This window comes from Benincasa hispida, chromosome 11, assembly GCF_009727055.1.
Source record: "Benincasa hispida cultivar B227 chromosome 11, ASM972705v1, whole genome shotgun sequence".
NCBI lineage: Eukaryota > Viridiplantae > Streptophyta > Magnoliopsida > Cucurbitales > Cucurbitaceae > Benincasa > Benincasa hispida.
In genome coordinates this window covers 70053008-70104148 of record NC_052359.1, presented here as the reverse complement: position 1 = coordinate 70104148, position 51141 = coordinate 70053008, and the positions used below count along the sequence as shown (strand labels likewise).

Here is a 51141-nt window from a genome sequence, read left to right as displayed (position 1 = left end):
TTTGGCAAAACACTAAATTTCTTTTCTTTGAGTAATTTAATCAAATTATCTTTTTCAATTATCATGCTTAAGAAATTTAACTTTGTCAAGCAAGGCATTTTTCTCATCACAATCAAAAGCATGCTTGTCACAAGAGATATTCTTTCATCAATATGCACAACATTTATGCTCATTCTCTTTAAGCAAGCAATTTTTTCAAGTAAAGACTTATTTTTACTAGATAAAACATTGTATTTCTTTTTAAGCACAACATACTTAGAACTAAACTTTTCTAAATCATTTTGCATATTTTCAAAAGCTTCGAACAATTCATTATAAGAAAGAGGTTCTAGAATTACCTCATCATTTTGTTCATCTCTTTGTCACTATGAGCCATGAAGCAAAAATTGGCCACTTCTTCATTATCACTCCCACTTTCGCTTTCATCGCTATCATCCAAGTAGCTTCATTGCTTTCTTCTTGGATTTCTTGGATGATTTGAGAAAAGGACAATCAGTTCTAATATGACTCGACTTTTGCATTCATAGCATATTACCTCATCCTTTTTGCTCTTTTCACCTTTTGACTCTTTTTGGTTGGAGAGATGCTTCTTTCTCTTGATGAAGTTCTATTACTTACGTGAAAGATAGGTAACATCATCTTCATCAAGGTCATCTTCATCTTGGGAGTCAACTTCTAAAGAGATGGTCTTTAAAGCTATTCTTTTTTCTTTCTTTTTCTCTTCATCCTTCATGTTTTTCTTGATCTTTATCTCATGCGTCAACAACGAACCCATGAGTTCATCAATGGAGAAAGATTTGAGATCCTTTGCCTCTTGAATGACGGTGACTTTAGGCTCCCATTGTTTAGGCAAAGACCACAATAGCTTCTTTATCTTCTCAAGATTTGAGTACTTTTTCCCAAGTCCTTCTAAAGCATTGACAATGTTAGTAAATCTAATAAACATATCGGAAATAACTTCATTTTCATCAATTTTAAACATTTCATATTGATGAACTAACATGTTAATCTTTGTTTCTTTTACTTGACTAGTTCTTTCATGAGTAATTTTTAATTTATCCTATATCTCTTTAGTGGTTTTGCAAATAGATACTCTATTATACTCAACTTCATTCAAAGCACAAAATAAGCAATTAATAGCTTTGGTATTTAAAGAGTATGCTTTCTTTTCATTTATTGACCATTCTTCCTTAGGTTTTATAGTGCTAACACCATTAACATCTTTTGTTTGGAATTTTAAAACCTTCCTCAACAATATCACATAAATCATAATCAATAGAAAACAAGAAAAATCTCATTCTATTTTTCCAATAACTATAATTAGTACCATTAAAGATAGAAGGCTTTGTAATAGATTGACTATCGGTAAAAGGGATAAAATCAAAAGTTGTCATAGCTAAAAAACAATTAAGTTTATCAAGAAAAAATATTTCAAGAAGAGCAATCTACTCTGATACCAATTATTGGATTGATATGGCAACCCTAGAGGAGGGGAATACCTATCATGTGTCTTGAGCACCCACTATCGAAGTGTCAGTCCTCTTTTGATGAGGCACGAAGAGAGGTGAAAGCAACATGGCATCTCAGTATCAATATGACCTTTTTTCACCCTTCACTCCATTTTTTATTTCTGACCATATCTTTCTCGGGTAGGGAACCTGGGATAATTCCACGATAGCATGTCACTCATTCTTCTTGTTAATTGATAACAGTAAGGTCGATTATGAACTTTCTTCCCATATTGATGACAAATCCACTTTATTGTTACTGACTGATTCCAGAGGATTGATGTTCCTTCACTAGTTTTAGACAATGACTCGGACATCTCAGTATCTTGGCATGAGCGAATCTTTTAAAAAAAGAGGATTCTCCTTTGGAGAATTAATTCTTAGACTTGTTGAATCCAATGCCTTGTTTATCAAAGACCTTCTTTCCTGAGGATAGAATTTTGTTAAGATCATCTGTGCCAAAGTTGAGCATCCAAACAAATTTTGACATAGTCTCAAGGCCAACCTTGATAACTTGTGACTCTTTCATTAGGTCAGATATGGTGCTTAGCAGACGATAAATATCTTTAATCAGATTCTCGATTCTCTCCTTCTGAACAGCTAAAGCTCTTGAGTCTTCAAGCCACATCTAATAGACTTTCTCATATGACAATTTTTCACGAGAAGCAGTAGCTTTGTTAGAATAGATTTTTGAAGTAGAATCATCATGACAAGATGTCTTACAGTCTTCATGAAAGACAAGGGATAGACTTCCCACTAGAGCATGCACTTCATCATCTGACTCACTACTTGAAAGAGTATATCAACATGCAGCGGAAGCAACAAGGATCAATAAGCATTCTAATTCATTAATTTTGGCTGTAAATAAAGCATGCTCATACAATAATAAAAGGGTTTCAAATAAGATCTTTGTAGAACCTCTTGAAACTCGAATTCAGCTGCATATCTTCTTCAAATCTCGTTGTGAACCACCTCAAGATCTTCCCTACTATTCTCTTGGAGCTTTAGATTGAGTTGTGGGACTCAAAATAAGCATGAATGAAGGGAATTTGGAGAAGAAACACATTGCTACACCCACTTGAAGAACACCTTCTTCAACTCAAATTTTTCAGCAAAAACTCAACTGATGCATGCTCGATTTCTACTTCAATCTTCTCTATTTATTGCAGGACTATCATGCAATGGAGAAGCCTGCATGAGGTGCAACTCATGCTTGGAGAATTGAAGCAAGAATCAAGGGAGATTAGTGTGAGCTCCTTTAGTTGAAGATAATGGAGTTTTCCAATCTTCCATTTTTGTCAATTTGTGTTTTATAAATTGATTTCCAAAACCAATTTTAGTTTTCAAAATTAAGACTTTATGAATTTTACAAAATTAATTTCACAAAATTAATTTTTTAAGAAAGTTAATAATAAATAATTAATTAAACAATTTTAATAATTTTAATTAATTTAATATCAAATATTAAATTATTTTTATACAAATCCACCTTCATGAATCTTTATTCATGAATTTAATATTTAAATCATATTTAAATATTAATTAATTCTCCAATTTCGTTTAATTCTAAAATTAAACACGTAATTATAACACATATAATTACTATTCCCTTAATTCTAATTTGAACGTTTCAAATTAATTTATCACGCTACTCTAAAGCTAATCCATTTACGAGCTAGTAGGGGGACCTACAGATCATGGGCTCCAACGATCCGAGATTAATTAACTAAACTTTTTACACCGAATTAACCCCTATTCGTTAACTAATGTGTCATACCACTAAAACCCATAGTTGCACTCCTCTTACTGTAGATATATTATGTCCACTCGATATAACCATGATTAATAAGTTAACCCTTCACAGGTTGTTCGTAATAACGGCTGGGTCAAATGTCTATTTTACCCCCGAGATTACCTCTTGTTCGCTAAGTCCCACTGATCCTCTAATGAATAATTGGTTTGTGATCCAATCAACAAACCGAGTCCCTCTCGAGCCAATGAGAGGATGAGACCCCTTGTTCAAGACCCAGAGTCAGCACTTAAGGGAATAACCTCTCTACTATCCCTAAAAGCAGGTAGGAGTGAATTCCATCTTGCACCCTATGTCCCTAGCTATCTATCCGGTCTTACCCCTTAAATGGAGGTTTATTGAGCCGGCATTGTTGAACCAACCCTCACCTATGAAAATCTAAGGATAATCCCGAATAAACAGGAGTTCATAGTTAGCTCAGGATTAAGGTCAAGTTACTTAGGTCATCACTTTGAAATAGTCGATCTTTAAATAGTAAACAACGTTATAAAGTAAGAGTGACTGATTTCGTGGTTCGATCTTGTACAAACCCATTGCATAGGACGCCCCCACTCCTCATGTCATAACATGTACGAAATAGGATTACATCGTCTGCAGTACTTTACAACTCTTTGTAACAAGTACAGAGTGAGCCACATCCAATAGTGTTATCAGAATAAGGCACCCAACCTCATTCATATACTATAGATCATTTTGACTATTTACTGATCCACTTTTATGTCTCCACATAAAATTCAAGTACTCATCTAATAGTCATGGATCTTTTAGTTTATTGGATTTATTTCTAAAACGAAGTAAGCAATGCATATTTTCAATAACAACTTATTGAATTTTCAGAATAAGTTTTATTGTTTACAGACTACGAGTTTTAGGACATAAAACCCAACACTACTGGAGTCTATTTCCTCATTTGAGAAGGTAACCGAAAAACCCTTTTTCTGCCTTCTAAGAAAGTTAGGACATTCAACCTAGAAATGACCAACACCCTCATATTCATGACACCTGAAGTTCCTTTCACAAGCACCTTGACCACCACTGCCTTCTTTGTCGCTTTCGGTCTTTCTGACAAATTGATTTCCATATCTTGAAACATTATTGTTGTTGTTGTTATTCATGTCTTTGCCATGTGGGGGAACATAAGGACCTCAAGAGGCAAAACGCTTGTCCTATAGTTTGAGAGCTTTGCCAAATTGTTTTGCCAAAAGAGATATAGATTCTGCTAGATTCTCATCAGACTCTTTGACTTTATTTGACGAGCCATCATCATTCACCAAAGATTGCAAAACAATTCCTTGGACCTTTTTTACGTTTTGTCATCAAAGGACATTTCAAACGCTCAAAGAGAACTAAATAATTCATTAATTTAATGGTACTAATATCTTGCATCTCTTTTATAACAGTAACCTTTACATCGAATCTTTTAACTGAAGATCGTAACACTTTACGAACAAGTTTCTCTTCTTAAATTTTTTCTCCAAAAGCAAAAGATTCATTAGTGATATCAAGAAGGTGCATATCCTGCAACATTCTCATCATCATGCATTTTAAGAGATTCAAATTGAGTTGTCAAGAGTTACAACCTTGACATCTTTACTTTTGATGTTCTGGGCCATAACAAGAATCTCACATGCTTCTTTAGTAGTAACACACGTGTTGATTAACCTAAAAATGTTTTGATCGACACCATTGAAGATAGCATTTAAGGCTCGCGAGTTTTCAAGTGAGGCTTGATCTTCCTTTTCAGACCAGTCCTTTTTAGGCTTTTGATTTACAACCCCATCTTTGTCAATAACTATAGGATGTGACCAACCATTAAGAACCACATCCCAAGACTTGTTGTCAATAGATTAAAAGAATGCAGTCATTTGAGCTTCCAATAAGAGTAAGTTGTCCCATCCAAAACTGTGGGCATGTTGTAGATCCACCTTCCTTAATTGACTCCAATGAAGACTCAATGAACAAGAAGTCAACCCGCTCTGATGCCAATTGAAAAACAAGTGAATCACAATAATACCACAAGCTAGTAAAAATGCTAATGACAAAAGTAAAGGCAAATAGACAGAAGTACAGAGTAAGGAAGATGCACATAGAGATTTATTAACTCAGTTCATTATAATCACACCTACATCTGGGAGCTTTCCACCTAAGTGAAAAAAGATTCACTAAAATGTAATTTAGTTTTTACAACATACATTTCAACTAAGATTACATAAAATTAGTCTACTCATAACTGAGTACTAACGAGCAAGCTAGGCTCTCCCTAACACTGATACTACTTATGATGAGTATGCAAATTTAAGCTCCCCTAAATCTGATGCTACAACAACGACTTTTAAGGAACATAAACTTAAGGAAAGTTGAATATATATAGAGAATTCAATCCATAGTATCCACCTAGTTTTGATTTAATATCCACTACAAGAACTTTGGGCTTTAATGTTGGTTGAAAAAAGTGAAATTGGATGTATAATGTCGGTTTTTTTTTTTATAAAAAAAAGTGGATCTTTAATATCGATTTTAAACCAACATTGTAGGGGTACCTTTAATGTCGGTTTTAAACCGACATTAAAGACCTGCTTAATTTATCCTCTCACTTTCTATTTTCCCCCCATTTTTTTTTATTTCCCTCTTCACTCTCCCCCTATTTTCTTTTTCCTCTCATTCCCACACTTCCCTCTTCAGACCCTATTCTTTTTCACTCCTCTTTTCCAAAACCTTGCCATTCGTCCATCAATCGTGGGTGAAGAGTTTGTCGTGGTGTAGATCTGGCCTCCGTGCAGGTCTGTTCGTCATGCAACCTGCGCCGCCGCACCCAATCGCTCGGATTTTCTGGTCATTTCGCCAGATCTCCTGCTCGTTTCGTCGTCGTTCACGTGTCTCCGCCGGATTTGTTGCTCGTTCCGTCTTCGTTCGCATGTCTCCGTCAGATCTGCTGCTCGTTCGTGTCTCTCCGTGAAGATCTGCTGCTCGTTTGGTATATTTGTGACAATAGAATTTACTACTTTTGTTTTCCAGATACCTCATCGATTTTCTCTTCCGATGATGCCCAATATCTGAGAAAACACCTTTCAGCCTCCAACTCTGCTTCTATTGCCCTTCGTCGTGATCGACTCAACAAGGAATCCTCTGAGGTTACCTATGTTAGCACTGATAGCATTCAAGTCTCGGGCGGTGTGAAGTTTGAGGTGTATGAGAATGAGGATTTGATTCTCTATGGCTCTTTGGAACGAATCGAGGCCAATTGGATTAATGGGAGCGTTGGATTGGAGAAAAATTCAAAGAAGACAAGTTGGATTATGGAATGTTTTATGGCTGCGTGCATGTGTTCGGGTTCCTCGGCCTTTTTCCAGCCTAAACTTGGGGTTTCCTCCCTGGCAATTAAGGTTTATATTGTCGGTTGTTGTTTCGGTATGCCAATGATCTTGACGCAGACAATTCAAGTTAGTCCGCGGCAGAGGAACTTGAGACAAGGTGTCCTAGATGCAATTCCCGAGGATGAAGAAGTTGGAAAGGAGGAGAATGGAAGTAATGGGTTGATTCGGCACCAGAAAGTGCAGGTAAAATGTTGTTCTCCTCTTATAATTTTGTTCTCAATTCTCTAGGCGTTTTGTGAGCTCGGGAATTTTGGGGTTAATCAAGGTGCTCGAGTTTGTAGGTTGCACTATGGTAGTTTGTGGGTTATTCATGCACTATGGTAGTTTTTGTGACAACTTTTGAGATTTGAAGTACATTGTGAGCTAAATTTGCTTATTGATATATGTGTTCTTGAATATTCATTTTTTGGGAATTCTGATAGTTATGTTGAGAACAAGTGGTTGTGAAATATTTTTTGGAGCGTGTTTCTTTGAATAGATTGAAGATAAATTTTTGATTTTGTTGTGGTAGCACCGTTATGTTGCCGAAAATTTTCCATCGTCTTCGTATCTCATATCTAGGTAACCAAGCTTCTCTTCTTCAAGATCTTGAAAAAGAAGATTCTCTCATCTATTGATATCAACTCTTGAGATCTATCTGTTTTTCTTGGAAGAATATATTTAAATTGGCTATTTCCTATTTTTTCTTTTTGTGTATGAGCTGAGAAAGAAAGATTACTAAAATAATGTATCTTTTGTTGTTTCTTCTTCAATATTTAAGACAACTTTGGAAGAGACATGGAAGGCATTGTCGTCGTTCTCGTGTCTCCACCGCACGCGTCACCAGGTTCGTTCTACCCTATACTTTTAATGGTGTTGTTTGTGTGTTTTTTAGGTGTTTGGAAGGGGTGGGGAAGGGATGGATTTATTGCAACAACAAGGGATTCACGTAAAAATTGTTCCTGGTAAGTGCATTTTTTAATGCTTGCAGTTTTAAGCACAGTTTCTAAGTGTTTTCAAGTGACTCTAATGATCTGAAAATTCCTATTTGAGAAGTTATAGTGTGCTTATTTCTCTTTGGACCATATTGGATTAGAATGTAACACTCGTTTATGATTCATGGGTACTATTTATTTGTAGTTTAGATTTGATTCAAGGTGCTTGAGTTTGTGGGTTGCACTATGGTAGTTTGTGGGTTATTCATGCACTATGGTAGTTTTTGTGACAACTTTTGAGATTTGAAGTACATTGTAAGCTAAATTTGCTTATTGATATATGTGTTCTTGAATATTCATTTTTTGAAAATTCTGATAGTTCTGTTAAGAACAAGTGGTTGTGAAATATTTTTTGGAGTGTGTTTCTTTGAACAGGTTCAAGATAAATTTTTTGTTTTGTTGTGGTAGCATCGTTATGCTGCCGAAAATTTTCCACCATCTTCGTATCTCATATCTAGGTAACCAATCTTCTCTTCTTCAAGATTTTGAAAAAGAAGATTCTCTCATTTATTCAACTATTGAGTTTTTTTGTTTTGCAGGTGCAACAAAGAAGTAAAGATTTGGTATCGTAACCTCTTTATGCTTTTTCTTGGGGAACTCTAGATCCAACACATTCACTACAAGAATTTTGCCTTGAATGTACTATTTATGCACATTCCCAATACACACGGTTAGTTGAATATGAATTATGATCACATTTTCACTTTCAATCCTTTGTCTTAAATCTTTATTGTTTGTGATCCTTTGAACAACAGTGGTCAGACAAAGATGCCTATAACCAGACACTACTGAAGTTGGGGGGTCTGTTCAAGAAGAATTATGAAGGGATCCATACTTACCAAGTAGAGAATGACAGTAAACTCATAATGTGTAATTTGTGTTTTCAAGGCCTAAATTATTGTACGACCTTTTAAATTATAATTTTATAGCAGAATTTGTGGATTAAATGTAATAGATTTACAATCCATACATGAATAATATGTCATAGCCACAATGTTCGATGATGATGTGTCATGTTATACTTTTTGGCCGAAAAAATGGATCGCAATGGAATTTAAAAAAAAAAAGGACAATGATTGATAAAACGGACAGATTCTGGGCTTCAATGTCGATTTAAAGTGCGTCATTTGATTCTTGGGCTTCAGTTGCAACCGACATTAAAGTCCACTTTAATGTCAACCAACATTAAAGAGCTTTAATGTCGGTTGCAACAGACATTAAAGACATTGTTATTAAAGCCCTTTAATGTCAGTTTAAAACCGACATTAAAGACAATCGACATTAAAGGGCTTTAATAACACTATCTTTAATGTCGGTTTAAAACCGACATTAAAGCCTGAAATTCTTCTAGTGATCTTATAAGTTTCCTTAACACTCGATAATTATAACATAATAATAAATTGAGGCTAACGGCCAGAGATGGGAAACAAGGAGTTATATGAGATTAGTGGAGGTGTAGTAAACTAGCTCGAATTAATATTATATTTACATTATTGACACATTTTTCTGTTTCATAAGTTTATATGATAAAATCAAATATTAAAACACTCTTTTTATGTCAATATCAAATCTATGGACCTATAAAAAAAAGTAACCACAATCTTTTCTAGTACAACAAGTGGATGATGGGAGATTAAACATCCGACCTTTAGTAAGGGAAAAAATCCATTTCATGTCCCCATTATATTTTAGTACAAAACAAAGGAGGAAAATAAATGTTTAAATAATACTTTTTTTCCTCTCTATATTTGTAAAATTAGGGTTCCTTTCAAAAATAAAATAAAGATAAGGGGCATTTGTGCCCCCAAACTGATTTGTTGAAAAGACGTTTAGCCGATAATAATAAGCCACTCTCTCATGCTCGTTTCCTAAGCCACCAGACGGCTCCACCACTAACAACCAGCAAAAGACGACCAATGGATTGGCTCCTTCAGTTACCAAAATACCCTCACCGAGATTCGGAACCGAGGTATTAGAACCAAGACATTTTCGTAAAATACCACCTTTACCCCTCGACTCGAGCGTTAAGACCGGTCAACGTCAAACAAACGATACAGCGCCGAGCGTGTTAATACTACTAAATCTTGACTTCATTATATAATGATAAAATAAATAATCCCAATTTCGAATCCATTCAAGCGTTAGGGTTTTCACTTAGCGAAATTTCTGGATTCCATCTTATTTTCCTCTCTCGATTCTGGTATGCTACACAGGGGCTGAGCCCCTACCTAATTACGAAGGTTTGTTTCTTCAATTCTGACCTGTAGAAGTTTTATCCAGGTTGCTAGAATTAGGGTTTCCATTTAATTTGTTTGTGATTGACATGGGAGAGTGAGATTCCGTAGTTGCCATTTTGTTCTTTTCTTTTTCCCGTATTTTCGGCGGCTTTACATCTACTTTTGGGTTTTCATTTCTGGATATGTGCGTTATGGTTTATCTTCATTTTTGTGTTAATGATAAGTCTACGTATTTACGGTTTTTAAGGACCGCTCTTGTGCGTTTCAACTTTCAATTAGTTCTTGGGTCGTCAATGAATGTTTTCTAGAAGAGAGGAAATTATTTGACTTAGTGGTGTTTAAATGTTTATAACTGAAGTACTGTTGTAGCAAGGATTTATGCTATCAAATTCTCTATACATGCGATCGGGTGACGGTGATTTTAGAATAGGGTTTTAACCTGATTGAGTTTGTAATAGACTTGGCCATGTTTATGTACCCATTTGGTGAAATTTTGACTTTGCAGGTTATAATTTTCTGGAAAACATGCTGATTTGGGGAAGTGTACTATGCATCTAGTTATCTGAAGATAGATGTGCTGGGAGGAATGATATTTTTTCTCATACAAAGTTGTAGTGGTTGCGTCCTGTGCAGGAGAAGAATCAAAGTGAGGCCCTTCTGTTTAAGGGGCTAATATGCCATCTTATATGTCAAAACTACGAGGGCCAGTTAAATTTCTAGGGTGGGAAGGTGGATTGAAAAGTTCACTGGAGCTGCTTTTGGGGAATCAGAAACTATTGTGTGGCAATTCTAATCTATTTCACTCGGTTCCTTATTCCTCACTTACAGAGTTGCATGCTCTCTTAAGACCTGACGCTATTTCTGGTGCTAGTTCAGAGCTAGTTAATCACCGGAGGAGTATCTCAGTTCTTGGGGCAATTTCTCGCACATTTTCTATTCCATCAGTGTCAAGCCCTGCATTGCAGACTTGTGGATATCATATTGATTGTGCCATTGCTGAATCCTATCAATATTCAACTCACAGCAAGTGTCAAGATAAACCAATGGCTGCTTGTGGTTCTAGAGCTACACTTGGTGAATGTTCTCTTGATAATTTAAGTTTTAGGAATGCTGCGTACTTGTCTCCTTCAGCGATCAGTGCTGGTATTTGTTTTAACAGTAGAAGTGTTGATAGCTGTCGGAAAGCCAGTATGAGTTTGAAAAATCAAGAGCAGCCTAGCAATAGTGTTATATATGGATACTTCACTTACAACGTTGCAAAAAGGTTTTGCAGTAGTTACCTACAAACTGTGTCAGGTGTAAGAGATCTTCATAGTTCATCAACTTCTCAGTTTGCTGCTGGTTCTGCTCCCAATGTGTCATTTGATAATTCTGCACGGGAGGAACAACTTGCCAATTCAACTGATTCATCTGAACAGTATGTTCTATACTAAATTTCTTCATTTAAATAAAAAATATTATAGTTTAATTTCATAATTAACTTTGGTCTTAACTTACAAGATTGATTGTATATAAATGTTATTGTCAAACGGACTTGTTCTTGCCTCAGGGATTGAAATAATCCCCCGTGGACTTGAATGGTTTGGAGAAATGTGTCATATTCATTTTGTTATTTGGTCATTCCTTTCTCATTGCTCCAACTATTGAGGAAAAATTGTGAATAATAGGTAGTTTGTTCTTGCTTAGTCAACATTTTTTTTTGTTATCTGGTTAAAATGAATCCATGGTTTTATGAATAATCTAACTGTTTTTTATTGTTTTTTTAAAATCTAATTATGGAACTCTTGTATTTGCTCAGTATGCTGAGGGCCCCTTCCCTTTTTCGGAGTGTTCTTCTTTATTTATAAATTTCCTACTGTTCTTAACAGGAAGATCTCGATGGGCAAATCATTGAAACTGGTTTCTGGATCATGCTATCTACCCCATCCCGATAAAGAAGATACTGGTGGAGAGGACGCTCACTTTATCTGTGTAGATGAACAAGCTATAGGGGTGGCTGATGGTGTCGGTGGTTGGGCAGATCTTGGTGTCGATGCTGGACAGTATTCCCGAGAACTCATGTCTAATTCGGTTAACGCAGTTCAAGAAGAGCCCAAGGGCTCAATTGATCCAGCTAGGGTCTTGGAGAAGGCTCACTCGAAAACAAAAGCCAAAGGTTCCTCCACTGCTTGTATCATAGCGCTTACAGAACAAGTATGTTGTTTCAATTGATACCATCACTCTTTATAAGTTTGATTGTAGGAAGTTGTTTGAGGGCTTGAAAGGTGGAGAGTGGAGACCGATCATATTTCAGTTGAGACCAAATTTCCTGTTTTGAATCTTTATATCCCTGATTTGGCACAATTATTTCCTTGATCAAAATAATGGAGGTTTCTATTTATTTGGAACTGTAACATTAGCTTAATACTTCTCATTTATAATGTAATAATATTTGCCAATAATTTTAGCTAGTTTCTGTACAAGTACTTGCTCGTATATTTCATCTTGCAAGGATGGTTGGCAGTTCTTTTGTTTTATTACTACTGCACAATGGGTAATAGTGTGAGACATCACTGCAGGGTCTCCATGCAATCAATTTAGGAGACAGTGGATTTATGGTGGTTCGGGATGGATGCACTATCTTCAGATCTCCAGTGCAGCAGCATGATTTTAACTTCACATTTCAATTGGAGAGTGGAAACAATGGAGATTTGCCTAGCTCTGGACAGGTTAATATGCTCATCGGCTTCTTTGCCATCTGTAGTTGTCTTTCCTGTTCTGATTTAGGAATTGGTCATATTTTTAGTGAGTTAAATAATATATGTATTGATGCTTTTATGTCAGATTAATTGTCCCCTTCCCTTATATCAATCTGCCATTCAAGATAACAATAATACGAAAGGTAGTTCCTCTCCTCACAGAAACCTATATAAATATGCGAAGAACCTCATAGATTAAACAGGTTTGTGACTTCCTCACATATGGTTAACTTTAACTTGAACAGATTTAATTTGAAGTCCATACTACCAAATAATATCACGAATTAGAAAAACTCCACCAATTATGGTATAGATCTTGGGACTGCTTTGCAAATGATCGTTATTTTGAGTAAAAATTGATATAAGTGGGCTTTTTTCCTCGAACTGCTTAAATCTCACTTAGTTTTTTGTTATTTCGTTTTAACTACTATATACCAATGAAAATGACCTGGGAACTACTATTCCGAAGGTCCTAGTATGAGTTGGGGGAATAAGCATATTGTCTTCCCCCGCTCTGCTTGTGGTACATCTTTTACATTTCCACGTTAATAAGGGAAGAGAAAAGGACAAGTGTAGTGTGCTCGTAATTATTTGTTGTTTGTTTTTTTCCCAGTTCATGCTTCACAATCTTGAAAGATTGAATGGTTTTGTTTGTAGAATGCTATATTTTTCAGAAATAGAGTGAACAGAGTTTGCAACCTTTCAAAAATGGGAGGTCATTTACTTATTTATTTTGATGGGATTTTTTAAACTTGTTCAGGTTTTCTCGGTCCCTGTTGCTCCTGGAGATGTCATAATTGCTGGCACCGATGGACTCTTTGATAACTTGTACAACAATGAGATCACTGCAGTGGTGGTTCATGCCATGAGAGCAGGCTTAGGCGCTCAGGTGACTGCCCAGAAGATAGCTGCTCTTGCACGCCAACGAGCTCAAGATAAAGACCGACAAACACCTTTCTCCACTGCCGCTCAAGATGCTGGGTTTCGCTATTATGGAGGCAAACTTGATGACATCACCGTTGTTGTGTCGTATGTCACGAGCTCTAACGATAAGTGAGTGCCATGAATTGTCTTCTCATATACCTGCATCTGGAGGCTTGTGTATATAATCTTTGCAGCATAACCATTAACAATGCTTATTGTATTTGAGCATTTCATTGAACCGTCTCAACTCTTTGCATGTTGAAGAGTGGATGACCTCTTTTGTTAGTGAAAAATATCAGAGGCGTGAGCCATCCCCAAGTTTGAGCACTTGTTTCTCTGTTTTCTACTTCCATCTCAAACCTTTTGTTGCTCGTCTGATGCATAATTGAACGAGATCAAAGTTCAAGGGTTTTATTTGATTGTTCTTTACTCCCTGTTTTCCACGGTACATAGCTAGAATTCAGTTTTTTTCCCCCTCTAAATATTTTATTATTGGAAAACTATTTCAATCAAATGGTTGAATTCTGACTGGCGGCTCCAATGTGGGGGTGGTTACCATGACGGTGATCAGTGTGACTTTTCTTTTTAGTCTGGTCTAGTTTCGAGTATTATACATTTTGATTTCTATATTTGAAGGTTTAAACTTTTAACATCAAATTTTCACTAAATTCATTTTTTATATTTAGTGTTAATATATGTTTTAAAAACTATAATTAATCAAGTTTGACTATAATTCATCCCTTTTCAAATTAAATTTAAAATTTTACTTTATAATTATTTTTAATTAATTAACAGATATTGACATTTATGATTGAAAGTGAGTATTTAATGGAAATTAAGATTAAAAATGTACAATCTTGAAGTTTAGGGATTAAATTAGAGCAAAATTTAAATGTGATGGATAAAATAATAGCATTTTGAAATTTAGTAACCAAATTGAAATTAAATTCAACATAAGAATCAAATGTGTAACATTTTGAAATTTAAGGATCAAATAAAAATAAGACAAAAAAGATGTTGGGGGCTGCATTGATGAGAGGCTTAACTCTCATTTATTATTCTTCTTATTTGTTACTAATATTGGGCCATATAAATTGATAATTTACGATTGCTTTCAGCATCGGGTACCTGATCGTTGCTCAATATTTCTATAAACGTTCTACATATTGTGGAAGTTCGTTGTAAAACAGTGATCGAGTTATTTATTATATAATAACAATTGCTCAAAATTCTTTGGATACTAGCAAATAAATGAAATAGAATTGTATTGATACTTAAGAGACCTAAGACATTTCATTTCAGTTATGCTTAATTTTTTTTCTTTTTTTATACCTTTTGAATAGTGTGTTTCATTTTCCTTTCCAAATATTACATCAGGTTTGAAAGGTGAAAATTCAGACATACTAAAAAAAAAAAACCAAAGAGGTACATGTCATTTTATTTTATATATAAAAATTAATATACGCTATTTTTTAGAGTATGGAAGTTATAATCCATTCAAGTATAGGTTGGTAAGTAAAATGGATTTAACTACCTTAATTTAGCCCCCACTTATATACATATATTATTCTCTCCTCCATGTATATTCTCTCATTTATGCGTCATTTCTTCCTCCTTCCTCTCTTTTTTCCTTGGCATGGGTGATCCTGCGATGGAGTAAACACGGAATGACAAGAACAGTGATGACAGACTTGGAGCGGATGACGACAATGACGAATTTAGAGCAAATGAACAATGACAGCGAACTCAAAATAAATGAATGCTGACGGCAGACTCGGAGTAGGCAAACAACAGACCTGATTTAACTTTTAGTTTTTTCCTATTTTTTATATATACGATGATATATATGTACTTTTTTTAGCTTCGGTATGAAATTTGATATATATTATGGTACATGTATTCGTTTATTTGATATAAACTGTAGTATATTTCATATATTGGTTAGAATATTTTTAAATACCTAACAAAATGTTCTAAGATATGTTTAAAATAACCATAAATCCGTTAAAAATGTTTTAAGGTATACTTAAAATAACCATTAACCCATCAAAAAAGCCAATAAGTTATAGGTGAAAACCAGCGTAAATAGAATTTCATTAAATGCATTTTTTTTTTTCAAATTGAGTAATGGAAAAGAAGTTTACAATACATTTATTTTCTCTCTCCAATTTATAAATGAGAAAAAATATATTAAATATATTTTATCCTCTATAATAAATGTATTAAAAAAAATAAAAAATTTATGAAAACTCCATAGATCTTGTTTGACAACTGGGGGATCCTCAACTAGGCCGAGGCCCAGAAGGGATATTGAATCTTAGTATTGAAAATGGAGGCCTTCATGAGTGAGACCAAGCCGAGTCCATTTTAATGGCTGCTCATAAATTCAGCAGAGGTCCAATGTTAGGGACAGTAATGACGGAAAGCAAAGCAACTGAAAAGAACGACAAATAACAACATTGGATCTTCTTCTTCCTCTCCTCTCTCTACCTCTACGCCCATCTCTTTCCCATTTTTCTCTCCCTTCCTCCTCTTCCAACTCACACATAATCAAAGTCAGCGCTTCCTCTCCCTCTTCCCAATTCCGATTACCAATATTTCTGCTACTCCACGATAATCCGAAACAACCCCATTTTCATTTCCATTTCCATGGATTCCTAACGAAACGCCCAATCCTCAATTCGAACAAGATTCTCTACTCTGCCCTGCCCTGCTTCTTCACTAACTCCGAACTGCCCCTCATTTCTCTATGGCTGGTCGTAAGGACAAAGCTCAATCAACTCGCGTCTCTCGAGTTCTCATCGCCATCGTAATCGGTGTTCTTCTTGGCTGTTTTTTTGCTTTCTTCTATCCTCATGGTCTTTTCGCCTCTGATCTGCCTATCCAGAACCGTCGACTCGGGAAATCCGAGTTTCAGGTTTGCTGCTTCTTGCCCTAATTTCGGTTTTCTGTACGATTCTTGATTATATAAATACCCCATTTGATTTCCCATTTATTGTTGCTGATTGCGACGTGAATCTGAATTGGCATGTATATTTTTAGGTTCCAAGTGTTGTTGGCTGTTGGTTGTACTTTATAGTCTTTCTTATACATCCTATAAATAAATAAGATTTATTATTATTATTATCTTTTACCTTGTGGAGTGTGAGTGAAGTTTATGTTTTGGGTTGAGTTGAGTTACCAAATCTAGAATTAATATATGATAAAGTTAGTAAATTGGTATTTGTGGTGCAGAGTTGTAAACTAATGTAAGGAGAGAAAGAGTAGAAAATAGAATTCTTCGATAAATGTATAAATTTTAATAGGAAATACTGTTGAAGTTTGTAAGGTTGGTTATTTAACACCGACTTATAAATTCGGTTGACACTGCTTGATTTTTGTGCTCTTTTCTAATTGAGTAGTGAAATTAACACAGTTAAATTTTTATGTTTTTGAAAGATTTCTCGATAGTATGTTCATTGTTGTAGCTGGATCAGTTCCTCTGTGGCGGTGACCTTTTAGCTATGTTTGTATTTTCACGGTTGGGTTTGTGTATTTCTGTGGGACCTAGAATGGCATGACAGTAGCCTAGAATGGTGTTGCGATCTTTTTGTTCTAAATATTTTATCTAAAAGTTAGTTTTGAAACGTTAATGAGAGGTCAATGATAATATTACAATTTTTAAAGGAATACGAATATCTATGAAACAAGAGATAAAGTTCAGGATTTTCTTTATATTAGAAATATCAATTTCAATGTAATGGAATTAAACGGTCGAGGTCAAAATTCGCTTACTGAAGTAAAGTATCCAGTAAAAACAAAATCTTCAAGTTTGGATAATTCTGAACATTTCTATATGCCAAAATATTACATGAACAGTGGATACTAAACTCAGTTCAGTCTCTTTTTTTCCCCAATTAAGAATCTAATCATCTTATCCAGTTTATATTTAGCTTTATTATGCTGTGCCTTGATCTAAATTGTGTAAGTTTGAATGTGCTTGGAGTCTTAACTCAATTTGGACTTGGCTTTGAATGTTTGTTGCAGGAATCATTTGTTTTGTTTTCTTAAAACTTACTTAGAAGTTGAAAGTTTAACTGCACTATTTGATGGAATCTTTGATCTCTTAGAGATCATGAAAGAAACTTTTTGTACATCCTTAATTTCTGTTTTTTTCCCTTTTTTCCCCTTCTTTTACAGGTTCAGTCTTCTTCCCCCTGTGAATCTTCAGACCGGTCCAAGAACCTTAAAGCCAATGTCGTTTCAATGTTAGAAAAGAACTCCCTGTTGGAGAAGCATATCAAGGATCTTACAAGGGAGCTGAAGATAGTAGAACAATTAAAAGATCATGCTCAGAAACAATATCTGGCGCTTGGTGAAAATCACAAAGCTGGTCCATTTGGTACTGTCAAAGGTCTTAGAACCAATCCGACTGTTATCCCCGATGATGCTGTGAATCCTCGATTGGCAAAGCTCCTAGAGAAAGTTGCTATTCAGAAAGAGCTGATTGTGACACTTGCAAATTCTAATGTAAAACCCGTGTTAGAGGTTTGGTTTACCAGCATTCAAAAGGTCGGTATACGCAATTATTTAGTCGTGGCTCTGGACCACCAGACCGAAGAATTCTGCATCTCCCGTGATGTTCCTGTCTACAAGAGAGATCCAGACAATAGCATCGATTCGGTTGGAAAGCAAGGAGGCAACCATCAAGTCTCTGCATTGAAGTTTCGCATTCTGAGGGAGTTCTTGCAACTTGGATACAGTGTTCTTCTCTCAGACGTCGATATAGTCTACTTGCAGAACCCTTTCAATCATCTTTACCGGGATTCGGATGTGGAGTCGATGAGTGATGGTCATAACAATATGACAGCTTATGGATACAACGATGTATTTGATGAACCTGCCATGGGTTGGGCTAGATATGCCCACACTATGAGAATATGGGTTTACAACTCTGGTTTCTTCTTCATTAGGCCTACACTTCCTTCATTGGAGCTTTTGGATCGCGTCGCTACTCGGCTTTCTCAAGAACAGGCATGGGACCAAGACGTTTTCAATGAGGAACTCTTTTACCCTTCTCGTCCTGGACGTGATGGGCTTCATGCCTCCAAGAGAACCATGGACATGTATCTCTTCATGAACAGTAAAGTACTGTTCAAGACTGTTCGAAAGGATCCAAAATTGAGACAGTTGAAACCTGTCATTGTTCATATAAATTACCATCCTGACAAGTATCCTAGAATGAAGGCTGTTGTCGAGTTCTATGTCAACGGTAAGCAAAATGCTCTGGATCCTTTCCCAGATGGTTCTGAATGATGGAAAACACCCTTCCAGCCACGTTATTACAGAGAACAATTGTACAAGGAAGATACATTTTGATAATCTCTAAAGAAAAACACATCAAAACATTCACTGTTCTTTCCTTTTCCAAGGTTTTTGTCAATTTACTTTTGTAAGAACATATGTAATGATATAGCTGAAATTGATAAACTTTATGATCTGCAAGAGGAAATTTTCCTTCACTTCTTACATCTGGGTCTACATTCTTGTTGTTTCATGTGTTTTTAAGGCTGCTTACGCATGTAATGCTGCCCATAATGTTCAACCAAACATGTTCTGCCAGTGACAATCTCGATTGTGATGACAGCTTGTCTTTCCTAACTTTTGGCTGTGTCTGTAGGGACTTTCCAATTAATGAACATCACAAAAAATTTCAGATTAATGGTCACCATGAGAATTTTAATTGGCTGATGCTGATGCTCTGCGCAGCCTAATTCCAAAATCCCAGCCTAATAATCCTTCTTTATTTGGCTTTGAGCTTTTCTCTTATCCACAAAATCAAATCTTCTCCAACGGCTTTGTGTGGCCTTTAATTCCCAGATGACTTTTTCATCAACCCCACTTCTGTCTTCGTCTGTGTTTTCGTTTTCAATAAGCTCCTCCGCTGAATCCCTGTTCTTTACTCCTTCAATTTCCTCTGCAACTGTTTCAAGAGATTCTGAGTTAACCCATGGAAAAAAAACTGGCGGGTTCGCCATTCCCGCCATTTGTTATTTGAAATTCGGAATTGGTTAGATGGGGTTTTATTAAAAGGGAAGAAAATGGAGAATTTATCGCAGAGAGAGAGCATTCTTTTGGGTTATTCGCTTCAGAGATCATTCACTAACCCTTCTTCATCGCCGAGAGCTTCTAATCGGAACTCAGACGATGTTGATTTTCACGACGTGTTCGGTGGTCCTCCGAGGAGGCGGTCATCGGTTCATGAAACGCGGTATAGCTTCTCCGAGACAGGGGATTCCTTTGCACTGAAAGGCGGCGATGATGAAGCACTGCCCGGCCAGGGTGGCCCCTGGTCCGGTTTGAATGAGAAACCGGTGTTTGGAGAAGAAGGTGTACACGGGCGGCGATTTCCGAGCAATGATTTTTACGATGATATATTTAAAGGCGATGACTCGGTGAATTCTTCTCCTCGCCGGCATGAGCGTGACATTTTCTCTTCCATTCCTGGTTCTAGGGTTCTAAGTCCGGCTAGACCTCTTCCGCCGCCGGCAGAACCCTTCGGAAGTTCTTCCCTCCCTGCACAATTAAGGTTCTTCTTCCCTCCCCTGGTCCGGTTTGAACGTATGCCTCGTTGTTTCTGGTTCTGATGTTCTTGGGGATATGGCTGCGTTGTGTTTGTTTCTTCTTTATGTGCATCGGGTATTTGTTAATATCTTGCTTCTGGTTCTTTCTGTTTGTGGCAGCCTACCATCCAGAATGGCCAAAGGGACCGATTTACCGGCATTCGGATCGAGCTCGTTAAGAAACAAGGATGTTGTTTTGAATGGAAGTCATACGAATTCTCCTAGGTTCACTCTTTCTAGATTTTCTTCTAGCACCTCGAGCAATCGTTTCGAGGATCTTAAAACTGATTACAATTTGTCGGACCGGACTTGTGTTTTGTCATCTGAATCCCAAGAACATGGCAGTGAGGGAGCATCGTCCTTCAAAAAACCTGATAATGCTTTGAGTGGGAACAGTTTAACGAAAGGAGTAGAAGATGGTTTAGAAGAATCAAATGGTGGTGGTCCATTTCAGTTCCATTTCTCAATTTACAAATGGGCAAGCAAAGGGGTGCCTCTGATGATGCCATTGAGAGGGAACGGGTCGAGATTAAGAGAAAAGACTTTGCTTAGAAAAAGCTCGAGCTCGACCGATAGGGTAGTTAAGTCGAAAAATGAAATGCATTCCCCAACATCGACTATACAGACTATTGATTTTCCTCCTGTTTTTCATGAAACGACGAAGGTCGATGATGAAAAGGGAACAGGTTTACTGCCTTACATAGATGTTGATCAAAGACTAAGCTCATCCGCACCTTCAGAAAACTTGAGCAGGCAAAGTTCTCGTAAGGATGTTGGCAGGGATAATAATATCGATCATCAAACGGAAAAAGAGAAACCTCATTCTTTGCCCGAAAAAGTTCCAAGTGAAAGTTCAGAGAAAAAGATGATTTCGACGACAATCGAAGATCAAAAGAATGAGGCTAAATCTCTAAGCTCCTTTCTTCTCTACAGTGACAGTGAACAGAGTATGTTCTGTTGCAAGACAACTTTTTTCGTGTTCGTATTATGTCATTCTAACAACTAGTTTGAATTAGTTTCATTTCATGCAGGTGAAGAGGGGATAGCCAAAGAGTATCGTAAAGGGGAAACCATGGCGAAAAGTGACATGAAATCATCAATTCTTTCTGATTTAAGTAGTAGCCCAAAGAAACAGGACAAACAAACTTCACTGAGAAATTCCAAAGTGAAAAAACCAACTCCCCCAAGTTCAGACATGGAATCTGGGCATAACATTAGCAGAAAGAAAGTTGGTGGAAAAATTTCAGAGTTTGTTAAGCTTTTCAACCAAGAACCTGCGTCGAGACCCCGAGAAGTAGTTAATTTAGAAAACGACAACTTTACAATGAAACAGGAAAGTGCTTCAAAAGCTCAAACAGAAGCAATTGTCAATAAAATAAGGAAAGATGAGAAGCCCAAGTTGAATAGTAACACAGATGCTTCCATCAAGGTGAGTAACTGTGAGAAATTAACCAGCCACTCTCTTTCACACCATTGAAGTTAAGAATTTGCAAGTCAATTATTATTTATGGACCTTAATTTTCAATCTTTGTAGGGAGATGATGTTTCCAAGCAGTCAGTGGATGATCACTCTTCTAAAAAAACTGCTAGCAACAGAAGTAGCTTTGCTTCTTCCAAAGAGAGTAGTCCAGCTCCAAACACTGGTTAGTCATGCTTCTGTGCTGTGTACTTGATATTTTTCTGTCCGAGAGGAAGTAGCCGTACTCGTGGTTTTTTCAATCATCCATTTCATAACATATTACTTCTCGATGTCAGTTCACGTTCCCGATGTCGCAAAGTCTACAGTTCCAGACGTGGAGGAGCCCTTCCAGGACAATTTCTCAGTATGTTTATCCTTGTGGAAATGAATTTTCGGTATTAAGTCGGTTCTATCTACTATTCTGCTCACAAATTTGTTAGAAACCAAAGTGTTTGTTTCTCTCTCTCTTAATCCCTAGAGAGGAGTATAAAATTATGCATCGATTATATTCGCATATGAAACGTGAAATGGTGTGTCAAATGCTTTGCATCAATCAATGGCTAACAATCTAAGGATCTGATTTAGTTAGTTTCTGAACAGGTAAAAGAGCTACCACAAGACTACAGCAACTCCGCAGAAACAAACAATGGTCGTGAAGAACTACAAGTAATGCATCTCACATTGAATACATGTATTGTGTTTATTGCAACACATGATGAGGTAAGCTGATAAGAACTTCTTACGATGCAGGCGATCGAGACTAAAATACGGCAATGGTCAAACGGGAAGGAAGGGAATATACGTTCACTGCTGTCAACTTTGCAATATGTGAGTCTGTTATCTTATTAACTCCGTTGGCTGCCAAGCAATTTGAATACTCTGGGATTGCCTTGCTTCACCAATAAGAACCTTTCCTGTCAATCGGATTGTTACATTTGTAGTTCGTTCTTGAGATCTACGCTCGACATTCTTCAATTTCTATAAACTGTTGTTGGCTGTATGCAAGGTTCTTTGGCCTAAGAGCGGATGGAAACCTGTTCCTCTCGTTGATATAATCGAAGGGAATGCAGTCAAAAGATCTTATCAGAAAGCTTTGTTATATCTACACCCTGATAAGCTACAACAGAAGGGTGCTTCATCAGATCAAAAATATATTGCAGCAAAAGTTTTTGAAATATTACAGGTATTCAACTTTACTTCCATATAAAAAATTTACAACCAAACATGAATTCTGTCTTAAAAGGGTATTTTAGTCCAATGATATGATAAAACAATTATACTTCTACAAACTTTGAAACCATTCTATCTTGTAAATGCTTCTTTATACATTGCTTTTGATTTGTTATGCGAAGCTAAAAAATTGGAATCATGTTTCTTTTTTAGTACAATAACATGTGGAGGTGAAAATTCGAACACTTGACCTTTAGGTTGATGATATATTACGTTAGCTATTAGAGTTATAGACGGAGGGGGATTTCCGATTCTAATATCTATTGGTTTCATTTGTGTTAATGAGAGTTTAACAGTTGGATGTTAATCTTTGGATTGGTGTAGGAGGCTTGGACTCATTTCAATACGCTGGGAGAATTGTGATATATCGGCAAAATGGAAGGGAAGGAAATGAGGTGAACACAAAAGAGGCGCTTTTTAAGTGCCATTTGCAATTTGTATACATACAAAATCGAAATGTCCTTTAATAAAGAAAAATAATTTAAATAATTTCTTATTTTTAGAATCAATTATAAAATATTACTTTTCATTGTTTTATTACACAATCATCAATGATCACTTTAGGAAATAAATTTATGGTTAAATTACAAATTCAATATCCAAACTCATTGATCGTAATGGTATTTGACATTCATGAGCATTTAAAATCCATCAATTAGGGTCAATCTTTATTCGTTTGATGTTAACTTGAATATGACTTAACTAATCAATACACATATTATTGACCAAATAATCAACCTTGTCAAATGTGCTTTGTAGGACGATTCACTTCCTATAACACTATAAAAGAGTACACCACAACAAGAACAGAGTGGAAGAAAACATTGTGTGATGGGAGTACTAAAATTCTTTGTACATCATATATTTCATAAATGTCTTAGATTTTGAATTATTTTGTCAGGAGTTTTCAATTTTAATTTTAGACCAATTTAATATTTTCACAATTATTTCAAAAAATTTTAAATATTTAATTATTTCCTTATTATCATTTTTTAAGTTTGATTTTGATTTTTTTATTTATTACTTATGGTTGATATTCATTTAATGCATAAAAATTCAAATTAATATTTCCTTCATTTGAAGAGATTTTACTTATTTTCTTTCATATTTCTAACTAAAAATTGATCACTTCTCTATTGATATCTCAAGTTTATGTCAAATATACTGGAAAATATAAATATATATCGCACATATCATGGTTTACTTTTTGGTACGCTTACAAATATATTGAAAAAATGTATATATTATTCGGTATATAAAATGATGTATTGTACAAATTGTCCATGTACTTATTAAATGTATTTTGTTTATTTAAAAAAAAATTGAAATATATATCGAAATATATTGTATTGTATATATCAAATATATCTTGTTATCTCTTTAAAAAAAAAAAAAAAATTGTGTTAGGTTTCAGAAAGAAGACCATTTTGGAAAGTTGATGACCAGAGCTAATTAATTTTTCTGGATTTGGGCCATAAATAGATGGGCTTGGCATCTGGAGATTTAAAATAGAAGCCCAAGAATAGGGGATCGGATGGGCTGAAGTCCACAAAACGAAGACCATTAAGAGGGATAGATAGATCCATTAAATCAAATTTAAATTTAAAGGAAAAAAACAAAAAAGTTGATGATATTTCAGTGGAGGCGATGAGGTAGCCGTTGGTTACCCACTATTGATGTTCTTTTTCGTGTGCTTTCTCTTTTTCTTTTCTTTTTTAAAACTTATTTTTGAGAAACGGCAAAGGAAATTGGCCAATTACAACGCGACACCTTCTATTTTCCACATCACCCAAACTGACTATGACGCTTTGCCTAAGCCATAATCCCAACGTCCCTTTTTTCCTCTTTTTCCATTTATACCCTTTCCTAATTCCATTTATGCCCTTCTGCATTTTTGCATTGCAAGTCATCTTTTTCATTTTTAAATTCTCGACAAAATCCTATTCAAGTTTCCTTCCTTTTTTTTCTTTGTTTTGGGTTCAATTCTTATATTTAGTCTCTCCATTTGGAGATGTTTGTGTTGAATATTAATTCTTATGCCCTACATTTGTTAGATTAAAACAAAAAATTTATGATTTTTTTCTACAATATGTGGGATAAAATTGAACTTTTGACTTTGAGATTGATAAGACTAACAATCAATTAAGTTATGCTCATTTTGATAAAATAAAAGTAATTTAAAGTGTGTTTGGGAGAAAGACTAGTGTTTTTATTCCCCAATTAGCTACATCAACACTATTTCAAAACTCTCATTTGTACAATATTTACTATTTGGTACAGTTTTTACTATTTTACATTCATCGATTTTTTATTATTTGCTACCGTGTTTACTATTTTCTTCTCAAATTAAAATAGTTTCCACCTCAAATACATACTATTGTAATCAAAACTAAAATAACCTACACCCTAAACACAAACTATTATAACTTAGAATTATAATAATCTACCTCTTATCCCAAAAGAAAAAAGAAAACTAAAAGTATAGAAAAAAAAGTAGTGGATAATAAAGTAGTAGATGAGTATTAACAATGACAATGGTGCAATTGGTAAATATGGATGGCAGGCAGTGACAAATTGGGTTTTTCACCCCCACCATACTTGGAAGAGAAACCGGTAAAATTCTATAGCCACGCGTGCATTGTCACCGGCTATTGTAGGTATCCCGTCCAAATCCAAACGAGCTTTCAGTTTAAAATGAACCTTCAGCAATCGACCCGTTTCTTCGTCGTTCTCCGCCCACGGAGTCACTGCTCTCTCTCGCCACGCCCTTCTGCTCTTCACTGCCAAACCCTAACCCTTTCTTTCCACCTCTTTTTGCCATCTCAACACCAACAATCTCTTCATTTTCATCTTCTCCGGAAATTTTGACGTTCGTTGCTCAGCTTTCTTCGTTTTGATCCACACCAAATTCGCTTCTGGAAGCAATTTAGATATCTTTCTTCAGCAATGTCTGTGGCTACCAAGCTCCAATCCCACGCTAAACCGGTTTTGGAGTCCCGAGTAATTCTTGGACCTGGCGGGAACAGAGATAGGGCGCCTGAGAAGCCGAAATGTAAACAGGACACTTTGAAGAAGACAGAGAAGCAGAACAGGGCGCTTCCGATGATTTCTGAATCGGTTATTAGGGACAATGTCTCCGTGGGGAGCTCCTGCTCTTCTGATTCTGTATCAAGTAATTATTCCGCCAAATTGTTGAAACCCAAAGTCAAACCCTCCGCTGTGAAGCCTGTGAAGGCTGTTGCTGCTGGCGGTGACCTAAACGCCACCATAATGTCGCCTAGCCTCTCCCTTCCGGGGAAACGCTGTGATTGGATAACGCTACATTCGGGTAAACTTGATTAAACTCTGCTTATTTTTTTTACTATTGCTTAGTTTAATTAGTTAAGAGGAATCTTCTGGTTGTTAAGAAAATGATGGATACGAGAGTGACAACTTTCGTACTTGCATTGCAATATTTTGTATTTTAATGCAATTCAACCTTTAATTTCTTCATATTTTATTTGGAGAACATATGACACTGTTAAAAATATAAAAATTAAAATAATAATCAAGTTATATAGAATTGAAATGTCGGTTAAGTATGCAATTGTCCGGTGCAAAAATGAAATTAGTTCTTCTATTTATTCATTTTTAATCGGATTTTAAGGTAATGTTGTGATCAAAATATTTATTGCGTCGTCTAAGTTGATATGGCTAGAATTGGACAGCAGCATTTAATAACAGATCAACCTCAGTATTTTTCATGCCATGAACACATTTATTTGGGAAAATTTTATTTTTATTTTTTGTTAAAAATACTTTATAGAGCCGTGTTCTACGTCTGCCCATTTGTATTTTTAGAACGTTGTGTGTGACTTTTTCCTTTTCATTATAATGTTATTTTTAATCCCAAAACATCTTCAAATATTGGAATTTAGATTACATAATTCATTATAATGTATTGTTTCTTTTTGTTTCATTCTTCAAATTATTAGAGATAAATGGTATAATTGACCCGCCCAAAATGGAATATACCTCGCTTTTTAAACCCAAGTTTTTGGTTTTACATTTTGCTGGTTCATCATGAACAAAAGTACCAAAACGGCCTTATTATGCACATGTACTCTCTCTCCTTTTCGCTACCATACATCCTCACTTTCGATCCTTAGCTCTCACTACTTTTGTTATTTGCTCCCTTATAACAAAAAGAGTGAGAGCAAAGAGCAAGAAAACCTTAATACTAAGAGTTAGAGTAGTGAGAGTTCGATAATTTCACGTTAATTTAGAGTAGTGAGAGTTCGATAATTTCACGTTAATATGACATAAATAGAAGGTGTATATATATATAAACTTGGTTTGGATTTTATTTGGACCTTCCAAAATGGATCATCTATATAAAAACCCAAATTATTGTTGTACGAGGAAATCTACTTATTATGTTATTTAAATATTACATTTCATTATGATTGTGATTGTTACTGTTTTTAAGAATAATAATATAAACATTTAAAAATAGAGAAATGTTTTGTTTTGAAAAATTATTTCAAATGGTAAAATTGTTGAAAATATTTACAAGATGAAGTAAAATTTTAGAACTATCAATGATAGACACTGTCACTGATAGATATGGATATTTTTATTTATTTTTTTATATTTGAAAACAGCCATTTCCTTTTTTTGTCGGTTGTTTGTTTATTCAATAAATATACCTATAAAGCAATGTACTTAAATCTTTCATAAAACAACTCCTTTCATTTTCGACTTGAATATCATCTAATCTTGTTATATGATGGTTTCTTGTAGACCCACTTTACATTGCTTTTCATGACGAAGAATGGGGAGTCCCAGTTCATGACGACAAGAAGCTATTTGAGTTGCTTGTATTATCACAAGCCTTAGCGGAACTTACTTGGCCCTTGATTCTTAGCAAGAGAGATATATTTAGGTCTAACTTTTCATTTTTCTATTTTCTTTTGCCCAACACTTAAAATAAAAATCTCTCCCTGTAAAAGAACATTATTCTAAAATGTCAACGATCTCTTCTCTCGTCTTCGCAGGAAAGTTTTGAATGATTTTGACCCATCTGCCATCGCACAGTTCACAGAGAATGAGTTTACAACACTAAAAGTAAATGCCATCCAGCTCCTGTCTGAACCAAAGCTTCGTGCAATCGTCGAGAACGCCAATCAAGTACTCAAGGTATTGAGTTTTGGCTAAGCTTTAGCACTTTTTCCTAGTTTTTAATTAAGCCAACAAAGCCCCACCCCACAAGATCAAGCGTTTGGTTGTCTCAACTTCCATCTCTTTCAAGTAGTTGAAAGTTGAATCTCTAAGTTTCAATGCCTTTTTACAGATTCAACAGGAATTTGGTTCCTTCAGCAACTATTGTTGGAGCTTTGTTAACAAGAAGCCAATACGAAACAGTTTCCGATACAATCGTCAAGTACCTGTAAAGACGCCAAAAGCGGAGTTCATGAGCAAGGATTTGATCAGGAGAGGATTTCGTTGCGTCGGGCCAACTGTGGTTTATTCCTTCATGCAGGTTGCTGGAATTGTTAACGATCACTTGGTTAATTGCTTTAGATATCAAGAGTGCGATGCAAAGATAAAAGACGATGCAAAATTGAGAGTAGAAGATAAACGCTCGGAATCACTTACCGGAGCTTTGGAGAAGCCTTGCTTGACTAGGCCCTGACATGTTCGTAGAAAAAGGTTCTCTCTAACTAATCTTACGAATATCATTGTAATAAAATCATGATGCTGAGTAGTTTGAGTTCCTTTTTTTAGAATTTATAATTGCTTATTTGTAGATGATGTATTAACATTGACGTTATAACGTAATTGTAATTTGTATTTACAAACAAAAACACCGTTGGTTTCATGTGATTATTTCGCTTCTGTAAGACCCCTAATCATAAATGCCTACAAACGTAGGGGCACAAAAGGGAATAATGAGCGAAGGAAGGATTAAGTGGTAATATTCAGTGGAGAAGATATCCAACCCTCTTGAATGTGTTGAAAAATTAGGTTACTCTAGGTTATTTGATTCCTTGTTCTTGTTCCATTTATGTTGTTTATCATTTGTAACTTTTCCCTTGACGTTCATAAATAAAATCTATATCATTGCGTTGCTCTATCTTGGGAACTTGTTGGGAATTTCTGATTGCAGGTGTGGATTCTAAATAAATTGGTATCAGAGCCTAGTTTGGAAATTTGGGAAAGACGCGAGCCAAGAAGAAACGTGAGATGGAAGAGAAGGTAGATAGCAATATGAAGGGAATCTCGGAACTCTGGGAAGAAATGGTCGAAAAGAAGAAGAGCTTGGAACAAATAGGTATTACGGTGCAATATCTGACAGAGATGCGAGAAAAAGAGGAAGCGAGCATCACGAGGGAAACTCGGAAATCCAAGACGACCGAGGAAGGAGAATGGGAGAGCTCGCAGACAACGCTTAATGGAGGATCGAACGATCGCAACAAATACAAGAGGTTAGAAATGCCCACATTTATTGGTGAACACCTTGATTTCTGGGTTTATAGGGCAAAACATTACTTCGAGATACATGAGTTGACGGATGAAGAGAAGATTAAGGTCTCTGCTATCGCATTTTCACCTAAAGCTGTAGACTGGTTCAGATGGGCTCACAATCAAAGACCAATACAGACATGGGAGGATTTGAAACGACAGATGTTTGATAGGTTTCGACCCACACAAGAAGGTACACTCCTTTCATGACTCTTACGCATTAAACAGGAAGGATCTTATGAAGACTATCGAAACAAGTTCAAGACATACGCAACACCAATTCCAACTACGTTGGAGGAGGTACTGGAGAACTTCCTCAATGGGTTAGCCCATCAATCATGGCGGAAGTAGTAAGTCGACATCCGGTGGGCCTGGAGGCATGTATGAAAGAGGCCCAAGTTGTGAGCAATCGAAACTTGGCACTACATATGACGTAATAGGAAGTGGGCCCAGGCCCAACAGCGGCCCAAAAGGTCTCTAACAAACAGTTTGCGAGAGGTGAGCCCAAAATGAAAGGGAATTGGGCCCCAAATGAAAAGCTAAGAAGTGTTGTACTTGTTAGAATCAGAAAACACGCAGTAGAAGTTAAATGGATCAATAAGCATTCTAATTCATTGATTTTGGCTTTAAATTAAGTATGCTCGTAAACTAATAAGAGGGTTTCATGACATACCTTTGTAGAACCCCTTGAATCTCGATTCCAGTTGCAAATCTTCTCCAAATCAACTTGTGAACCAGTTCAAAGCCTTCCTCCACTATTCTCTTGATGTCTTAGATTGAGTTGTGGGACTCAAAATAAGCTTTGAATAAATGGAATTTGGAGAAGAAGTCACTGCATCATCATGGAAGAAGGTCATCTTCAACTTCAAGTTTTTCAGCAAAACTCAACAAATGCATGCCTGATTTCCACTTTAATCTTCTCTATTTATTGCAAGACTATCATGCAAAGAAGATAGCTGCATGAGTTGCACCTCATGCTTGGAAATCTTGACTCAAGAAATCGGTGGAGAATGAGTGAGCTACTTGAAATGGAAAAGTGGAGAAATCCCACTTTTTCCATTTTCCATTTTTTCAATTTTTTTATTTCAAAATTGTTTTCATTTTCAAAATTGAAATCTTTATTAATTTTACAAAATTAATTCATTAATTTATTTTCTAATAAAATTAATAATAAATAATTAATTAAACAATTTAATTAGTTCTAATTAATTCAATATCAAATGTTAAACTAATTTAACACTAGTTCTATCATCATAAATCCCTATTCATGAATTTAATATTTAAATCATATTTAAATATTAATTTATTCTCCATTTTTGTTTAATTCCAAAATTAAAATGCATAATTATATCACATATAATTATTAATTTTTTTTAATTCTAATTCGAGCATTTCAAATCAACTTATCACGAGCTAGGAGGGAGACCTCGTGGACCTACAGATCATGGGCTCTAACGATCCAAGATTAATTGGCCTGCTCTTTACACTGAATTAACCTCCATTCATTAACTACTCGGTCATTCCACTAAAGCCCAAAGTTGTACTCCCCTCATTGTAGGCATATTATGTTCACTCGATATAACCATGATTAGTATGTTAACCCTTCACAGGTTGTTCGTAAAAAAAGCTGGGTCAAATGGCTGTTTTGTTGGGGTTGATATCCTAAATCTTATAGGAGCTTATAGTTTGTGAACACATGTATGAACAAACATTTGGTGATTTATAATATGAGATATTTTATTCACTTCTATCTATAAAATATGAGATATTTTAGTTACATTAATCATAAACCAATAAACTAAGATCCCTGGTTATCATTGTAACTTAAGCATATATATGGAGACATACAAGTTGATCGTGCTTTAAGTGATAACCTAAATGGTCTGTAGTATATGTATAAAAGAAGGAAACCTTATCCTGGTGACGCTACGAGTGTGGTCTGCTTTGTAGATGTTACAAGTATTGTAAAGTGCTACAAATGGTCTGATCGTGACCATTCATGTATTAGACATACGAGTGGGGATGCTCTATACAAAGGAGTTTGTATAAGACCGGACCACGAAATGTTTAGTCTCGTTATATAACACCATTCATGATAGAGACTTTCATTTCACTAGGATGATCATAGGTAACATGATCTTAATCTTGTATGAATTGGGAACTCCTGCCTATCAGGACGATCCTTTAATTTGCATGGATGCGAGTGGTCAGATTGTCGATTCAAACCTACCACTTTGGAGTTTCGTCTGATTGGGGAGCTGGAAACTCAGCTATACAAGATGAAATTCACTTCTTTCCCGAAGCAGAGGTAAGTAGATAAATTACTCTCTTAAGGGTTGATTCTGAGGCTTGAACAATGTGGTGTCACACATTCTCTTGGCCCGAGAAGAGTTTACTCATAGTAGGACTATGACGTATTGCCAATTCAAACCTACCACTTTGGAGTTTCGTCTGATTGGGAGCTGAAAACTCGGCTATATAAGATGGAATTCACTTCTTTCCCGAAGTAGAGGTAAGTAGATAAATTACTCCCTGAAGGGTTGATTCTGAGGCTTGAACAATGTGGTGTCACACATTCTCTTGGCCCGAAAAGAGTTTACTCATAGTAGGACTATGACGTATTGCTCATTAAAGGAATCAGTGGTACTTAAGGAGTTAGATATAACTACATGAGCAAAATGGTAAATTGGCCCAAGTATGCTTCTCAGTTAACGGATGGTGGAATCGTGATTAAAGAGTTTAGTCAGTTATTCACATACCATTGGATCTTCAAGCTACAGGTCTATAAGATCCCCTTGGTAGCTCAATGGATTCATGTTGAGAATCAATTTTTGGTTAGTTTGAAGTATCCAAATTAACAAGAGGGAATTTGATTATATATGATATAATTAAATTGATTCAATTATATGTGATATAATTGGTTTGATGTATTAGATACATTAATTGGAGGAATTAATATAAATATTAGTTATTATATTTATTTATAATAAATCAATTATAAGATAATTGATTTCGGTTTTCTCCAATAACCAACTTAGTGGTTGGTTATAGTCAATTTATGGCAGTCGAATGGTTAAAAGTGAAAAATGGTTTTCATTTTGAGATTGGAACACGCTACACGAATTGAGTGATCATTTTCATTGTCGAAAGAGTAAACGATAAGAGCATCGAGTTTTCCTATACGATAGCTACTCGCTACTAAACGATCGAGTACCCAAGTCTAAACGATAAACTTCTGTCTTCTCCCACTTACTCGATCGTCCAGTTCCTTCTTCCCTCTACCAAATCATTACAGAGCCCACACCTCATTCTCGTACCGAGAATACCAAGGTAGCCTCGTGGTAATGTCAAGTTTGAATTCAAGGGTCGAGTATCGAGTTTAACTTAATTGTGTTCAAGGATCTTACGGTTCGTGTTATTCACTAGTTTGCTTGTGTTGCATTCGTGCTGTTGAACGCTTTGCTGTTGGATCGAGGAAGTACTAGAAGAAAAGGTTCTTTAAGGGTATGTTTACACGATCACTTTTGTGTTTATTCTATTAAAGCATACTTATAATTTAGACTTGATGCATACCTGTTCTGTTGGATTGTAAATGTTCATGTTCGTTCACAATGGGCCTTGGAACGATCTGCTTCCGCTCATTGGTTCTCTATGTTTAGAGATCCTTCATGTTTTACCCCCGATATTACCTTTTGTTCGTTAAGTCCCATTGATCTTGTAATGAATAATTGGTTTGTGATCCGATCAACAAATCGAGTCCCTCTCGGGCCAATCAGAAGGTGGGGCCACTTGTTCAAGACCTAGAATCAGCACTTAAGGGAATAACCTATCTACTATCCCTAGAAACAGGTAGGAGTGAGTTCCATCTTGCACCTTATGTCCCCATCTATTTACTCAATCTTACCCCTGACATGGAGGTTTATTGAGCCGGTGCTGTTGAGCCAACCCTCACCTATGCAAATCTAAGGACAATCTCGAATAAACAGGAGTTCATAGTTAACTCATGATTAAGATCAAGTTACCTAGATCATCACTTTGAAATATTCAGTCTTAAACAGTAAACAGCGTTATAAAGTAAGAGTGACTAATTTCGTGGTCCAATCTTGTACAAACTCATTGCACAAGACGCTCCTACTTCTCATGTCATGACATGTACGAATTAGAATCACATCGTTTGTAGCACTTTGCAACCCCTTGTAACAACTACAGAGTGGGTCGCATCCGATAGTGTTACCAGAATAAGGCATCCAACCATATTCATATGCTATAGACCATTTTGACTATTTACTCAAACTTGATCTACTTTTATGTCTCCACATAAAATTCAAGTACTCATGTAATAGTCATGGATCTTTTTACTTTATTGAATTTATTTCTAAAACGAAATAAGAAATTCATATATTCAATAATAACTTATTGAATTTTTAGAATAAGTTTTATTGTTTACAAACCACAAATTTTAGGACATAAAATCCAACAATTCTACCAGAGAAAAAAAGTGTCATGAGAAGGGAAAGACCATTTTGAAGATTATTGTACTTAGAGGCAAAGGAGAAAATGGAGAAGGGATTGTGTTTTCTATGTGATGAGAAATACTCCCTGGGGCATGGATGCCAATTGAGAGAGAAATGAGAGCTCAATTTGTTAATTTACCAGGAGGATGAAGAATTGATAGAGGAACCGAACGAGTTAGAAGTGAAGGAACTCTTATCAAAGAGAACCCATGAGTGGAAGAACGATCGATCCAAGTTCATTGTGAAAGAATTTCAAGCATTTACAAACATACAAACTAGTTATGCATTTTCTAACAAATCACAACATGCTTTAGTAAATAAATACAAAAGGAATGAGAGACATACCTTTGAAGAACTCTTCTTCTAAAGACCTCTCGCTCTCATGAAGTCTTGGACCAACAACCTTTCGTTGTCACTATGATCATCTACCCAATCGTCTGGTCAATTACGAACAATCTTCTCCATGAACAAGTAACCTCTCGGACACCACCACTTAGTACCTTGGTATTCTCGAAGTGAGAATCCAGAAGGTATGAGTTCTATTGGATTTGGTAGAGGGTTAGAGGAAACAATGATCGAACTATACGACTAAACAAGTGGGAAAGTATATTGTCTATCGTATAGACTTTGTGCTTGATCGTTTAGTAAAACTCAGTATGTACACGATCGTTTGGAAAAACAGGCTTGATCGTTTACATGATCGTTTAGTGAATCTCGCTAAGGCACACAATCGTTTAGTAAAACTTTACACGATCATTTAGTCAAAGGCGTATGTACACGATCGTTTAAATAAACACTTGAAGGCTGTCGTATAGTCTCTCGTAAGCTAAACGATTAGCAGTGTACTTAATGAAGCGATGCCTTACAAAATGAAAACATTTTTCATTTTATCATTCAGTTATGAAAACTGAACATAACCTCCCACTTCACATATGGTTAAAGGAGAAACCGCCTACAATTATCGTATAATTGTTTTAATTATAAATAAATATAATAAATAACTTATCATTTTTTATTTATAACCTATAGTTTTAATATCACATCATATGTAACATTTAAACCATAATCCTTTTCTCCTTTACTTGATATAAATCATATTTATATCAAATTCCTTTAATTAATGTATCTTATACATCATATCAATTATATCATATATAATTGAACTAATTTAATCATATCATATATAATCAAACTCCCTCTTGTCAATTTGAATACTTCAAACTGACCCAAAAACTTATTCTCAACTTGAATCCCTTGAGCTACCAAGGAGACCTTATGGACTTGTAGCTTGAAGCTCCAACGATACGTGAATAGCTGACTAAACTTTTTAATCACGAGATCTACCATCCGTTAATTGTTGGGCGCTTCACTAAAGACCGACAGCTGCACTCTTCTTACTACAGATATATTTCTGTGTCCATCAGATATAACCAATCAACAATACCATAACCCTTTACAGATCACTCGTAAGTACAATTGGGCTAAATTACCGTTTTGCCCCTGTAGTTACATCTAACTCCTTAAGTACCACTAATCCCTCTAATGAACAATACATCATAGTCCTACTATGAGTGGACACCTCTCGGGCCATGAGAAGGTGTGTGGCGCCACATCATTCAAACCCCGGAATCAGCCTTTGAGGGAGCAATCTATCTACTTACCCCTGCTTTGGGGAAGAAGTGAATTCCATCTTGTGTAGCTGAGTTCCCAGCTCCCCAATCAGACGAATTCCCAAAGTAATAGGTTTGAGTCGGAAATCTGGCCACTTGCACCTATGAAAATCAAAGGACCGCCCTCAATAGCAGGAGTTCCCAAATCACTCAGGATTAAGGTCATGTTACATATGGTCATCCTAGTGAAATGAAAGTCTCTGTCATGAACGAAATTATATAACGAGACTAAACATTTCGTGGTCCGGTCTAATACAAACTCCTTTGTATAGGACATCCCTGCTCGCATGTCTCCACATGAATCATCAGGATCAGACCATTTGTAGCATATTACAACACTTTGACTATCTACAAAGCGGGTCGTATCCATAGTGTCACTAGGATAAAGTTTCCCTCCTATATCCATATATTGCAGACTATTTAGGTTATCACTTAAGACACAATCCACTTGTATGTGAGGAAGGCGACATGAGGTTCTTGGTAGAGTTCCAACATCTAGAAGCGGAACCGGCGGAGAAAATAAGCAACAAAACGAACGGGAAGTATCAGGGGGAGGTACCTAACTGTATACAGGACCTTTTAGACGAGTTCACTGGATATTCAGAGCTCAAACTTCACTTCCCCAAAGAAAGAGTGTGTTTGACCATATCGATATAGTTATACCCAAAAAGAGCGAGATAAAGAAGTTGGTTGCAAAAATGTTGGAGGTAGAGATCATTCGACTAAGTCACAACCCATATTCAAGTCCGGTGTTGTTAGTCAAAAAGAAAGATGGGGGTTGGCGTTGTTGTATTGACTATTGGAAGCTCAATCAAGCAACAATGGTTGACAAATTTCCCATACCGATGATTGAAGAATTGGTGGATGAACTACACGGCTCATTAATTTTCTCGAAACTAGACCTCAAGCAGGGTATCATCAGATCATGATGTATGGATCAGACATGGAGAAGAAAGCCTCTAGAACATACGAGGGACATTACAAATTTCTGGTAATGCTCTTCAGTTTGACCAATGCTCCTGCCACATTTCGATCTCTAATGAATTGGATTTTTAAACATTTTTGCGAAGGTGCATACTAGTTATTATTTTTTTATGATATATTAGTGTATAGCCCGGATGAGGATACTCATGCTAAGAATTTGAGAATGGTATGAATGTTTTGTAAGATAACTAATTGTATGCCAACCAGAAGAAGTGCATTTTCGGTCAGAAAAGGATCCATTACTTGGGGCATTGGGTATCAGTTGAAGGTGTGGAAGTGGACGGGAACAAAATTAAAGCTATGGTGCAGTGGCCAATACCTAAGAATGTGACCAAGCTTGGGGGATTCCTTGGCCTCACTGGCTACTACTAGATGTTTGTCAAGGATTATGGAAAGGTGGCAACCTCAGTAACTAAGCTATTACAAAAGGATGCCTTCCATTGGTCCGATAAGGCAACCATGGCTTTTGAGACCTTAAAGTAAGCAATGACAACTCTTTTGGTGCTAGCCTTGCCAAACTTTGAGCTACCTTTTATCATTGAGATTGACACATCCGGAACAGGATTGGGGGCGGTGTTGATGCAAGAACAACGACTGGTAGGTTACTTTAGCCAAACACTATCGGCTCGAGCTCAAGGAAAATCTATATATGAACGAAAGCTTATGGTGGTGGTACTTTTTGTGCAAAAATGGAGGCCATATCTATTGAGACAGAGATTCACGGTCATTTCAGACTAAAAAGCTCTCAAATTCTTGCTAGAACAACGGGAAGTCCAACCCCAATTCCAGTAGTGGTTGACTAAGTTGTGGGCTACGACTTCGAGATTTTGTATCAACCCGGTTTAAATAATAAGGCAGCGGATGCGCTTTCTTAACAACCTCCAGTGGAGGAATTGTTAACGATAATGGCTCCCTTTCTGACCGATACCTAAGTGGTCCAATAAGAAGTGTTCGCAGACGAGGAATTACAATGCATCCGAGAGAAACTCGAAGAGGACCCCATGAGCGTGTCCAAGTTTTCAATAGAGTAAGGGATTCTGTTATACAAAAAAAGGCTAGTCTTATCTTGGAACTCGACTTACATCCCCCGTTACTTTCTACATTCCATGATTCAATCCTTGGGGGGCATTCTGGATATTTACGAACTTACAAAAGGCTATCAGGAGAGCTTTATTGGAAGAAAATGAAAGAGGATGTGAAGAGGCATGTAGAGGAGTGTGTGATGTGCCAGGGAAATAAAAGTGAGTTTGTGGTCCCAATAGGCCTTCTCCAACCCTTGACAATACCTGATCGCGTGTGGGAAGGCATCTCCATGAATTTCGTGGAAGGGCCACCTAAATCTTATGGGAAAGATTAATGATGGTAGTGGTAGATCGGCTCAGGAAGTATACACATTTCATTCTCACAACCCATCCATATACCACCAAGAAGATAGCAGAAGTGTTCATTTGGGAAGTGGTGTGCCACCATGGGTTTTCTCGTTCTATTGTATCAGATCGAAACAAGATACTTGTGAGCAATTTTGGGTTTGAGCTCTGTTCAGTACATGGGGTGGCCTTCAAAAGAAGCACTGCTTTTCATACCCAAACGGACTGCCAAACTGAGAGGGTTAACAAGTGCGTGGAAACATATCTTCTTTGTTTTTGTAATGAGCAACCATGACAATGGTACAAGTTGGTTCCATCGGCAAAATACTAATACAACACAACCTTTCATGCCTCTATCAATACTACACCATACATGATAGTTTTTGGTCATCCCATCCCACCGTTGATCTCATATGAAGATAGAAAGACATCCAATGACACCTTGGAGCAACAACTTTTGGAAATAGATCGGGCTCTTGTTTCCTTGAAGGAACACTTGGCAGTTGTCCAAGAACAAATGAAATGTTATGTTGATCAACACTGTCAGGAGGTTGAGTTTGAAACTAGAGAGCTGGTATTTTTGAAACTTCGACCCTATAGACAATGCACCTTGGCACAAAGGTGGTGTGAAAAGCTGGCCCCTAGGTTCTATAGGTCGTATAGAGTGGTGGACAAAATTGGAAAGGGGGCTTACTAGTTAGAACTTCCAGTGGACGCGAAGATCGATAACATTTTCCATGTATCTCAACTAAAATGTTGCCTGGGCAAGACAACACAGGTACAACATCAGTCCCTTGATTTATCAGATGATTTTGAACTGAAAATGATACCGAAGTCTATCTTGGGAGTTTGCTGGAACACTGAGTTGCTGAGGGACGAATGGTTCGTAAAACGTAATAATTACCCAGAAAGTGAAGCCACATGGGAAGGAGTTGTGGGAATGAAGCAATAGTATCCTGATTTTCACCTTGAGGACAAGGTGACTGAGAAAACAGGGGGTATTGTAAGACCCTCAATCATAAACACTTATAAACGTAGGGGCACAAAAGGAAATAATGAAGGAAGGAAGGATTAAGTGGTAATATTTTCGAAGGTTAGTTAAAAAATTGGGGACCAATGATGAGGGGTTTAAGAAGAGAGTACCTTGTATGAGGGGGGAGGGGGAGGGGGAATTTGGGTGAATAGAGGTAGCTTGGTGGAGAGGATATCCGACCCTTTTAAATGTGTTGGAAAATTAGGTTATTCTGGGTTATTTGATTCCTTGTTCTTGTTCCATTTCCGTTGTTTATCATTTGTAACTTTTCCCTTGACGTTCATAAATAAAATCTATATCAGAGTGTTGCTCTGTTCTTGGGAACTTGTTGGGAATTTCTGATTGCAAGTGTGGGTTCCTAGTAGCTACCATTCTTTGGTAGAATGAAAGAAAAAGGTAATGTTTCTCTTCTCAAACATTTATGTGTTAGGAATGTTCTAGAACTCGCAGTTCGTGTTATGAAAATCCAATAAACATTCTATTTATCAATAATAATAAATTGTTGATTTTGGATTCTATTATGAAAATCCAATAAATATATCCATGGCTATAGTCTGAATACTGTAACTTTATGTAGTGACATAAACAGATCAAGTTAACGATATATAGCCTAAATGGTCTAGTAAGTATATGGATGAAATTGAGTATCTCATCCTGGTAATACTATTGGATGCGACTTACTCTGTAGTTATTACAAGACGTTGTAAAGTGCTACAAACGAGGTGATCCACAGATCGTTGATGTTGAGAAATATGAGTGGGGGCATCCTATGCAATGAGTTTGTATATAGACTGGATCACGAAAATAGTCACTTTTCTTTATAACGGCTGTTTACTGTTAAAACTGACTATTTCATTTATTACATAACCTAGGTTAACTCGATCTTAATCCTGAGCTAGCTATGAACTCCTGTTTGTTCGGGATTATCCTTGGATCTGCAAACAGTGAGAGTAGTCCAACAACATTGCTCAATAAGCCTCCCATTTTGGGGATAAGACCGGATGAATAGCTGGAGACATAGCCCTACAAGATGGAATTCACTCCTACCCGATTTAGGGTTAGCAGATAGGTTGTTCTCTTAAGTACTGATTTCAGGTCTTGAACAAATTGGGCCCCACCTTCTCATAATAAAAAAAGAACTTGATTCATAGGTGTTATGAATCAGAATTATTCATTAGAGGGTCAGTGGGAACTGAAGGAACACGATGTATTCACAGGGGTAAAACGGTTATATTGACCCAGCTGTGATTACGAACAACTTGTGAAGGATCGACTTACTGATCATGGTTATATAAAGTGGACATAATATATCTACAGTGAGGGGAATTCGACTATAGGCTATAGTGGAGTGACCCATTAGTTAACGAATGGGGGTTAGATCGATCTAATGAGTTTAGTCGATTAATCTTGGATCGTTGGAACCCAAGATCTGTAGGTCCGCGAGGTCCCCCTACTAGCTCGTAAATGGATAAACTTTAGAGTAGCTTGAGAAATTAATTTGAAACATTCAAATTAAAATTAAACGGAATAGGAGAATATATATTTAAATATGATTTAAATATATGAAGTTGGATTGGTGCAAAAATTAATTTAATATTAGATATTAAATTAATTAATATTATTTAAAAATTAATTTTATAAAATTAAATTTTCAGTATTAAAATCAAAATAGATTTTGAAATCGGTTTTGATTTTAAGAAAAAAATTGAAAAATTAAAAAACATGCACAAATGGGAAAATGAGTTTTTCTATTACCCATCTTCTACATGCTCACACAAATCCCATTTACTCCTCTTCATTTACTCTAAGCATGAGCTGCAACTCATGCAGCATTCTTCTTTGCATGTTTACCTGCAATAAATAAAGAAGATTTGAGTGATTTTGAGGCATGCATTCAATAGAAATTTTGAGAGTAAATTTCGGATCGAAGAAGAGTTCTTCAATATAGTGTGGTGCAGTGAGCTTCTCATGGTTTTCCATTGTTTCAAACTGTTCTTGAGTCCCACAACTCGTTTTAAAGCTCCAAGAGGATAGTAGGGAAGATTGAAGATCTTGAGGTGGTTCACGGTGTTCTTTGGAGAAGACGACTGATGTTGATCGAGATCTTGAAGAGTTCTACAAAGGTATGACAACAAACCTACTTATTTTAGTTGAGCATGCTTTAGTTTCTGCAAAAATTAGTGAATTTGAATGCTTATTGATCCTTGTTACTTCCACCGTATGTTAATACACTCTTACAATTGGTATCATTCGATTTAGTTTAATTTTGGTGTGGTGGGTGTTTTTCATGAGATATATGAAATTGATACACTGATATGGTTTTTTGAATTTTGACATTTTATTTCTCTTTAATTTCTCAATTAAATTTGTAATTGGCTCTTGCTTCATGAGCTTATATGTGTTGTCAAAAGCCTGTAATTTATTTAGATCCATTAGAGTTTTCTACTTCTGCTCAAAATTTTCATTGAGGTTCAGATGCTAAACAATCGTCTAGTTCCAGGCATTGCACGATGTGAAGAAAAGCTAGATGATCGTATAGCTATGGTCGTTGGTCATTGTGATGTTGCACGCTAGACGGTCGTGTACCTGCGGGAGCTAAACGATGCGTTGAAATGCTATACAATAGCACTATGCAATCTTTGCATGGGAACTAAACAATGCGTTGGGAGTGCTATACGAAGGCACTACATGATCGTGTAGCTATGGTGTGAGCTAAACGATGCGGTGAAATTTTATGCGATGGAACTAAGTGATCGTGTAGCTGTGGCACTCAACGAGGCGATGACATTCTATGCGATGGAACTAAGCTATCGTGTAGATGCGGCAGACACTAAACGATGACATGAAACGCTATGCAATGGTGTTAAGCGATCGTTTAGTCATACCCGAGAGCTAAACAATTGCACTATGCGATAGACAAAATACACTAAGCGATCATGTACCTCTACTCAACACTAGGCAATGGTGTTAGACGATTGCCTTCAGTGTTACACGATCGGCCTTAACGAGACTTTGAGGTTGAACCAAGTGCAACCGGTTCAACCAGTTTTCTCGAGGTCCAATCCGGTTCAGCCTCAAAGGGTTTTTGGCTGGTTCGGTTCAGACTTTGTTGGTTTGGTTCAGATTTATCTAATCCGATTCAAGATGCTTGGGTTTGGTTTGGAGCGGTTCAAGCGATTCAAAGACGATTTTGAAGTTGTTTGTAATAGTTAGACTTCTATTTGCTTGTTTATGCCAAAACTAAAACCATATCAGTTAGTATTTAATTGTTTATGCATGTAATGTATGTAATAATTAAATAATTCATGTACGTGCATACAGTATGCCATGTAGATTTAAAACCCCACCGTAGGAAGTATGTTTGAAAGTATGTTATAATCGTTATAATATATAATATGCATGTTAGGGTTATATTTAATATAATGGTTATATTAGATATTGAATGTCTTTGTTGAATGTTATGGATGTTTAGTATGTTTAAAATTTTGTAAGCTGTTATAAAATTGGGTTAGACGTTTAAAATCCATAACGAATAATAGTTGCATGCTCACTTAGGTTAATAACTAGTTTTAATCGTTAAAATAGATTGTTACCTTATAAAAGTCAGTTACAAACTCATATCAATTCATAAACCTGTCTAAGGCTGGAGGTACTTAAGTATACGGTTTACGGAACACCTCCTACCTGGGGATTATGACCGAAAGATTGAGTGTTGTTAACTAATTTTATGAGCTTGCATGAGTGATATGAGGTAATAAAATGGTTCATCTAAATACAAAATCTTAGGATTTGTTTGGGCACTCAACTACAAGTGGATGGAGCTATTATAGCATACTTCATCTTTGGGGATCCAATTATAAAAGTTGGAAACAATTATAATAATTAGTGTTTCTAATTATCATAACCTACAATCTTATTGTTTTAAATCCTATTTGTTACAATGTTTACTATTTCCTACTCATCCTATTTTTCTCCTCTTTATTACGGTATTTACTATTTTCTACCCAAACTAAAACAGTCTGCACCTAACACGGACTATTATAACTCAGAAAAAAATAGTCTGCACACCAGATACAAATTATTATAACCAACAAACTATAATAACCACTAATTATAATAACCAACTTAGCACCTCAAATGCTTTCTCGAGACTTGAAACAGATTACTATTGCTTAGGGAAAACTTCAAGTATGGTGTAATTGCATGGGCAAATTTGACAAATATGGTGTAATTTCAACGTGTCATGTTAACATCAATTTATTTAACCAAATATATATATATATTTGACAAACATCAATTTTTTTTTTTTAAAGGAAAACATCCATTCTTTTCTCTTTTTTTTTTTTTCATTTTTTTTCTCTTCATTTCTTAAATCTTGATTTTGTGTGATTTCATCCAAGTCATTTTAATCTAGACTTACAGTGAAGCTCATGGTTTGGGCTTTAATTTCCTATTTTTACTCCAATAATTATATCATTTCTTTCGTTTCCACTTTCCTTGTTTCATTTTCGTTTTCTTTCCTTGATTTTTGGGGTTTCTTCAACACCCAAAAGTGTGCATGCTTGATTGGACTCTCAAGGTTATTCTTTTTTTTTTTTTTTTCCTTTTTTTAAGGGTCAATTTTTCAAAGTTTATAGTTTTTCAAAGTTGATTGTCATTGATAAAAGTTTATTAGTGATAGGTAGGGATAGCCACTGATAGTAGCTATCAATGATTTGACTTAAGTAGATACCAGTGACATCAATAATATGAAAGGGTTCTACTTGCAATTCATTCATCAACGATGGAAATGAAACGCCGAACGAATAGTAAACCTGGTGGAACGACAACCCGACCATAGGAACCATATTAGTGAAATTTTTTAGTCTAAACCCTTGGGCAATCGGAGTTTAAACTTCTCTAAAGCCAGATTACACCAGTTTCTCTCATGGCCGACTTGATGGCTTAAAATGAATGCCAGTGGACAAAACCTAAGGTTAGTCAAGTCGTTTTCCGACGAAAAGATTATCTTCGAAAGGAAAGAAAAAGCCTAATTAATTCTAGTAGAAAATAAAACGAAGAAAAATGGATTGGTTTGGTCGTTTTTTGTTTTTATGGAAGTGTCCTTTAGAGATATCGAAAAGAAAATGGACCATACCAATGTTATGGGAAGGATAAGAAAGGGGCAAAATTGTGTTCAATGGCTATCATTGATGGAAACTACCACTGAAGCATGTTATCAGTGATAGAAACTAACACTGATAGCACATTATTGATGATAGAAGCTACCACTGATAGCACGTTATTGGTGATAGAAGCTACTACTAATAGCACGTTATCAATGATAGAGAACTATCACTGATAGCATGATATTAGTGAGATCATTGATAGCATTTTATCAGTGATGTTATCAGTAAAATAAGCTATCACTAATAACCACAATATGAGTGATAGTAGTGATATCAATGATAGAACTTAGGTGATATCTATATATCGAGTTTTTTTTCAAAGATGATAATCAATTATAGAAGTTTATCATTAATAGTTTTAGGGGCTGTTTGGGGCACTGAGATGATATAGGATGTAGAGAGTTATGATATCTGGGGAGTTTTGATCGAGTATGAACGATCGAGTATGATCGAGTATGTTCAAGCATTGAGATGATATACGATACATGGAAGGAAAATGATGGTGAGATACAAAAACACGTTTCGAAAATGGGTCCACAAACAATTAAAGTCAGTGAGATAGGATAATGGACCTCCAAACACTGAGATGATATAGGATGTGAGGATATACCATCTCATGTTGGGTCCCCAAACAGTCCTTAAGTGTTAATATTTCAAGGTTAATTCTAATTGATGAAAGTCTATTAGTGATAGCGACTTATAATTGCTATCAGTGATAGCCATGATAAAAGATTATTAGTGATAGCCATGTGAGCAGAAGCAGATCGTTCCAAATCTTATTGAAAAAGTACTCAAAACAATTACAGTCTACAAGAACAAATTGTGCATGAACAATAAATTACAACATGCTTCTTTAAATGAACAGACAAGAGATAAAGTATGCAAACCTGTGAAGAACCTTTCTTCAAGTATCCCTATATCGTTCAGCAACTCATTCAACAGCACGAATTTGAACGCAACGATCAGAACTCGATCTCAACGAATGACTGGATGAACCTCGATCGTAATCGAGTTCAACTCGATCCTCGACTCTCAAACGGAACTAGAACACTACCACAAGAATTACTTTGGTATTCTCGATATGGAAATCCAAGAGTTGTGGGCTCTATATGACTTTATATAGAGGAATGAAGGAGGTAGAAGATTGAGTACGTGGGAGATGGATGAAGTCTATCGTATAGACTAGATACTCAATCGTTTAGTAAGAAGAAACATATTGTATAAAATAGATACTTGATCGTGTAGCAACGAGTAAACGAGTAACTATCGTATAGTAAACTCGATACTCGATCGTGTAGTCTCTCTATGCAATCGTTTAGTAAAACACTTTTACTCGATAGCCTTTCTGTGAAATCAATCCGAATGAATACATCCACATCGATTTTTGGAAAACCATTTTCCTTTGATCTCACAGTTACCATAACCGTTTTAAAAACCTCCCATTTAATTCAGTTATTAAAGAAAAAGGATAATTATCATATAATTAATATATTATAAATAAATATGATAACCAACTTATCATATTATATTTATAACCTATAGTTTTAATATTTCATCATAAGAAACATATAAACCATAGTTTTTTTCTATGTTATGATATTTAATATAAATCATATTTAAATTAATTTCTCCAATTAATGTATCTAATACATCATATCAATTATATCGCATACAATTGAATTAATTTAATTATATCACATATAACTAAATTTTCTCTTGTTAATTTGAATACTTCAAACTAACCCAAAATTTGATTCTCAACTTGAACCCATTGAGCTACCAAGGGGACCTTATGGACTTGTAGTTTGAAGCTCCAATGGTACGGGAATAACTGACTAAACTCTTTAATAACGAGATCCACCATCCGTTAACTATTGGTCCACTAAAGATCGACAGTTGCACTATTCGCACTATAGATATATTTCTGTATCCATTGGATATAACCCATCAACAGTGTGATGACCCTTCACAAATCGCTTGTAAGTACAACTGGACTAATTTACCATTTTGCCCCTGTAGTTACATCTAACTCCTTAAGTACCACTGATTCCTCTAATGAACAATAAGTCATAGTCCTATTATGACTGAGTCCTCTCTTCCCAAGAGAGGGTGTGGCCACTATGTTCAAGACCCGAAATCAACCTTTAAGAGAGAAATTTATCTACTTACCCCTGCTTTGGGAAATGAGTGAATTTCATCTTGTGTAGCTGAGTTCCCAGCTTTCCAATCGGACAAATATCCAAAATGGTAGGCTTGTTGAGTTGGCAATCTATCTACTCTCACCCATACAAATTAAAGGACCGCATTCATGAGCATAAGTTTCCAACTCACTCAGGATTAAGGTCATGTCACCTATGGCCATTCTAGTGAAATATAAGTCTCAATTATGAACGACGAAGAGACTAATCATTTCGTGGTCCGGTCTTATACAAACCCTTTGTTGGTTAGTCTCAACTCACTCAGGATTAAGGTCATGACTAACCCATACAAACTCTACTTCAAGAATGCTTGGTGCCTTTCTTCTTCATGTTAAGCACATCCATTTAACCGAGAGAGACTCAGAGGATTAAGTACTAGAGATCAAACCACATCGCATAAAATCAACATCAACACCAATACCAACTCAAGTTCAACTCCACGAAATACGTTTCTCCAGAAACCTCGTGTGAACAAATTGGCACGCCCAGTGGGACATCTCTAGCTCTCATCTCTCTCTCAGCATCCAAACAAGATAAATGGCACCAAAGAAGATGGCATCCAGAGCTTCCTCCACAAACAACTCTTACATGGGACCTGTCACCCGCAGTCGCTCAAGGGAAGTTACGCATGAGCAAGAGAAAAGCTCCCTCTTCGCGCACAACATCTTAAGGAAAATGATGGAGTCCCCAAAAGGCTGGATTGTCATCAAGGAGAACCCCCTATTTGACAACTGTACTTCCGCCTCATGCAAGCCGAACAGGGGTTCACAGCCAGAGGTGATTTTTGTCATGATGGCAGATGTAACGGCTGAAGCAGCCATGGGAGAAATGGAAAGGAAGATCAACTTTCTGATGAAAGCCGTCAAGGAGTGAGACCATGAGATCGCTACCCTGAAAGAACAGATGAAGTCTCGGAAGGTTGTTGAATCAAGCCAAGCACCCATGGTCAAAGCAATTGACAAGGGGAAGACCGTCCTGCAAGAAAACCAACTGCAACAGTCACCTTCGATGGCCTCTTTGTCGGTCCAACAACTGCAAGACATGATCATGAACTCCATAAGGGCTCAATATGCAGGGCTGGCTCAGACTTCCTTCATGTATTCTAAGCCATACACCTAGAGGATCGACAACTTGAGAATGCCTGTAGGGTATTAACCCCTAAAGTTCCAGCAATTCGACAGAAAGGACAACCCAAAGCAACACATCACCCACTTCGTAGAAACATGTGAGAATGCGGGAACAAGGGGAGATCTACTAGTCAAGCAGTTCGTCAGAATCCTCAAAGGAAACGCTTTTGACTGGTACACAGACTTAGAACCTGAGGTGATAGACAGTTGGAGCAACTTGAAAGATAATTCTTGAATCGCTTCTACAACACTAGACGCACCGTTAGCATGATGGAGCTGACAAATACCAAGCAATGGAAAGGGGAACCGGTCATCGACTACATCAATCGATGGAGGACTCTGATTCTGGACTGCAAAGACTGACTCATCGAATTATCTGCTATGGAAATGTGCACGCAGGGTATGCACTGGAAACTCCTCTATATCCTACAGGGAATAAAGCCCCATACCTTTGAAGAATTTGCGATTCGTGCCCACGAGATAAAGCTAAGTATCGCCAATGAAGGAATCAATGGTCGTTAATACGATCCCGTTGAAGTTTTCTTCGAAAGGGAAAGAGAAGAAGATGGAAAAGAAGGACGAAGGAAGCGAAAGACATTGCCTAACTCTAAAGCAGTGCTAGGAAAAAGTCAAACCATTCCCCGACTCCGACGTTGGGGATATGCTTGAGCAACTGTTGGTGAACCACCTTATCCAGCTACCGAAATGTAAACGACCAGAACGAGTCGACAAAGTGGACGATCCCAATTACTGCAAGTATCATCAGGTTGTTAGCCACCCAGTTGAAAAATGTTTTGCATTGAAGAAGTTGATCCTCAAGTTGGCCCATGAGAGAAAAATAGAGCTGGATCTAGACAAGGTGATCCAAGCAAATCATGCTACAGTGACAGTAACTCCAAGCATGTTGGCACCAATCATGCGTTATGAAGAAAGTGAGAGTTTCGTCCGGTTTAGGACCTTCGAACCTGTGGTCGTGCAGTTTCAGTGGGAGGTCCAAACCACAGATCCTCAAAATAGAGGAGAGCGCGTTGATAATGACGATAAAGAAGTCTGGATCCTTGTGACACGCTGTAAGAAGAAAAGATCGAACTCTACCCAAAAAGAGTAACACTCTTATCAAAGTTATAGAAGATGGAGCAAGACGCAAAAACGGAAGGGTAGAAAGAAAGCTTGGAGGCCAAAGGCTATTGTCGAAGGAGACGAGGACGTTCCTCATCCCAGGCGATAGGTGACGTTGGTGGATTTTCTCCCTAAGAACTTCTGCGATTGGGCTTCAGAAGAGATGCCAAAGGCTGCTACATGTCATACTGTCAACACCGCGGGAGAAGACGATACCCTCCCAAACCCATTAAAATCGATAGAAGATCCAAAGGGCTTATCGTCATTTAGTATAGACGACCTGCTCTCACTCCTGCAAGAAGGCAAGACGACCCTCATTGAGACATTTTTGGAATCCAACGCATCTGGTGCACTGACCTTCTCAGACGAAAATCTGTTGTTGGGTTCCAAATTTCATAATAGGGCTTTGTACATTTCTGGATACATTCGAGAACAGAGAGTGGGTTTAATCCTCATCGATAACGAATCCACCGTCAATATAATGCCTAAGACGACTATGAAACAGCTGGGCATACTCATGAAAGAGCTATCCAATAGCAAATTGGTGATTTAGGGTTTCAATCAAGGCAGCCAAAGGGCGATAGGCATGATACGTTTAAAGCTCTTCGCTGGTAATTTGAAGGCTGATGCATTATTTCATGTGATAGACTCAAAGACCATCTACAGGCTGCTATTGGGGCACCCTTGGATTCACGGGAATGGTGTGATTACGTCAACACTGCATTAGTGTTTCAAGTTCTACCAGGATGGGATTAAGAAAGTTGAAGCAGACTCTAATCCATTTTTCGAGGCTTAATCTCACTTCCCAGATGCGAAGTTTTACCTAAAAAGCGAGAATTCTGGTGAAACAATGCTCGTAGAGACCTCACTGACAAAGAAAGCAGGTGGATCCCGATCAAGGTCGCCAGTAGACACAGAGAAATGAATGGGTAGCAAGGTACGAGCCTCTAGCCCAAAAGAGAGTGGGACATCCCCCAGTGTTGGGAGACACCCGCGGTGAGGGACGAAAAAGCCTTAAAGCCTCCAATTTTGCGCTATGTCCCTTTATCGTGACGGAAGAAGGGTGAGTCACCTTTTACGGAATGCTCAAAAGGTTATTAGGTTGGCGACATAGAAATTCTAAAAGAGAGTTTCGTCACACCTTTCACGCCAATAACGAAGCAGGAAGTCCATAAGCCAGAGGCGGAAGTGACGGAGTTAAATCTACCCGAGAAGCGAACTAAAGACGGATTCGATCCCAAGGCTTATAAGATGTTGGCGAAGACGGGTTATGACTTCACAACTCACACTAAGTTCAAGAGCTTGAAGATTTATGAGCAACCTAGACTCTCGTCGACCCAAAATAAGCTTTTGCAAGAAGGACACAGTACCATCCCCTCATGCATAAAAAGAAAGACCTTCGTTACTTTAAACACAAGTGAGGGCTCGCTCAAAGTAAAGAGGCGCGACGTTGTCTTCACCAATCCTCATAATGGAAATTTAGAGCAGGAGGAAGGTGAAACTTCGTGCCACCACATCATCATCACTGAAGAATCTGAAAAAGGTATGACCGAGGAGGGAGTGAAGGATGCTCCACAAGTCTAGAGGACGGTGATCAATCCATAGTGGACGAGCTAAAAGAGGTGAATTTGGACACAACAGAGGAGCTGCGTCCGACTTTCATCAGTGCATCCCTCTCGGAAGGGGAAGAGGGTGAATACATGAGTTTACTCACCGAATACAGGGATGTTTTTGCTTTGTCATACAAAGAGATGGTTGGACTAGATCCGAAGGTAGCAATCCACCATCTCGCGATCAAATAGGGGTGTCGACCCGTTAAACAAGTCAGTGACGCTTTCGTCCAAAAATTATCCCCCAGATTAAGGCTGAAGTCAATAAGCTAATTGAAGTCGGGTTCATCCGCGAAGTCAAACACCCAACGTGCATAGCCAACATTGTCCGGTTAAAAAAAGAATGGACAGCTTCATGTCTGCGTGGACTTTTCACGACTTAAAAACAACGCATGCCCAAAAGACGATTTTCCCATTACCCATCCACAGAGATCATGTTCGATGCGACAACGGAACATAAGGCCTTTATCCTCATGACGGATCATCCAGGTATAACCAGATATTGCAATGGCCCTCGTGGACTGAGGAAATGACGCCTTTTGGAATCCCCAAATAGGGATATCATTTTGAACCCCAATCGAGGCGGGGAAATCCCCGATTGACTGTGGGATTGGGGACAAATCGACGAAATTTTTCGGGGCCCCCATCTGGCCGAGACGGGGCGGTGTGTAATCGGATGGTATCCCCGGCCCAACCTTCCGACCCCAATTTGATTATATTTTTATTTTTTAATATTTTTATTAAATATATATTTTACAATATATAAAATAACTTATTTATATTGTATGTTTATAACGTTATTAGACTTATAGTGTTGTGGAGCTCCCAATATTACAATATCTAAATTTAAATCTAAGCCGCAAAATGTCATGTCCACAAATTTTATAAACTTCAAATTTTAAATAAATTTTAATTAAAAAAAAAAAAAAAGTGGGAATCCCCGCTGGGTAATTAATAGGAGATTCCTCGCGGGGAATTAGTAGGGGCATTC

General features: G+C 36.7%; 5 protein-coding genes across 12 annotated transcripts; all 5 read left to right on the top strand.

Moving 5' to 3' along the window:
- The first annotated feature begins 6109 nt into the window (after positions 1–6109).
- On the top strand, positions 6110–7043 carry LOC120090835 (uncharacterized protein At1g01500-like). Its single transcript, XM_039048539.1, has 2 exons — positions 6110–6230; positions 6334–7043. The coding sequence occupies exons 1-2, from the start codon at positions 6110–6112 to the stop codon at positions 6918–6920; spliced, it is 708 nt and encodes a 235-aa protein (XP_038904467.1). The 3' UTR covers positions 6921–7043.
- Positions 7044–9752: 2709 nt separating this feature from the next.
- On the top strand, positions 9753–13979 carry LOC120091127 (probable protein phosphatase 2C 55). Of its 2 annotated transcripts, none has more exons than XM_039048985.1 (5): positions 9753–9906; positions 10409–11320; positions 11772–12096; positions 12462–12611; positions 13402–13979. In XM_039048985.1, exons 2-5 carry the CDS (start codon positions 10578–10580, stop codon positions 13696–13698), a joined length of 1515 nt encoding a protein of 504 aa, XP_038904913.1. In that variant the 5' UTR covers positions 9753–9906; positions 10409–10577; the 3' UTR covers positions 13699–13979. The 2 variants fall into 2 exon arrangements, with proteins under 2 accessions (XP_038904913.1, XP_038904914.1); XM_039048986.1 differs by lacking the exon at positions 13402–13979 and adding an exon at positions 12727–13369.
- A 1960-nt stretch (positions 13980–15939) lies between these two features.
- Positions 15940–19073, top strand: LOC120091512 (arabinosyltransferase RRA2-like). Its single transcript, XM_039049589.1, has 2 exons — positions 15940–16482; positions 17745–19073. The coding sequence occupies exons 1-2, from the start codon at positions 16315–16317 to the stop codon at positions 18858–18860; spliced, it is 1284 nt and encodes a 427-aa protein (XP_038905517.1). The 5' UTR covers positions 15940–16314; the 3' UTR covers positions 18861–19073.
- Positions 19074–19217: 144 nt separating this feature from the next.
- LOC120091511 (J domain-containing protein required for chloroplast accumulation response 1) lies at positions 19218–24537 on the top strand. 5 transcript variants are annotated; one of them, XM_039049586.1, is made up of 10 exons: positions 19218–20133; positions 20288–21114; positions 21184–21596; positions 21702–21810; positions 21923–21990; positions 22227–22292; positions 22377–22454; positions 22633–22809; positions 23181–23251; positions 24339–24537. In XM_039049586.1, exons 1-9 carry the CDS (start codon positions 19646–19648, stop codon positions 23217–23219), a joined length of 2265 nt encoding a protein of 754 aa, XP_038905514.1. In that variant the 5' UTR covers positions 19218–19645; the 3' UTR covers positions 23220–23251; positions 24339–24537. The 5 variants fall into 5 exon arrangements, with proteins under 5 accessions (XP_038905514.1, XP_038905515.1, XP_038905513.1 ...); XM_039049587.1 differs by having other exon boundaries at positions 24264–24537; XM_039049585.1 differs by lacking the exon at positions 24339–24537 and adding an exon at positions 23616–23753.
- Positions 24538–25456: 919 nt separating this feature from the next.
- Positions 25457–29974, top strand: LOC120091513 (DNA-3-methyladenine glycosylase 1). 3 transcript variants are annotated; one of them, XM_039049591.1, is made up of 5 exons: positions 25457–26184; positions 27639–27780; positions 27893–28034; positions 28189–28547; positions 29005–29974. In XM_039049591.1, exons 1-4 carry the CDS (start codon positions 25803–25805, stop codon positions 28528–28530), a joined length of 1008 nt encoding a protein of 335 aa, XP_038905519.1. In that variant the 5' UTR covers positions 25457–25802; the 3' UTR covers positions 28531–28547; positions 29005–29974. The 3 variants fall into 3 exon arrangements, with proteins under 3 accessions (XP_038905519.1, XP_038905520.1, XP_038905518.1); XM_039049592.1 differs by having other exon boundaries at positions 28770–29974; XM_039049590.1 differs by having other exon boundaries at positions 28189–29974.
- The last annotated feature ends 21167 nt before the right edge of the window (positions 29975–51141 follow it).

What these genes read in the sequence shown, in the direction of transcription:
- LOC120091512 (XM_039049589.1), top strand. Translation starts at nt 16,315, where the DNA reads ATGGCTGGTCGTAAGGACAAAGCTCAATCAACTCGCGTCTCTCGAGTT. An exon ending in TCGGGAAATCCGAGTTTCAG is followed by an intron (nt 16,483 to 17,744) that starts GTTTGCTGCTTC and finishes CTTCTTTTACAG; the next exon opens with GTTCAGTCTTCTTCCCCCTG.
- LOC120091513 (XM_039049591.1), top strand. Translation starts at nt 25,803, where the DNA reads ATGTCTGTGGCTACCAAGCTCCAATCCCACGCTAAACCGGTTTTGGAG. An exon ending in TTGGATAACGCTACATTCGG is followed by an intron (nt 26,185 to 27,638) that starts GTAAACTTGATT and finishes GGTTTCTTGTAG; the next exon opens with ACCCACTTTACATTGCTTTT. An exon ending in AGCAAGAGAGATATATTTAG is followed by an intron (nt 27,781 to 27,892) that starts GTCTAACTTTTC and finishes TCGTCTTCGCAG; the next exon opens with GAAAGTTTTGAATGATTTTG.
- LOC120091511 (XM_039049586.1), top strand. Translation starts at nt 19,646, where the DNA reads ATGGAGAATTTATCGCAGAGAGAGAGCATTCTTTTGGGTTATTCGCTT. An exon ending in TCCCTCCCTGCACAATTAAG is followed by an intron (nt 20,134 to 20,287) that starts GTTCTTCTTCCC and finishes TGTTTGTGGCAG; the next exon opens with CCTACCATCCAGAATGGCCA. An exon ending in TGCTGTCAACTTTGCAATAT is followed by an intron (nt 22,455 to 22,632) that starts GTGAGTCTGTTA and finishes GCTGTATGCAAG; the next exon opens with GTTCTTTGGCCTAAGAGCGG.
- LOC120090835 (XM_039048539.1), top strand. Translation starts at nt 6,110, where the DNA reads ATGCAACCTGCGCCGCCGCACCCAATCGCTCGGATTTTCTGGTCATTT. An exon ending in TGCTCGTTCCGTCTTCGTTC is followed by an intron (nt 6,231 to 6,333) that starts GCATGTCTCCGT and finishes TTTGTTTTCCAG; the next exon opens with ATACCTCATCGATTTTCTCT.
- LOC120091127 (XM_039048985.1), top strand. Translation starts at nt 10,578, where the DNA reads ATGCCATCTTATATGTCAAAACTACGAGGGCCAGTTAAATTTCTAGGG. An exon ending in TCAACTGATTCATCTGAACA is followed by an intron (nt 11,321 to 11,771) that starts GTATGTTCTATA and finishes TGTTCTTAACAG; the next exon opens with GAAGATCTCGATGGGCAAAT. An exon ending in ATTTGCCTAGCTCTGGACAG is followed by an intron (nt 12,612 to 13,401) that starts GTTAATATGCTC and finishes AAACTTGTTCAG; the next exon opens with GTTTTCTCGGTCCCTGTTGC.